General features: G+C 35.7%; 2 protein-coding genes and 1 pseudogene across 6 annotated transcripts; all 3 read right to left on the reverse strand.

The window, feature by feature from the left end:
* Positions 1-1,585: 1,585 nt before the first annotated feature.
* On the reverse strand, positions 1,586-2,662 carry LOC125647070 (uncharacterized; annotated as a pseudogene).
* A 10,948-nt stretch (positions 2,663-13,610) lies between these two features.
* On the reverse strand, positions 13,611-18,133 carry LOC125683238 (uncharacterized). 3 transcript variants are annotated; one of them, XM_048924187.2, is made up of 2 exons: positions 17,977-18,133; positions 13,611-15,080 (listed from the first exon to the last, which is right to left on the reverse strand). In XM_048924187.2, exon 2 carries the CDS (start codon positions 15,062-15,064, stop codon positions 13,703-13,705), a length of 1,362 nt encoding a protein of 453 aa, XP_048780144.1. In that variant the 5' UTR covers positions 15,065-15,080; positions 17,977-18,133; the 3' UTR covers positions 13,611-13,702. The 3 variants fall into 3 exon arrangements, with proteins under 3 accessions (XP_048780144.1, XP_048780145.1, XP_048780146.1); XM_048924188.2 differs by lacking the exon at positions 17,977-18,133 and adding an exon at positions 15,964-17,430; XM_048924189.2 differs by lacking the exon at positions 17,977-18,133 and adding an exon at positions 15,304-15,926.
* A 2,122-nt stretch (positions 18,134-20,255) lies between these two features.
* LOC125683233 (von Willebrand factor A domain-containing protein 7-like) lies at positions 20,256-53,741 on the reverse strand. Of its 3 annotated transcripts, XM_048924175.2 has the most exons (18): positions 53,468-53,741; positions 49,836-49,958; positions 48,937-49,110; positions 46,812-46,893; positions 45,931-46,025; positions 42,247-42,438; positions 41,649-41,894; positions 39,074-39,187; positions 38,326-38,547; positions 35,573-35,694; positions 33,881-34,028; positions 33,724-33,794; positions 28,764-28,872; positions 28,309-28,504; positions 28,043-28,106; positions 26,667-26,893; positions 26,419-26,566; positions 20,256-20,749 (listed from the first exon to the last, which is right to left on the reverse strand). In XM_048924175.2, exons 1-18 carry the CDS (start codon positions 53,676-53,678, stop codon positions 20,615-20,617), a joined length of 2,679 nt encoding a protein of 892 aa, XP_048780132.2. In that variant the 5' UTR covers positions 53,679-53,741; the 3' UTR covers positions 20,256-20,614. The 3 variants fall into 3 exon arrangements, with proteins under 3 accessions (XP_048780132.2, XP_048780129.2, XP_055998082.1); XM_048924172.2 differs by lacking the exons at positions 48,937-49,110; positions 49,836-49,958 and having other exon boundaries at positions 53,468-53,730; XM_056142107.1 differs by lacking the exons at positions 20,256-20,749; positions 26,419-26,566 and having other exon boundaries at positions 26,712-26,893; positions 28,018-28,106; positions 53,468-53,730.
* Positions 53,742-72,089: the final 18,348 nt, after the last annotated feature.

A 72,089-nucleotide genomic window follows, 5' to 3' on the forward strand; every position in this document is an offset into this window, starting at 1 on the left:
TCTACTGCCAGCTACCCAGAGTTCTGATACTTTGATTGTTAAATATACTAAAACGAAAAAAAAAAAAAAAAAAAAAAAAAAAAAAAAAAAGAAAGAAAGAAAAGAAACGCATAGCAGTGCTTTATTAACTGAATGTTTTCAAATAATTCTTTAATACATTTTGTCGTCTGGAACGAATCGCCCGATTACTCAACAAGGGCATCTTATCCGCTCTGTTCTCTATCACACATATATAAATGCATTGATAATCATATGTGTGATAGAGAACAGAGCGGATAAGATGCCCCTGTGATTACTCCTTGTTATACCTAACACTATTAACTCGATTATTTAAGTTCCGAATGCATGAAAAAGTGAAGATAATGAACAGTGCAAAATTATTATATGTAATTCATGCACCAGTAGTGTTTGATTGGGTTATCTTAAGAGCCATTCTCTGTAACCACTTAAACATTTATATAAGGGGTCCGGCACGCACTGTCACTGATTTGTTTTTTCAAATTTGGCACATCGACTTAATCTGACACAAGTAATGTAAAACCATCATAAGTTGGTTGCTATGCAACTCCGTTGCCATGGTAACACGTGCATGCCATTTGGGTCACTAAAGAGTCAATTTTTACATGAAAAATGACATTTTTTATTCAACTATGCTGGATTAAGCTGTTTGACTTCTTATTTAATCATTATAAAATGATAATATATAGCATTTTTATTATTTAGTTAAAGGTTTGAATATTTCTGTTATGTTTTCATTCTGTCTGGAAAAGAGGATTGTTTGATACATTCCGAAAAAGATAATTTAGAGTCAAATTTGAATGATAGATAAAAAATTCCCGCATACAGCTTGAAATCTATAAATGTTTGTACAACATACATTAGATATAATAGTACTATCATATAACAATGAGACATGTTTGGGAATCTACCATCTAAGCTGTGTTTCCGGAAACTGAATTAGAATGTAAACACAAGTGGTCACGACGATATCGGATCTCAATACTTACACAGAACAGCATACTGTTTACATTCGCCATATCTAATGACGAATTTTATACACTTTACTTGGATTTTCACTTACCGTTACCAGCTAAGTAATTCTCAGAAATAATTTTTCTTCCGTACTAATTTCTGAAGGACTATCTAGACATCACAATTTAGAACATTATCGTGTGATAAGCTTAGGTATTGTCATGTCAGATTTTGAATTTTGTTTGTTCTATTGAATGCAAGGTGAAGATAACGAACAGTGATCAATCTCATAACTCCTACAAGCAATGCAAAATAGATAGTTGGGCAAACACGGACCCCTGGACACACCAGAGGTGGGAACAGGTGCCTAGGAGGAGTAAGCATCCCCTGTTGACCGGTCACACCCGCCGTGAGCCCTATATCCTGATCAGGTAAACGGAGTTATCCGCAGTCAAAATCAGTGAATGTATCATCAAACAGCAAAAATAAACGCACACCTATAATAAAACATAACAATGTCTACATGCAGTTGTAAATATATATTTTAAAACTCAATCATTATGTACACATCATATTAAAACGATTGGAGAGCGTGTTTGCTGAGGTTTCTTGATCAATAATCACGTGCAAAGCAGATTAATGACTGTTCAAGCACGTCTCTGTTGCGTTTTCTGAAACGTTTATTGATGACGCAATGCACAATGGGATTCACTACTGAGTTTACCGACCAAAGGACTACATTATACACCGCTTTACCACCGGAAGTCAGACGTGTGTAGAAATATGGGTCAGTGTGACGGAGAATAACAACAATGGAGTATGGTAAAATAAAGAGGTTGGTCACCAGAAATTTGGTCTTGCAAGCGTGAATCTTCCTTCGGGATTTGGTGACTTTTGAGTCTGCTGATGAACGAGTTTTCAATGCCTGCTTCAGTTCCTTCATTAATTTCTTGTCTGATCCAGTGGATTTCTTCTTTACAGTTGCTGTCTTAGATTTTAAAGATAAGTTTTTCCAAAACACAAAAGAGAACCTGTTTGACGTTGTAGTTCTGGGCCTCATCGGAGTCCGTCGAGGGTCCTCTTCCGTACTTGTCTGCGAACCCTACTTCTGTTGTGGGGACTTTCTTTGTCTTGGATTTCAGTTTTAGAGACTTTCTACAAGTTTGTTGGTGACAGGTTGCTCAGCCTACATTGTAAGAAAAAGTATAAAACAATCAGCACCAAGTCCACCATAATGCGAGAGGAGAACAGAAAAATAACAAATTCTAACAGGAATTTTGTGTCCACCATACTGTCTGTGATCAGACATGTTTTCCCTTTTACCCTGGTAGATATATCGACGGTTTTAGTGGGATAATTACAGTGTATGTCCCGTACAGTAATAATGTAGGCCATGACGTCACGGCCGCAAACAAGACAGAAATGATAACGAGACTTCGTGGCAGTTCCACAGATATTGGGTTTGTGTATCCTACAGATTCTAAGGAAACGATCCGTCACGATAGCAGCCGGGAGGAAGGCATCTTCATATATGGGAAGCGGGGTGGACCGAAAACCCTTGGCTATCAAAGATGGAATGAAGGTGGAACCGCTGTTGATGGAAGCTGTCACAAATCTGGATACCTTTACACCCGATCTGTAAGTTAAAATTCAAAAAGCGGGATAGGAGGACAATTTCTACCCTCAGAGAAGATAACGAATAGTGATCAATCTCAAAACTCCTATAAGTAATACAAAATAGATAGTTGTGCAAACACGGACCTCTGGACACACCAGAGGTGGGATCAGGTTCCTAGGAGGAGTAATCATCCCCTGTCGACCGGTCACACCCACCGTGAGCCCTATATCATGATCAGGTAAACGGAGTTATCTGCAGTTAAAATCAGTGTGCCACGAACGGCCTAACAATCGGTATGAAACACGTCAGACAGCATTTGACCCAATGCGAGGTTGTATTGACGAACTAGATCGATATAACGACCATAGAATTTGCGAAATGCTGAATTCAATCGAGACTGTTGAAACCCCTGAACCATCAACTTGTTTGTCAGTAACTTGCCTCGATTTAAAAACTGACTATACGCATAACAAGCTCTTACGTATCGAATCAGTTGAGAGATATAAACATCATATGCAGGTGATAATGGAATATTGCTACATAAATATGGGAAGTTGACGATGGAAAAGCTGAAATCATCCCGTTTGTCATACAGTTGAGTTGTCAGTTTACCGTTAGTCTACTTTCAATAAAATATGTAAGTATAAAGCAGAAGTTTACGTCTCTGTGGTGTCTTTTATTTCCAGCTCACAGAGATATATCGAATCGACATATAAATGAAAGTTATTATTATTGAACGAACTACATTCAAAATCTACGAAAGCCCAGAAGGCTCATTCGAGATTCGAAATTCAAAATACGAGGTTCGAATTTCGAAATTCAAAATCCAAATTAACCAATGAAAATGCAAGGTGAAGATAACGAACAGTGATCAATCTCATAACTCCTATAAGCAATACAAAATAGATAATTGGGCAAACACGGACCCCTGGACACACCAGAGGTGGGACCAGGTGCCCAGGAGGAGTAAGCATCCCCTGTTGACCGGTCACACCCGCCGTGAGCCCTATATCCTGATCAGGTAAACGGAGTTATCCGCAGTCAAAATCAGTGTGCCAAGAACGGCTTAACAATCGGTATGAAACACGTCAGACAGCATTTGACCCAATGCGAGGTTGTACTGACGAAGTAGATCGTTATAACGACCATAGAATATGCGAAATGCTGAATTCAATCGAGACTGTTGAAATCCCTGTACCATCAACTTGTTTGTCAGAAGCTTACTTCGATTTAAAAATTGACTATACGCATAACAAGCTCTTGCATATCGAATCAGTTGAGAGATATAAACACCATATGGAGGTGATAATGGAATATTGCTACATAAATATGGGAAGTTGACAATGAAGAAGCTGAAATCATCCCGTTTGTCATACAGTTGAGTTGTCAGTTTGCCGTTAATGTCTACTTTCAATACAATATCTAAGTATGAAGCAGAAGTGGACGACTCTGTGGTGTCCTTTATTTCGAGTTCACAGGGATATATCAAATAGAAATATGAATGAAAACTATCATTGTTAATAGACAAAACGTCATCGATATATCTAAAAGTCTAATTCAAGGCCACAGTGAGAGATTGTTTCTTCTCACGCAGAAGTTTTTGAATAAATTCTGCTTCATATGAATATAAAAACAAATCAGTATCAAAGGAGCACAATTCATGCCCATGGGAATTCCAACAGACTGTTGGAAGACCTGATCACCAAAGACCTCGAAGATATTGTCAATGATAAACTCTAGCATATTTTTTATTTCAACTTCAGAGTACTTGTGCGTGGAATCAGAGTGGTGTTTAACAAAGTAAGTTTTTGAATGACTGATCACTAGATATGAATATTTCCGTTTTCCGTTTGTTGAAGAAGCAACTGTCTATGATGTCAAAAAGTCTAGTCTTTAATTTATCGTGAGGAATGGTCGTGTATAGTGTTGAAAAGTCATAGGTTTTAATGTTATTGATTTGGGAAAAATTCTGCGATTTCAAGTTTACTAAAAGTTCTTTAAAATTTTTTAGAATCCACATTTGATTAACACCACTTCTGGCATATGTAGTCGCACAGTAAGTTTGAAGTTTCTCCTTCACAGCTGTTAATATTTTCGTGAGGAGCAAAGATAGGGGCTTGGTAGAGCACTTACTGGATCCAGCAATGTATCTATGTTTGTAAGGGTTTTTATGTAGTTTAGGAATCCAGTACAGGTGCGGTAACTCATATTCATTCGACCCATTGACTGGAATATTAAATGTGTCTAAAACTGAAGCATGGTTTTGAAGAATTTCATCTTTTGAAAGGGCAGTTGGAGTATAAGTATGATTACCAAAAGTGGAATTAATGCCAAGTTCGTTTAAAATACAGTTGTAATAATGAGCCTTACAAACAAAGACAATGTTGTTACTAGCTTTGTCAGCTGGAACCAAAACATATTCCTCATATAACCTATCTAATTCTTTTATCACTTCTGGTTTACTAACCACAGAAGGATATATGGTACGTACTTTTGTTTTCATGTATCTAATGCGGGATTTTAATATCCCTCTTATGCTTTTAACCCATTCTGACAATGTATCAAGTTCTTCTTTTTCATATTTAGCCCATCATCTGGCATATAATCTTCGACAGAACTCATAATAGAGATGAAGTTCTGTCGCCAATTAAAAGACCGAGGTTCTCTGTATTTAGGATCGTTTAAGAATAAGTGATTTGAGGTCCTCATTTGCAACTATATCAACATCACCAGTAATGACATGTCCAGCTGGACTGTAGTTGAAAGAAGATGAAGAAGAAGAACATGTTGATGGATTACGTATAAGATGGTCTATATCTAAGCACTGCAAAGTTTGTTTATAATTAAAAAGTTTGGATGCAATAGTAGAAGTATATTTATAGGAAATACAGGGTGTAGACTGAAACTTGAAATAAGTTGGAATACACGACTGAACTCTTTTATGACGAAGAATGTTGCTTATGTTGACGACATCTATTCCTTTGTTTGTAAATTTGAGCTTAAGGAACTGGCGGCATGATTTGGAAGGAATATCATCCATGGTCCGTGCTGGTTTAAAGAGCCTGTGATAGGCAACATCCATAATCATAGAGTTCAATCTATATTCAGGTGTTGAAAAATCCAAGTATAGACTAGCCATAGCTTCTTCAAATAACGTGTGTAAAACTCTCAATGGAATAGAGTAAAGTTTTGTACGAATATGATGTGGACCTAATTGTCTGTTGACGTAAGGCAAAAGTGAATCAAACGTGACATCATCGTGTAGGTCACAATAGATTAAAAGTTAGAGGATACATGAATATAAACTTAGAATATGACAGAAAGTTTATTCTTCTAATATGTTTACCAAACAAAGAAACATTTCTTTTAAGACTTTAAATCAAGCTTCTTATAAATAAACTTAACTAAAACATAAAGAATGTATATAAATAGAAACAACATAGATCGGAGAGAAATATTTATTGATGGTTCCAATTTCCTCCATTGTTTACACACAGACGCCTATAAGGGATGGAACGGGTGGGGAAAATATTTGCATAGGCACCTGAAGTATCGACACTACTACCAACACCCTCCCCCTTCTCTGATTTTTTTTTTGCAGCGATAATTTCTCCAAAATGTGTGGATTTCTTGTCTATCCCATCCCTATTTCGATTTATATTTAACCGTAACACGCTTTTTGTGAGCTTAGAGAACGTTCTACCGGTATAAGAGAACTAATCTGTTTTGAATTTCCAACAAATCAAATAATTATCGGTATAGTAATCGCTGGATTTATTCTAATATTTTTACCGAACAAATAAAAAAAAAAAAAAAAAAACCAAAAAAAAAAAAAAAAACCAAACAAACAAAAAAACAAAAAAAACAAACAAACAAACAAAAAACAAAACAAAAAAACACTCTCCCCCCCTCCCCACTTATTTGTCATTATAATTTTTATGCACCACCTTTGTGGGACGATGTGGCCAAAAATAATTAGTCAATAAATATTTTTTTCCTTTTTCTTGAAGCACCATCGGAATGTTCTTTACAATGTGTATAAATTTCATGGCCACATTTTAAGTATACAAGGGAGGTAATAAGCTTTGAATTACCCCCCCCCTCTTTTAAAAAATTTGAATTTTCCAAAATCATTCCGATTTTCAAGAAAAAAATAATAATTCGATGGGATTTATATATATATCTTTTACAGTAATCTTATATTTCCTAGCAATTTTTTTCGGTATTTATCTATAGAACTTTTTTCAAATTAAATAGACAAGTTTTTACACCTTAACATGACGCTTTCTGTTACAATTTAATGGAAACAAACAGCTCAGATTCAGATTTTTTTTATTTCTTTGAGCCAGCTGACTCATCACAGTAACAATTAAGTACAATGACAATGAAAATGTTACCTTGGATTGATAGAAATATTTTGACATTATAAATCATGTCATTGTATGCAAATAGGCCTGTAGAAAGTCAGGTTCATAGAAAGCGGAAAGGGGGTGGGGGTGGAACCAGGTCGAATAATGACGAATGCACCTCAAATAGTACACATTGAATTATCTAAAAATAGAATTGAAGGTTATATGAAGAATATTAACTGATTAACTGACACCCTGTGACAATGGATTCTGATTTTAGATTGATATATCGGTTTACCCGCATACCATTTTTTTTTCTGAATGATCATATTCATAGAATTGATTTTCAATGAAAATAACTACATACGTGTTTGAGTTAGCAATGACACAGGTGCATTGGTTCAGGACACCCCCACCCACCCACCCACCCGAATATTCTACACGAGTTTATTTTTGTTGGAAATCTCTCTAATGCATGTCACATTGTCTTGCATACCCCTAAAGTCCAAAATAACTCAAAATAAGTCTTTTTAATGAATACCCTTAATATCCGGTATTTATAAAAAGGGCTTATTTTGGACTTATGGGGCATGCAAGACATTGTTGATATACATTAAAGAGATGTTCAACAAACATACTTAGAACTCAACTCATGTAGCTTATTCAGGGGGTGGGGGTGGGTGGGGTGCTGAACTCAAGCATTGCCGGTATATTGATTATCGTGTGTTTAACCAGACCAGTAACCGGCCAGCAATTTCAAAAAAGGGTATGTGTGAATAGTAACTGGGAACAAACCATCCATTTTAGTGTTTGACCAAATGTCCACAGGAACCTGAAGTATCGACACTACTACCAACACCCCCCCTTTCCATTCTGATTTTTTGTTTGTTTGTTGTTGTTGCGATAATATCTCCGAGATGTGTGGATTCCTTGTCTATCCCATCCCAATTTCGATTTCTATAATCGTTTCACGCTTTTTGTAAGCTTTAGAGATTGACCTTCTACTGGTATGATAAAATGTATATACTATTATACCGTTAGAAGGCCAATCTCTAAAGCTTACAAAAAGCGTGAAACGATTATAGAAATCGAAATAGGGATGGGAATTGACAAGGGATCCACACATTTTGGAGGAATTATCGTCGGGGAAAAAATCAGATAAGGGAATGGGTGGGTGTTGAGTATCGATACTTCAGGTGCCGGTGCAAATTTCTTCCCCACCCGTTCATCTTTTATAGGCGCCTGGAGGAAATTCGAACCATGAATAAATGTTTCTCTCCGATCTATGTTGTCTCTTTTTATATTTTTTTATGTTTCAGGAAGCTTATCTACGTGCGTCATTACCAAAGAACACTAATTCATCCACGTTTTAAAATATCATAGCTTACCGATATCTCATTGATTCATAATGTGTACAGTATCACCTGCATATGGTGTTTATATATCTCAACTGATTCGATATGCAAGAGCTTGTTCTGGGTATAGCCAGTTTTTAAATCGAGGTAAGCTACTGACAAACAAGTTGATGGTACAGGGATTTCAACAGTCTCGATTGAAGTCAGGATTTCGCAAATTCTATGGTCGTTATAACGATCTACTTCGTCAATACAACCTCGCATTGGGTCAAATGCTGTCCGACGTGTTTCATACCGATTGTTAAGCCGTTCTTGGCACACTGATTTTGACTGTGGATAACTCCGTTTACCTGATCATGATATAGGGCTCACGGCGGGTGTGACCGGTCAACAGGGGATGCTTACTCCTCTTAGGCATCTGATCCCACCTCTGGTGTGTCCAGGGGTCCGTGTTTGCCCAACTATCTATTTTGTATTGCTTATAGGAGTTATGAGATTAATCTGATCACTGTTCGTTATCTTCACCTTGCATATGTAGTATACTTGCATGCTGTATTCAGTAAGATGATGTTGAACAGTGTAATGTGATACTGCAAGTACATGTCTTTGCATTCTACACATTTCCTTTACTTTACACTTGTAAGCTGTCTTGGTTACTGGGAGTACAAGATCAACAGTCTGGTATACAATAAATTTATTAAAACCAGACTGTCCCTTGGTGCTCCCTGTAATCAGGTCAACATATTGTGTTTTTATTCTCTCATATAATGCTATTATTCTCTTTTATATAAGTATTCTAACCTTCCTGCTTTAGACATAAAACATTCAGAACTGGATCCTGCATATACATATGTAATATACTTGCATGCTGTATTCAGTAAGATGATTTTGAACAGTGTAATGTGATACTGCAAGTACATGTCTTTGCTTTGTACACATTTCCTTTGCTTTACACTTGTAAGTTGTCTTGGTTGCTGGGAGTACAAGACTAACAGTCTGGTACAATAGATTTACTACCAGACTGTTAACAGGCACTGTCCCGTGGTGCCCTCTGCAATTAAGTAAACAATTCACGCCTTCTTTAACACTTCGTAAAAATTGTTTTCATTTATATAACTATTCTATTATCTCCCTGCATTAGCATAAAACATTCAGAACAACTGGATCCTACATGTACATGTGTTTTATACTTGCATACTGTTCTTTCTGAAATATAATTATACCGATTTGATTATAATTGCAATTTTATATGTATTCACACAACACTATCATTATCTGCTATCCCAGAAACTGATGTGTGAAGCAGTTGGGTTATTTTATTTATCATGTTGTTAATTTAAATCTTGTCTGTAATCAGTATTTCATATATAATTATAGATATGTGCAGTGCAGATGTGTGAACTCTGTCAGTATTACCGGTAGTACTTCTAAATGATTGCTATTTATTTTCATTGTTATAATGAATTGCCTGTTAACATGTACATGCCCCCGAGGGCCCTTGATTGGTGAATGAATAAATAAAATAAAAAAAAAAATATAATGTACATGTTCTATGTTCATGTATGTATCATCGCAGGAACCTGTAATTTTGTCTGTAATAATAACAGTAGGGTTATACACTATATCATCCCTAATAAAAATTAGGGGGTGGTATAGTATAGACCCCTACTATTATTATGTTAAACACAAAATCACCGGTTCCTGTGGTATAATATTCATGAATCAGTGGGATAAGATAATTTTTAAAACGTGTATAGATTAGTATTCTGTTGCAATGACACACTTCATGGAACTTAAAAAAATGTAGAAAGATACAGTATAGATCGGAGAGAAATATTTATTCATAGTTCGAATTTCCTCAATTGTTTATATATAGATTTTTCGTGCCCCATACACCCACAGCCTCCGTCAACGTCCAGGGCTACGTTCCTTGTAGATCTCCTAATGAAAATAGATAAATAAAATAAAATGAATTAAGATGAAAATAAAACGTAATGAAATTAAAAGAAAAAAATAGGCCAACATGAAAACATAATAAAAGTGTCGCCTCTGAAGCTCTAGCAGAAGGATTATATACTAGTATTTAACCTATTGATAAGTACTTAACTGAAAAATAAAATCAAACTAGGATCAATTGTTGGAGGGGTATCATCGGTTAATATGCTTCAAATACGATTTCAATTTAGGTATATTATGAGGTGTATTCGTCATTATTTGACCTGGTTATCACATACAGTGCAGAATTAATATGTGAGAGTTGAAACAAGTTTTCTGCCCCCTCCCTTCCCGCTTTCTAACGGCCTGTCTGCATGCTAAGTATACATCATTACTTTTATAGTTTTCAAAGAAATGTTTCGATGTTTGGTAAACATATTAGGATAATAAGCTATCTGTCATATTTTAAGTTTATATACATATACAATATGTACCCTCTAACCTTTAATCTATTGTGATCTACATTTTGATTGGTTAATTTGGATTTTGAATTTCGAAATTCGAATCTCGTATATTGAATTTCGAATCTCGAATGAGCCATCTGGGCTTTCGTTAAAATCTGACATGACAATAGTTCACTTATTACTTGTCAATGTTCTAGATTTAGATTGTGAAGACCTCTGAAAAGTCCGTTCCTACCAAAGTGAAAACAGAAGAAAATTATTTCAGAGAATGAATTAGCTGGTAACCGCAAGCGAAAATCCAAGTATAGTGTATTAAAGAAGAAATTCGTCATAAGATATTATGAATGTAAAACGTCTGCTCTTCTGTTTAAGTACTGAGGCCCGCTATCGTCGTGACCACTTGTGTTTACATTATTATTTGGTATCCGTTTACATCGAGACTCGAGAAGATTCCAATTAAAGTGCTCAAGTTCACGGCCGACTACCGCCAGCATTTCGGATTTAGAATACGGCAAAGAAAACACATAGTGTAGACAACACTGTACATACAGTCTGCACAAATGTAATGATAAATTGCTGTTTTGTGAAGATAAAGTTGGTTGTACATTGCTGTTTCTGAATGAATATTAATTGATATTCCATAAAACACAAAGCATTGTTCTAAGATGACCCGGAACCAAGAAACTCTTTCACAAATTTTCCACATGCATGTACAGAAGTTCCTCGTTTTGGGAACTTTTATGTTAAAATCTGTTAAAATGGAATTTTTGAATGTACTAAGTGATCGTTCAAAAATGACATTGAGAGACTTTATTCAACAAGTTGAACCTTTGTGATCAATTATATCGATTTCTTATGAAAGGTTTAGGAGATATGAGCTCCGACTAACAGATGGACGGACAAACACGACAGCAACTATTTGCTTCCCCGAAATGTGTCAGGAACCATACAAAGCGGAGAGGGATACCTTATTGCAGTGATGATCGGATGTGAGCAAAGGTCTCTTTATGGGCCCCTTTTCACGCTAGCTAAATGACTTCAACGATCGTTCCCACGCTGTTGTCGTTGAAATCCCGTAAAACCGGGAAAAACACCCAAGGAGTACATCTACTCATGTTTACGTGTTAAAGAAGAAAAGTGTCCGATACTATTGTAAATACACAAACCAAAACAAAAGTACTCACGATTTGTTTTGGATATCAGCTTTCTTCCCTCTTACAAAGCAACAATTGCTTGATTATAATCAATTTTATGGAGACAATTAATGCCATATTCAGTGTGTATTCCGCTTATTCAGCATTGCATGGATTTGTCATAATGATTATTTTCAATCAAAACAATTTATCTTGCTTATTTTCTCGCTAAAGAGGGACGTTTCAGCGAGATCTCGCTATCGGGGAAATGTTTTCAACCTGCTATTTGGTGATGACCTCTGCAAACTGAGTGGACAATAGACAACTGAAATACTGGTATATTGTAAACAATTAATTACCGTTAGATACAGTATGACTTATCGAATACAAACAAGGGTCGGTAATCCAATACAAAAGCCATAGGTGACTTCCCTGAATCATAGCCTCGCCTATACATGTAAAATAATTGCAAAAATACCCACAGTTTAGGTACATGTACCTGCGTATAGCGTTTGCGTCGATCTTTTAGGATTATACTATTTCAGATTTCCCATATGCAAATACAAAATTAAAGTTATAATTTCATGTATTTGATTAATGTTTTGGAAAATTGAAAATAAAATTCAGAAGTAAAAACTCATATAAAACCCGCATTTTTACCATCTTGCAGTTACTCTAGCTAAAATATAAACCGCAGGGCATGGAGAGTTTTCCTATTAGTTTTCAAGAGAAAAAGCAGATCGACACTGAAAATAATCTGTATAATTCAACACATACAATCTATTAAGTTTTGGAGCAAATATTTCTGCACGTAAATAAATAAATTTTAAGAAGCCAAAATTTTGACCGTTCACACCCATGTCCCTTGCTTCATGTTCAGTGCTGCAACAAACATTGAATACCGTGGATGTTGATTACGTGTGATTGGGTATTCTTTTGTACGGAGGAGGAGATAGACTGGTATACATTGGAAGCGGGGAAAATGGGTTTGCTGAATATACACACGGGTTAGAACATAGGAAACACGGTGTAAAGAGCTTTAGCTATGGTGTATAATGCACACTACATCATCGTTACTCTGGGATAATCACAGTGTGGTAAGAATAGAGACATAATCAACACGAGGAACTTATGTATCTGGGAATTTTGTGAAAGAGTGCATGTCTTAGTTCCGGGTCATCTTAGAACAATATTTTGTGTGGGATGGGGTAATGGATATCCATTCATAAACAACGATGTACTGACATCTTTATTTTCACAAAACAGTAATTTATCATTACATTTATTTAGACATGTCACAAACATTCTTGTGCATATGGTATATACAGTGTTGTCTACACAATAGTTTTCTTTGCCGTATTCTAAATCTGAAATGATGACGGTTGTTGGCCGTGAACTTGAACACTCTACTTGGAATCTTCTCGAGTCTGGATGTAAACGGATACTGAAAAACAATGTAAACACAAGTGGTCACGACGATAGCGGGCCTGAATAATTAAACAGAAGAGCATACTTTTTTCTACTTACTATATCTTATGACGAATTTCTTCTTTAATACATTATGCTTGGATTTTCGCTTGCGGTTACCCGCTAATTATTCTCTGAAATCATTTTTTTATGCATTAACTTCTCAAGGAATATATATTTATCTTAATTTAGAACACTGACATGTAATAAGCTAACTATTGTCATGTCAGATTTTGAATGTAATTTGTTCTCTTGGAGGTACCATGAAAAACAGTGAAAATAAATCAACAGTATAATAAAATAACAATCTCTACATGTAATTGTAAATTCCAGCTTTTATTTAATCAATCACAATGTACACACCATATCAAAACGATTGGTGAGCATGTTTGCTGAGATGTGTTTATCATTAATCACGTGCACAACAGATTAATGACTGGAGCGCTTCTTTGCTGAGTTTTCTGAAATGCTTGCTGATGAAGCAATAAACAATGGGATTCACTACTGAGTTTAGAAAATACGACCGAAGGACTACATTATACACCGCTTTACCACCGGAAGTCAGGCGCGTGTAGAAATATGGGTCAGTGTAACGGAGAATAACGATGATAGAGTAAGGTAAAAATGATAGAATAAAGAGGAGGGTGACCAGAAATAGCATTAACGTGGTCTTGCCAGCGTGAATATTCCTCCGGGATTTGGGGACTTTTGAGTCTGATGACGAACGCGTTTTCAAAGATTGCTTCAGTTCCTTCATTAATTTCTTGTCAGATCCGGTTGATTTCTTCTTTACAGTTGCTGTCTTAGATTTTAAAGATAAGTTTTTCCAAAACACGAAAGAGAACCTGTTTGACGTTGCGGTTCTGGGCCTCATCGGAGTTCGTCGAGGGTCCTCTTCCGTACTTGTCTGCGAACCCTCTGTCTTATTGTCAACTTCTGTTTTGGGGACATTCTTTGTCTTGGATGTCGGTCTTAGAGACTTTCTATAAGTTTGTTGGTGGCAGATAACTCGGCCCACAAAAGAGTATAAAACGATTAGCACCAAGTCCACCATGAAGTGAGAGGAAAACAGAAAAATAACAAATTCTAACGGGTATTTTGTGTCCACCATACTGTCTGTGATCAGACATGTTTTCCCTTTTAGATAAATCGACGGTTTCAGTGGGATAATTACAGTGTATGTCCCGTACAGTAATAATGTAGGCCATGACGTCACGGCCGCAAAGAACACAGAAATGATAACGAGACTTCGTGACAGTTCCACAGATATTGGGTCTTTGTGTATCCTACAGATTCTAAGGAAACGATCTGTCGCGATGGCAACCAGAATGAAGGTGGAACCGCTGTTGATGGAAGCTGTCACAAATCTGGATACCTTACACCAGATTGGAAAGTCAAAATTCAGAAAGCGGGATAGGAGGACAATTTCTGTGGTCAGAGACGATAAACAGTTGATGAAATCATACGATCCTAAGGCCAAGATAAACACTCGAGACGTGCTCGCACTCCATCTGCATGAGTACACGTAAATAACCATAAGATTCCCCGGAATGCCTACAACAAGCAGAATACTGACGTAAACCAGGGATGGCAACAACACTGACGTCAAATATTTGTAATTTACGTCATCAAACACCGGACCAGATGATATAAAGTGTGGATTCGGTATTGTATATGATCGCCCACTATCAGAATTATTTCTTGTTCCGTTGGAAAACATCGATAAGTTAGTGAACGGAGCATCCGTTCCATTTGTATCGTTATAATCCATCTCTTCTGGATGGTTCCTGAAATATAAAATGCAAATGAATAAAACTGAAGAATAAAAACAAGTAGTCATGTATGTATGCGTCTTCATCCTCTTTTAAAGATGTATAGCAGTGCTTAAAGCCGTGCTGATATGTTTCCATTTATATCTTCACTTGAAATTAGTGTACTGGGGTCCGTCAATATTCATAATAAAAGTAAGAGCGTCTAATCATGATGTGGAAATGTGTGACATCAACTTACCCCCATGTCTTTATCACACCATTGAACAATACAATATTTATTGGGAATGGTTATATGAAGCATCTTGTGGTTTCCCCCAAATATAGTATATTTAACGCTGACAGTTGAAATTCCCTGATTAGTTTGTTACGTGTTCGAGTATGACAAATGCGCACTCGAGATTACATGCTCATGTGTATTTACAGACATGTATTTAATAATTAAATACATGTGTATGTTTTCATCACATGATACAATAGAAAAAAAACCTGAGAGAATTTTGTTACAATCACATGCCGGGTGTCTTCACAATGTAAATCAAAGATATCGATTTCAAATTCAGAGGGCAGTTTTTATTTCTTTTTTGTTTTAGTTTTTACCGAATTTATCACAGGATAAAAATGTGAAGATCTAGCTATATGGACGAAAAATTCAAAAGATAAGGATAGATTGAAAGGAAAAAATTCACCAAATGAGTACGTTTTAGGAATGATAAAAGTTGTAAAAGCTTTATCTCAAATCCAGTAAGAACACTGTTCATGTATCTACTACAGGTTTCCTGTGCGGAGGTGCAGTCAATAGAGCTACTCGTGGTTTACCAAAAATATCAAAGCTTTAGTTGAAAACTTTTTCATTCAAGAGTTAATGTGAAAGCATTGACTGCACTGCGTCAGAATTTACCTCAATATTTCCCTCCAGGAAGAAGCAGAAAGTACGATAGGAGTACCACATTGCTTCCGTCTGTAAAACAGCGATTTCGTGTGGAAAGCTTCCACGTTGATAATGGTACATCTGATCAATTTTACGAATATATTTCCTGAGATACCAGGTATTATTCATAAGGACTACAAATATATTCCCTCACCCACTCAACTGGTATTTTTTCTCCTTCACGAGATTAATCTGATCGTTCTAAACTAAACGGAACAAAATACAAATAAACAGAGAACTTAAACAACAACCTTCATTTTCACTTTAAATATTTGTGACTTCCCTATACACTGTACACTGTAGATGGTGCTTTGCTTACATTAAGTACCATAAATTATTACATTTCCCCATATAATTTGCTATGAATGCTTCTGTTTTGAAATAATGTATAAGGTATGGAAAAATGTTATTTTCAATTGAATTAATTCAAATCACTTCAATAGTAAAACTGTCTCGGTCTTTTGAGTAGTCCTGTATGTGTGGAGAGTCCGCCACTTTACGAATCTGACATTTCCTGTGTTTTTATGTCAGTGTGTGTACTCCATCTTCACAATTGTTACTGTTAGTCCCGCTAAGTACTTATATAATAAGATGTCTGATTCAAATTTGGCCCCATTACAAGACAACATTCTAGACAGCAAATCGTACAACAACAATGTTGTAAATGGATAATAATTAAGCATGTATATAAATAGAGGCTAGTGTTGGTTGTGATAAAATCATTTTTACACATAACTGTTTAATGCCATATTAATTGATAAAGGAAAAAAATCTCTTTCGTATTCATAAAAAGTTAACCCCACGTTTAACTGTAGTGATTTCGTAATACATGTATATGCATCTGGGTACTAGTATTAGAATATACATGCATGTAGCTATTCTATTCGCCTGCTATTATATTTTCTACACGTCAGAAATTGATAATATCATTTGTACTGCATTTAAATTACATTTTATTTTGAACATAGATTATTGACAATAATCAAGAGGACCGGAAATGATGTCTGACCACTCACAAGTAGCCCTCCTGACACGTCCCTGTTTCTCTTGGTATAGTGTCGTATTGCCCTAATTCAATGTTTTGTTTATGTGAGGAGATACGTAGTGGGCTTATTGTTCGTCCTCCATCAAAATATTTTCAAATAAAGTACAATGCAATACAAAATACGGTTTTGGTTTCAAAGAAATAGTATCACTTACCTTTATTTTATTTATCGAATTTTCCCCCATGCAATTTTATAGAAAAAAAAAGAATTCATTTCATCGTTAAGATTTACATAAAGCTGTGAATGTTCTCCATGTTGTAGAAATATTCATGTATATTCAGCAGAGCTGTATCATGAGATAAGATACTATGCAACATTCAATAAGATTACGCCTTCAGTGTTTGGTAAATGTTCCAATATGTACTGGTATTTAAAATTTGCTTCAAAACGCTAAAAAAAAAAAAAAGGGAAAAAAAAGGGGGGGGGGTGTCCTGATTTTGATAAGAAAATAAACTCTGCTTTCCTGAAGTATTCCTAAATATCTTACAAGCTAAGGTGCGAAATGCTTCACATAGTTATTCATTGTGTATATCAACAATATAATATATTGTGTTCTTTTCTAAATGTTGCTTGGATAGGGTTTAAGGAGAAGAACTTGTAAGTTCTACGAACTTGCTTCTGATCCTTCTGTATATATTATATGCAATAAAATATGTTCAAATCAAGAATTTCATTGCTAAATACAAGAAAATTTATTTATACATTAGAATTGAGATATAGAATTGTTTCTATAGCCTTAAATACGCTTTTCGACCTTTCACAGGAAATCAATGCACGGCCTGGGAGGAAGTACCAGAAACAAAGAAGGTTATTCCTAAATATCTGTACCTATAGACATTGCCAAGGTTACTGGGTCCTCTAGTAGTTCCCTTATGATTAAAATACATATTCATACGTAGAAGTAGTTTGAAGTTAAGTTAATGATTTGCAAACTTACCTTTAGCATTTGATATTAATACATCCCTCGTACACCAATGACAGTAACAGAATCATTAAGGTGGTATTACAATCTGAGTGTATAACACACAAACACGGCTGAGAGGCAGCGTGTGAGAAAACTAGTGATGAAGTCACGCACTGCAGATTGTCCGATTCCGGAAATCTTTGTCGACAGTCCCACATGAGTTCCGGACATTCCTCATCAAACCACATGCATCACATTATAAATATTTTTGTGGAAGCTTTTCGCCTGGTGAATCATTAGAGCAATGTGACGCGCTTCTTACTAAGGTCTTCACTGCTACTGGTCAGGTCCGATGTACCGAGAAATAAGGACATAATGTCAGTAAAACATTAGGTCTATTTCCCAACATTTTATTTTTCTGAAATATACACACCCCAGTGTACATTGGAATTAATTCTGAAAGTATTGGTTCTAACAAAGTTGAATGGATGCTACCAGGGAATAGATTCCCCAAGACATTGATATTCATACATGTGCATTTTCAATTGTTTTCTAAATAAACTAGAACTGTCCTTTCGGAATTAATAACTATATAATGGATAAAATCAGACTTCCCCAGATCAAACCAAAAGTTGTCCAATCAAATGGTCATCTAGTATAAATATCTTTTTTTAAAAAATTGAAAATGGTGCTTTAAAAATATATCAATAAATCAATCAAATATTGAAATATTTCCGGTAATCCTTAATATTTACACTATATATACATGTATACCAATGAATAGGATTTTCAGAGAATTTGATTGTTTATTACCATTTCTCGTAATTGGGTACATGGTTTAAAAATTGCTCGAGAGTATGAACACCCCTCCCCAACCCCTCCTACGCCAACAGAAAATGGATACATAGAAAATGGAAATATTCATTAATTCACTTTAAATCAAAATGTAAGGTACATAAATGTTGTTTTACTTTTATAAAAAAAATGTATGTAAAAAGTCTGATTCAAACCTTTTAATTTGTTTTTGAAATATCCTCCAGCCAATGAGACCCCCCTTTAAACAAAATAGAAATTAGCATAACTTTCTAATAGAAAGAAGCCTACAATTGAAGAAACTTTGTTCAATCAATATGACAGTACCAGGTTGTCATTTTCATGTGGTGAGTAATGAATTTACAAATTTTCAGAAAAATCTATCCATTAATTTCTTATAACATGCACGGACAAAAACATGTCTACAGACAGTCGGACAGACAGACAGACAGACGGACATGCTGATTCCTTTGTTTGTGGGGGATATAGTGAACGTTTACTCGGTACATACAGATATAGGTTCATATGAAGGATACCCCATGCACGCTTACTTCCAATGATGTTCTTTGATGCACGGATGTTGGCTCTAGGATGTCAGTCTCTTGATACCCTTTCAATGTGCTCCAGTGTGCTAATTTCTCCAGATACATGTACACAATTGGATGTGAATTTCCCTTTGCATGCAAATGAATGACGTGAATGGGTGGGTACTATATGAATTAACATGGAATGCTATCTGTATCTCAATTTCTTTGATATCATTATTATTTTATTCATTCATAAAGCGGAAAATTACAAATAGTTTCTATGTGCTATACAATGATACGTCGATTTTATATATTATTTATTTTTATTTCGGATATAAATCGTTCTGTTTGCTGGGTATATGAGTAATTAACTACAGTGAAAAACATGATACTTTTTCACGTTTTCCATTATATAATTAATCATCTCACATACCCAACGCACGAAACAGCGAGTTAGTGTATTATTCAGTTAATCAAGCAATGAATTAGTATTTTTTTTTTAAAGCTGCAGTCTCATAGCTGCAACGGTGTGTACGCGCGTTAGGTATTCTCCAGAGCCGTTAGGTATGGGAGAATATACTTTTACAGGGAATGCGAGTCTAAGAATCCATATAACTAATATATATGGCCCACTGCAGAGCGATCAATTAAAAAAATATTTTACAAAACGTACACATGTATATAGATCTATGGAAGCCATTTGTATTCCATCTGTTCTCGGCAGGGTACATGACCTCACATTCCCGTTTTTTTCTGAGCGGTAGGACACACACACACACACACACACACACACACACACACACACACATCCGCCCACCTGCACGTCCACACACGCACCCCCACCCTCCACACACGACATTTTGCCGGGTTTTTTCACTGTATTCGTTTTGTGTTTTATTTTTAAAGAAAACACATTTGCAGTGCACTTTATTTTCAAAGAAATTGTCAAAAAAAAAAAACAACAACCCAAAATAAAAATCAATAACATATATTTTTGAAATATCGATACTAATATCTAGTAACAGTCTGAATCTTTTTCACAGTGGTGCTCTAGCTTATATTTATGGACAGGGTGAAAATATGTACCTTTTCATCAAAATTCCAAAATCCTGACAAGGCGTAAATTTTTTAAGTCATCTGCTTTTCAATAGATAACATTACATGTACATGTATATCAGGGAGATTAACATTCTTCATCAAAATAAGGTAATATCTACTTCAGAAAACTTTACATTGTGTCTAGAATCATTAGAGTGTTTTAATACCAAACGTGTGTACAGAATTCGTTCTTCGTCACTGCATTTCGTAGTTTGTAAATGGATGGGGTCCTCTTAGACTTTCTTGGACTTTGTTCTTCTGGCAATGACGATAATGAGTACCACTGCCAAAATTAGACAGCAGACTCCCGTGCCGATTCCAATACACAACAGGAAGTTGCTTGTCTTTAATGCTTGTGGTGTTTTGCTCTAAAGAAGATTAGAAAACCAGGGTAAAACAAGAGACTCATGAATTACAAATCAATCATACTGAGAACTCAAAATCAAACATATAAACGTTCATACAATGTGCTGATGACTGCACTTATTATGCATATTGGCATGATAAAGTGGGCGTATTGGTTTCCACCGGTTGGTCGGTAGACCAAGTTTTGTCCACTCAGTACCCTGACAGACACCAAACGAAGTTATACCAAATTGTTCACTATAATCATAGATAAGTTTAAAGTTAACTATTTTCAATATTGCCACGGGGGTATTTCTCTAGAAGATTTCTTGTTTACAATTTGAGCTCTTTATGTTCTTGCTGATATGTTTAAAGATTCTTTGTATTTAAAATATTTTGATCAATCAGTCACGTTCTTCTTTGTTTGTCACAATTAATCTATTATGTCATTAATATCCACATAAGAAAACGTGTCCTTGCCTATATCTAAAATAATATCAGTTTCTGTTTTATTACGTTTCAGCAATGTTTCAATGCTGTTGAATGCTGTGAATAATATCACTCTATTAATGCTAGTAATGCCAATTTGTAATGCTGACACTGTTTGCTTATTAAATTCTAGTGTCGAATCAAATATGGCTTGGTGTAAAATGCTGACTCTGGAGCTCCAAATTGGAACTCCAAAAATGGAGAGAGGGTGGAGCTTCTTGTCATAAGAGATTATCAGGGTCGGAGCTTTAGGAGTGAATTTCAACACACAACTTATTCTGTCATTTCAATTTCCAGCATTTTGGCTGGAATGGAATGTTTTTGCTAAATTATACAGTTATCCAAACAAAACATCGTCCCTTGAAGCTCCATATAAACTAAAAGCAGGTTGATTTTTTTTTTAGCTCACCCGAGTCACTAGGTGACCTATTGCATTGGTCTGTGTCCGTCGTTGTGCGTCTTCTGTCGTGTGTTAACAATGGAACACATTTTTAACTTCCTCTTGATAACTACCAATCCAATCATTTTCAGATTTGGTATGAAGCAGCTTTAGGGCAAGGCTGACATCAATTGTGAATATCAAGTCTCCTGTACTCCTGGGACTTGAAGGGCGGGGCAAAAACTGCCAAATTGACAAATATTTCAAAACGTTTCCTCTCTAGAACCACACATGTGTAAGAAAAACTAAATGTATAGTGATATGAAGCAGAAAAGCCTCTACCAAAATTGTAAATTTCATGATCCCAAGGGGTAGAGGTTCTGACCCGAGAGCGGAGCCAAACTTGGTACATAGTGTTTATGTGTAAAACAATAAAATAACATCATCTTTAGTGCTATTGATACAAAATAGATATTTAGAAAAAGAACAGGTAGTCCTTTTTCAAAATTGTGAATTTGATGATCCCAATGGTAGGGGTTTTGGTATCAGAGTGGAACCAGAATGGTCAGTTAATAAATAGTTAAAAAATTAACAATAGAACATTTTTAACTCCTTCTTGATAACTGCTATTCAAATTATTTTCAAATTCGGTATGAAGCATCTTTGGGACAAGGAGGACATAAATAATAAATTTAAGGACTCATGGGGCCTTAGGGGCGGGGCAGAAACTGCCAAAAATAGACAATTTTTCAAAAGTATTCTCTATAATTGCATAAAATTTTGGTAGAGGCCAAACTTGGTAAATATAGTGTATATGTGTAAACATGTAAATGATATTTGCTTTAATGACATTGATACTAAACAAAATGAATATTTACAAGGAGTAGGTAGTACTTTACCAAAATTGAAAATTTCATGATCCTAGGGGTAAGGGTTTGGTTTCAGGGTAGATCCAAAATTATTATAGTGATTATTTTCTTTATCATTTGAAGGACTTCTTTAGTTCACTTATACAGCATAAAAACTAAATGCATATTTAGGAAAAGATCATGTACAAAAATGGTGAATTTCGGAACCCCAGGGTTTTGATTTTAGGGTGGGTCCAAATTAGCGATATCGTTTAATGATAATACACATATCGTATTATGTAACGCCTTTCATCGGTATATGCACTTTTGAGGGCATTGAAGTTTTTAAGAACACATCTTGTTTTACGCTGTTGCTGAATATTGGAATTTAGCTTAGATATTCAGAACAGGATTCCCCCCCCCCCCCTAAATTTTTAGCCCTTGGGACTTGTGATACTTTTAACTAATACGCAGGTGACCGACGTGTGTCTCTTGTTTTCATATAACAGAGACTGAACGCCTTTATACTAAATAGATTTATGTCCCATATCCCAATCACATTATCATAAGTATTGTGACTGAAACGGTAAACTTAATTTTAATGATTTGTATAGGGTTAATAACATTATTTATCTATCTATGAAAGGTGAAGATAACGAACCTGATAACTCCTATAAGCAATACTAAATAGAGAGTTGGGCAAACACGGACCTCTGGACACACCAGAGATGGGATCAGGTGCCTAGGAGGAGTAAGCATCCCCTGTCGACCGGTCAAACCTGCCGTGAGCCCCATATACTGATCAGGCAAACGGAGCCATCAGTGGTCAAAATCAGTGTGCCAAGAACGGTGTAACAATCGGTATGAAACACGTCAGACAGCATTTGACCCAATGATAGGTTGTATTGGCAAACTAAATCGTTATAACGACCATAGAATTTGCGAAATGCTGACCTTCATCGAGACTGTTGAAAAAATCCCTGTACCATCAACTTGTTTGTCTGTATCTTGCCGCGATTAAAAAAACTGACCATACGCAGAGCAAGCTCTTACGTATCGAATCAGATGATAAACACCATATGCTGGTTATAATGGATTATTGCTACATGAATATGGGAAGTTTACGATGGAGAGGCTGAAATCATCCCGTTTGTTGCATTGTTGAGTTGTCAGTTTTCCGTTAATGTCTACTTTCAATAAAATATCTAATTATGAAGTAGAAGTGGACGTCTCTGTGGTGTCCTTTATTTCGAGCTCACAGTGATATATCGAATCGACATATGAATGAAAGTTGTTATTGTTAATAGACAAAACTTCGTCGATATATCTAAATGTCGAATTCAAGGCCACAGCAAGATATTTTTTCTTATCACGTAAAAGTTTTTGAATAAATCCTGCTTCATATGAATATAAAAACAAGTCACCTAACAAAGGAACACAATTCGTGCCCATGGGAATTCCAACAGACTGTTGGAAGACCTGATCACCAAAGACCACGAAGATATTGCCATTGAGGAACTCAAGCATATTTTTATTTCAACTTCAGAGTACTTGTGCGTGGAATCAGAGTGATGTTTAACAAAGGAATTTTTTAGATGACTGATCACTAGATATGAATATTTCCGTTTTCCATTTTTGTTGAACAAGCAACTGTCTATGATGTAAAAAAGTCTAGTCTTTAATTTATTGTGAGGAATGCCGGTGTAAAGTGTTGAAAAGTCATAGGTTTTGATGTTATTGATTTGGGAAAAGTTTTGCAATTTCAAGTTTATTAAAAGTTCTTTAGAATATTGTAGAATCCATATTTGATTAACACCACTTCTGGGATATGTAGTCGCACAGTAAGTTTGAAGTTTCTCATTCACAGCTGTTAATATTTTCGTGAGGAGCAAAGATAGGGCTTGGTAGAACACTTACTGAATCCAGCAATGTATCTTTGTAAGGGTATTTATGTAGTTTAGGAATCCAGTATAGGTACGTTAACTCATATCCATTCGACCCATTGACTGGGACATTAGATGTGTCAAAAACTGAAGCATGGTTTTGAAGACTTTCATATTTCGATAGAGCAGTTGGAGTATAAGCACGATTACAAAAAGTGGAATTAATGCCAAGTTGGTTTGAAATACAGTTGTAATAATGAGCCTTACAAACAAAGACAATGTTGTTAAAAGCTTTGTCAGCTGGAACCAAAACATATTCCTCATTTAACCTATCTAATTCTTTTATCACTTCTGATTTACTAAACACAGAAGGATAGATGGTACGTACTTTTGTTTTAATATGTTTAATGCGGGATTTTAATATTCCTCTTTTGCTTTTAACCCATTCTGACAATGTGTCAAGTTCTTCTTCATATTTAGCCCATCGTCTGGCATAATCTTTGACAGAACTCATCATAGAGATGAAGTTCTGTCGCCAATTGAAAGAACAACGTTCTCTGTATTTTGAACCCTTTAGAATAAGTGATTTGAGATCCTCATTTTCAACTATATCAAAATTACCAGTAATGACATGTCCAGCTGGACTATATTTGCAAGACGAACAAGAAGACGTTGATGGATTACGTATAAGATAGTCTATATCTAGGCACTGCAAAGTTTGTTTATAATTAAAAAGTTTGGATGCAATAGTAGAAGTATATTTATAGGAAATACAGGGTATAGACTGAAACTTGAAATAAGTTGGAATACACGACTGAACCCTTTTATAACGAAGAATGTTGCTTATGTTGACGGCATCTATTTCTTTGTTTGTAAATTTGAGCTGAAGGAACTGGCGGCATGATTTGGAAGGAATATCATTCATGACCCGTGCTGGTTTAAAGAGCCTGTGATAGGCAACATCCATAATCATAGAGTTCAGTCTATATTCAGGTGTTGAAAAATCCAAGTATGGACTAGCCATAGCTTCTTCAAATAACGTATGTAAAACTCTCAATGTAACAGAGTAAAGGTTTGTACGAATATGATGTGGACCTAATTGCCTGTTGACGTAAGGTAAAAGTAAATCAAACGTGACATCTTTTATAAGAACTTAGCATTCAGCGAAGTAGACTTCCTAGCTTTGTCTGTTTGATATAAGAATATTCCGACCTTAGGTTTCAATTCATTGAATATCTTTTTCAGGCAACTATGGTTATACATCTCTCAAGTCTGGGCTTAGTTTAGTCACACTCTGGTATTTAAACAAATTAACTCTAAAACACAAACTGGGCAGTTTTAAAGGGCATGTTTGTTGTTTCTCATATTTAACACATACCTGGTACACACCGAGAATTTTTGGTATGTTAAGTAAAGGTTTGTATATATTTTCTTATAATAATATTGATCACATGTTGAATTTATGGTTTGAAATTTTTTTGAACCCGAAAATTTATTAAATACATGCATGTACAAGAATTTTATATAAAAAAGTGTTTTGTGTTTTAATTATCATCCCCAATGTATTTTATAGTGCATTATGAACTTGAAAAAAATCTTGAATTTCAGCTCCGTAAATAATACAGAAAATTTCTGTTATATGATGTAAAGTATACGTCAATTTCAGTCACCATGTGGTTTGATACATTGGACTAGCTCTATACTGCTAATCTGCGAACCAGTCTACTTTGATACTGAGATAGAATAAGCTATGTATTGAAATTCACTTTAGAAATTCCATCCATGAAAATCTGTAATGACAAGAAGCTCCACCCTCTCTCCATTTTTGGAGTTCCAGAGCTCCAGAGTCAGCATTTTACACCAAGCCATCAAACATTCGTCCTTGAACTACATGGACATTAATACACAGACGGTAGAAAGTAACTAAAATGAACAGGTTTTGATTAGGAAAGGTCATCGAATTAAGCATTCGACGTTGATGAACTAATAATTTTATCACGTAAAAATAAAATCGGAATGTATAATTATTTAGAATACCATATCAACAAATAATATTGAGGTATGAATAGTTAAACATAGTATCACCTACAAACCTGCTTAATATTAGGTTTAGTAAGCAGCGCTAAATCAACATCTGTCGTATTGAAAACGGCTCCTCCAGAGAAATCAAAGGTCTTCCATATGATGTTTTCACGCACGTCAGTTGCCAGGAGAGATACTCTGTAGAAGCAACAATTGCCTCTGCAAGAAGAGAGATTATTGAAAACCTTGTACGTATACATTAGTTGCTTCTCATACAGAGAGAGAGAGAGAGAGAGAGAGAGAGAGAGAGAGAGAATACCTCAAAATCGCACTCAGAGTCATCCCATCAGCGCTCTTCTTAGTATAGTTAAATTGAATACCCGGTAGATTTGGTGTAACATATAAATCTTGCTTGTTAACGGTGAAGACAATTGTTATCTGCGCTTCCCATTGTTGCTGCGAGCAGTTGTAATAGTTCATAATCTCTGCTGCGCAATCACTGGTTTTATGATCTATAGTCACAGATGGCGGGAAAACTTCGGTTACCTGAGAAAAAAAGGTTAGATGTACTGTATGATCGCTTATGTTTGCGGACTCAAAAGTTCGTAGCATTAAAAAAAAAATGGACCAAGTTATTGGATGTCTGTATTTGAGTGTAAATAAGACCCTTCGAAAATATGTACGTGTTTTGGAATGTCTATATGAAGGCGGTATGTGTGTGTACAGTATATACTAGTGTAGCAGGGCCCCTACTGGGCAGTCTACACCACCGTCGTACAGTGTATAGATAAATCCAGAGAGAAAAAATGCCGTGGGACGACTTTCTTACAAGTCAAGGGTTATTGATTGTTTTCCTCGCACTAACATCGTCATAAGTCAAGGGTTATTGATTCTTTACCTCGCACTAACCATTGATGTCAGTCACCATTCAAAACATGGGTTTGAGACGGAGTATATGATTGGTTTGCAGCCTATAGCGTGGATCCAATCAGACAACGACTTTTATAATCGGTCGAAAACGAAACTAAACATGCATGGCGCGGCATCGGAAACATGGTGTAGAATTTGTGACTGTCGATTGATGTACGAAAATTTATTTTTTTCAAAGAAACAAGTTTTAGAATAAGAGTCGCATGAAAACGATGAATTGCCCAAGTACGTTTGTCGATTGTGTTTCAACAAATTAAACAAGTTATTTGAATTTGAAATAGATTAATAAATAACTACAACATTTAAGGGACAAAAATATGAATTATCAATTACGTTACGTATAAAATCAACACACAATTTATGATGTTGAGAGGTATCCCACGAAAACCATTGTTTACTTTCTGTTTTTCCTCTTATCAAACTTGCATCTTAAACAAGGAATCTCATTGGATGATTTAATTTTAGCTTATTGCGTCATCCCCGTCCCAAACACATGTTTTGAATGGTGACTGATGTCAAGGGTTAGTGCGAGGTAACGAATCAATAACCGTTGACTTAAGAAGATGGTGAGACCGAAGTATCATAAAAATTTATTCACTTGCCCCTTCAGTTTGAAGCTTGAGACAGAAGCAAATGGATCAATATTCTCATAAATCATGATTAAGGTATCTATTTGGTTTTTTTATTGAGAATGTGACGTGTTCATATCTCGCTTTTGATTGGCACATTAAAATGCATACATATATGTACAGTGTTGGTATGCACCATGAAGGTCCTTGTTATTGTCTGCAGAGCTTTTCCAGACAGGGACAGTGTCACTGCAAGTTTCCTGTAATACAAAATACATCATGTCATAGCTTAAGGAATTCAAAGTGTATTAAGAAATGTATTATTTCGTAAAGATGCATAGAACAAATAATTTTGTAAGCTATTTCTAAGAATATATAAAAAAGATTTTGATGTTGGATCCACGACTTTTATATCTATGTTTGCTACTTTATTAAGAAATGAATGTTAATTAAGATACGTACGTTAATTCAGAAGATGTTGCATTCATAATGACATTTATTTCTCTGCTTTCTTGACTTTTGAGTAACAATACTTTAACCACAGGTTCCACTAGATATCCACTAGAATCAAAGAGCTCGGCAAGAAACGTTTGATTTCTGTCCCCGGTGTTCGTAACATTAATCAGAATTTGTGTCTCCGTCATCGGAACCAATTTTTCTGAATTCATAAAAAATGTATTCCTTTCCTTAAAGAAGAGTAATTTTTTTCGCGAATGATTTCTTTTCATTTGATCAATATTCAATAGATGAATAATGTGACGCATAAATAAATAAATAGATACATGTTCATCGAAATAAAATGATTAATACAATATTGCAACAAATACATATACATTATCACCAAGAAAATATTTTGACGTAATAATTTTGTTTCTCGATAATTAGAATAATCATTAATGATATCTAATTCATTCAACCTGGTTGGGACACAAATTCCAATCTGCCCGAGGCTGGAATAACTTGATCCAATTTTTCACGTGTGAAATCTGTACCGTTTACAATGCCACGAATGCTCACAATAAATTCCTATCAAAATAAATTTACAAATAAAACAAATCTGGTCATTTAGGAAACGAACAACAACAATCGATCAAGTATTGTTTTTCCAGAATATGTCTCATGAAGTTCAATAAATATATAATATCGTTTTAAATTAACATTTCTATGGTATTTTCCTCCCTGGAAAGGAGTAGTTCCATTCTCTGAATGCAGTTGTCTTCTACAGATATAAACGAAGGTTCGTGACTTTGTTGTCATAGCTATATATATGAAGGACAAGGTACAATTAGAGGCCAATTTGATTCCCACTTGCGAATAATTCTAGACCTGAAAACACTGTTTAGTTGAATTCATAACACAGGGTTAACTTGTAGTGTATCTAAAATGTACTTCTGTTCATAAATGAAGTCAGGAACAAATATCAAAGATTACGTCTGTCATGCAAACATTTTTCACTTGTTTCACTTACTCATCATTGCCACCATATGATTGAGCAGTTCCATGGCGTCCTAAATAGTTCGACCAATTCACGTATTTTCTAACAATATATAATGCGATGTAAGGAAAGAACGCACATGAAATGTGAATCGTGCTCAGATGTAAGGAAAGAATGCATATGAAATGTGAATCGTGCCCAGATCCTAATTGTTTGCTAGCTGTTTTACATTATATTCGTTAAGTTTTTAATTAAAGAGAAACGACGCCAGGCTTGGATTTCTCAAAAAATTGTAAGATTTAAATTTTAGTTTTCTTTTGACCATACAGTCAACATCTGAGTAAATCTAAGACTTAAGTCCAAATATTAACTAAAGTTCCCCCACCCCACCCGAGAAATCTAGGCCAGGCCCCGAGGCCATGACTGTCTCGAGTTGAACTCACCTCAGTTTTTGACTCAAATCTGAGAATTTATCTCAAATGGTTGAGTTGAACTTAATAATGTGTACCACAAAATTTAAGTCTTACTCAAGTTGGAAAAAGGCTTGAGTTTTTCTCAGAAAAGATGAGTTTGCTAAATACTTGTCTGAGAAGTAATTTCAAGACCCAAATGGCTGCCATGAGATAGCGTTCTGCTAGATAAAACGTTTTGTCTGAAGTCAAGATTTTTCAGCATACCAGATTAGATATCCGCTGTGAATTGTTTTTATGTACGAGTTGATATCCGATGATTTGATTGGTCAAACACAGTGCAACTTACATGTATACAGCTTATAAAACATCTGTGCAATTCTTGAAATTATCACGCAGTAGTGTAAATGTTTCTAATACCTCAACATCTTTCGAATTCCACTTATCACAACTTTCAGTCTTTTCAATTTCTCAATGATTGTACAATGCACTAGTGGGTTTGAGGGGGTTCTGTGGATGATTTCCCTTTCTATTACTAATAAGCTATTGTATTGCCCCATGGTGGTTGACATAGCCACCTTATTGGGGGCAGAAAAAGTTCACCCAAGGTGCAGTCTATTGATTGAAATTGTTTTCTGGTTGCTCCTCAAACTAGGGTATTGCCTGAGAATTTCTTTCCGGATGTTGAAAATTGAAAATCAAAAATAAAATTTGCATTATATAGAAATTAAAGAGTATGAATTGAAATAATGATTTACTCATATTTTATCATGTGTAACATAATAGGATTGAGCAGCAGGAAGAACCTATATAAGCCTTCACCCAGAAGCATGTCTTTTCTGACCAAAAAAAAATTGCTAGCTTGTGATCGTAGATTAAGTTACAAAACGAGGTTACAGAGGAAGTTTAAAAACAAAAATGTCGAGTATATTACTTCTGGTACATAGAAAAATAAGATAAAGGCAAGCTATTGTCGGGAACAAGGTTCTGAATCAGATCTTGCATTTGTTATGATGACATTTGATCGAATCTCGCACATCTAAATTACCAGCAGAGGCTCCTAAATATGGGTGTATATCAATGTAGACTTAGGAGTTAATTAAATCAAAGTTGAATGAACAATTTTATTGTGGTTTGCTAATGAGGTTGCATATAAACACAAAAAGTTGAGTTTTATTGCGAATTTTGTTACACTGTTGAGTTGAGTCAACATTCATGTCATACTTCATTTAATCAAAACTCCAGAGAGTACAATCAATTTAACTCAACCCAGAGTGAGTACAAATAAACATTCATTACTCATGGGCCAGGTAGAGAGCCGCCGATTTAATTTATACTAGACACTATGGATATTTAGGAGGAAGAGTTTTTTTTTTATCATGTCGACGTCTGCCTTGAAACAGGACATCGGGTTTTACCAACGATTGGATTTGTTCCTTCAATGGGATAAAACAAGCCTCGAAGCTGCTCTTTAAATTCATAACTGAAATCAATGTTTCCATGTCCTCCTATATTGATGAGCCATACGTCTTGTGTAGTCTTGTGAATCGTCCACTCACCATGATAAGGTTTCTAAAAATATTCGTGAGTAGAAATGTGCTTAGAATTTGTAAATTACGTCAAATTCTGCTTCTTCGGGTATGGTTTTTCTTATATTTATCGGATGCATTGAAACTTAATGTACATGTACACCCTTTCTGCACACAAAAATGAGTTTCATAGTTCTTGATTATGTGTCACGGTTAATTGATGATTAATTTTTTTCATGTCAGAGGACATTTACATTCTGTAAGAGAAGACATTATATCTGATCGTGGTTTAGTACATATTTTATCATAATCGGCAAAATAAACAATTCATAATACCATATGTGAATACCATGTCCTGGCAATTCAATAACAAAATAAAGTAAACCGAATTTCGTCTGATAATTTTAGAATTTTACGCATTGATTGCTTCTGTCCTACATCCAGTCCATAGAAAACTTTAATTGATGTGATAAATAAAGTAGGGATTTCTCATTTTTTAACACAGAGAAAATGATTTTCTCTATGGACAACCTCTTTAAGAATAATTTCATCCTCTAGAAAGGATATGGGTAAGATATCAAAAATGAACCAAAGCTTGTTCAAAATATCATGCAAAAGTTCTACATCTTGTAACTGTTAATACTAATTAAAATGGATTCCCTTGTATTTCAACTGTCTCGTTTAAAGTCAGCATTGCACAATTTCCATCATAGTCGTTATAACGATCTAGTTTGCCAATACATCCATGCTGTCATTTGGGCCAAATGCTGTCTAACGAGTTTCATATTAATTGTTATGCTGTTCTTGGCACTGATTTTGACTGTGGATTACACCGTTTATCTGATCAAGATACAGCGCTCATGGCGCGTGACACTGGTCAACAAGAGATGCTTACTCCTCCTAGGAATCTGATACCACCTATGGTATACCCAGGGTCCCGTGTTTGCCAGCTCTTAATTAAGTTTGCATTACTTAAAGGAGTTATGAGATCGATCACTGTTCGTTATGTTTACCTTTTCTTTTTTTATCGTGATTTTCAGGGATGTGGTAATTGAAAGATGTAATCGTAATTAGCCGTATTTAATTACATTTTTATAGAGTAATCGAATATATTTGTAATTGACTTTCCTTACAATTACAAATGATTAAATGTATTTTAATACATTTTTAAAAAGTCAAGTATTTTTAATTACATGTACTGTACATTTCAATTACTTTTCGATTACATGTACTTATTTATTCAAAAAAGTTTGCAAAATGTTGCAACAGTAATGAAAGTGTCCGATGATAATGATATTAGGCTGTTTCATTGTTTGTCATAGAATGTGTGGCAATAATAAAATGTCTCATTATGTCTTGATGCAGCACAGCCACAGTGCCCAGGGCTAAAGGTGAAGGTCTAATTTTGTTCAGGTGTGAACTCCAAATTCAGATTCTCATAGGTTTAAATACAACATAATTACAAATCATAACTGATAACAAAATTACAGGTAGAAAAAAATACCAGAGTTAGAGTTCACTACATTCAGACAATATATTCAGAACTAAACATGACGTCAGTTGTACTGGATGGATTTAATGTCCCAGAAAATGCATCTGGAAATTGCAAGGCCAGATGTAGACAATGAGAATTTCATGATGATGAAAATGAACTCAAAACTGTAAAACAAAATTGCAATGCTCACGATTTTTTAAAATAAATGTAAGTAACTGAGTCCGTGTTTGCCTGGCTCAATTTTGTATGGAGTTATGAGATTGATCACTGTTCGCATTTCATGTATTTAAAATTAAATTCTCCAAAGTAATTTGAGAGTAATCAATTGCATTGGTCAAAATCAATGTAATTGTAATTGCAAGCAATTGATAAATTTATCAATGTAATTGAAAGTTTTTCATTAAAATTTGAATGCAATTGATCCCATCCTTGGTGATTTTGTTTCACTGGAAATCCAAGTCGGTACTTCTTGTTTTATGTCACGGAATAAAACTTGATATTTTACAACGCCAACAAAATCAGAGTAATGTTTTAAAACTGAAGAAAATATATGTATTAATTTTGCTTCAGAAAAAAATCGTACATATAATACATCATATTATTATTTGATACACATAGAACGCAAATCTTATACGTCAGCTATGCATAACGTGTGTATGACGTCATATTTGTCAGACTAATACAGCCAAGCATTAACGAACTCCCCCATCTTCTGTGTACCTCTTATTTTCTGCTGATTTATATGTCTGTTACTGCTGGGACATTTCTTTGATTTGTTTACTTTTGCACAATACTGTCCTAATATGTAGATGATTCATTGTATCAATCCTGACAATTTCAAGATAGTCACAATATGAATTTATTCGTGGTCCCAGAAAAATTTAGGGGAGCTCCCTATGTAGCCACTGACAGGGGTAGTACGAAAATAAACGAGGTAATCGAAAGAAATGCTTTTCGGCGTAAGAATTGAAAAGATTTTATTCATGTTTATTTGAAAGTAAATGTTACCTGTATTGATATAACTGCTGTGTTTTGAATAATATCTATTGTCGCATTTTCAGTAAAATCCTGATCAGTACCTGAAACAAAATTCTACACATCTAAGTCATCGATATTAATTTTTCTTGGATGTAATTAAAAAAAACCCTGATGTCTATTATAATACCATCTGGTCTTTTCAGATTCACAGTCGAGGATGTGTAGCCTTCTATCTTTACAGTCAAAAGCGATAGGTCAAGGTCAACTAGAAAAGAATGTTGGGTCTCATTCATTTCAAATGAATCCACGGCCACGGTTTTTACTCTCAAGTTATTCTACAAAGAGAAAATTACATTATTATGACATTTACATAACTGTTTGAGGGCAAGCTAAAGAACTATAAATGATAAGGGATATATTTGTATCCCAAAATTTAGAGTAATGTTTGTGTTCCAAAATCAATTGTTTATGCATGAACCCAAATGCAACTCTAATTATATTTTCAATCCGAGAAAATGACCTAGATTCAGAATTGTGAGGTTATAAGAATGATTTTTTCACTCTCTCGTCGGTATGAGGACATATTTCTGCCATGACTTGTCAGATAATTATATCGACTTGTCAGTTAATGATGTCGACTTGTCAGTTAATTATATCGACTTGTCAGTTAATGATGTCGACTTGTCAGGTGATTTGTCCATTTGTCAAATGATCAAAATTTAAATAACAACAAGATGTGTTTGTGAAACACAAATGCCCCCGATAATGGCCAATTCCGAAGATGGCCAAGGTCACAAGGGCAAATATCTTGGTACCAGTAGAAAGATCTTGTTAAAAGAAATGCTCATGTACAATATGAAAGCTCTAATATTCACCATTTAGAAGTTAAAACCAATGTAAAAAAAATTAAAAGAAGGTCAAATGTCAAGGTCAAAAGGTTCAATACCAAAGGAAAGGTCTTGTCACAAGGAATACTCATGTGAAATATCAAAGCTCTATCGCTTATTGTTCAAAGTTATTAGCAAGGTTAAAGTTTTCAAAAAGTAAGTCAAACTCCAAGGTCAAGGTTACGGGGTCAAAAATGTTGGTACCCACGGAAAGGTCCTGTCACAAGGAATACTCATGTGAAATATCAAAGCTCTATCACTTATTGTTGAAAAGTTATTAGCAAGGTTAAAGTTTCAGACAGAATGACAGAATTACAGAATGACAGACAAGACAAAAACAATATGCCCCTCGATCTTCGATCTCGGGGGCATAAAAAGGTAACCGTACGCGTAAAATTGTTCTCAATCCAAAATATTGAAATTCATTTAATATCAACATGTCGATATCAAGAAGTCGATATGTAGCCGATTTTAACAATTAAACTACTTTTTAAACTCATTAAGTCTTTATCGTTATGCACTGAACGACATATTTGTAGTTAAATCAACATGATGACTTGTAGCTTATCGCAAAAAATTAATCTAATAAAATGAATGTCGTCCTAATTATTACACGACTTTTAAAAGATGGTATTTGTTGTACGTCGCCGAAAAGATGTTGACAAGATGTCAATTTTATTAATCAAACGATTAAATAAAAGCGATTTTGATTACACCGTCTTGAAAACAAATCGTAACATTAAAAACCGATTTCATTAAGTCGTTTGGTTGATTAAATGAGAAGATATCTTCAAAAAATATTTATTTTTACGACAATCATTTTATTGACTTAATTTTTGGTGATACGTTACAACTCATCATGTTGATTTAATCACAACCAAGACGGAAAAAATGTCGTTCATCTTTTATGTATGGAAACTTGTTGAGTTCAAACGTCAAACAAACCCAAATAAAAGCAAAGAACTTTCAATTGAAAAAAATATTATATTTACCTCCACGAAGGTACTCAAGATAGCACCTAAAGAACCTGATGTTGTGTGAACAATTTTACCCCCAGTGGCTTGCGCTAAATCACTGAAAAATGTTAAACCACCAACGCCTCGCTTCACCCTTTCTACAAAATACGAAACACAGAGAAACTAGAAAACTGACGATGTAAAAAAAAATCCCTGACGAAAACTGACACGTACAAGTATGCTACTCTGACCTTGAATTTTGACCTACATATTGTATAGCCTAAAGTCGCAGGTCTTTCGAATAAGACCTTGTATACATGTAATTATAGATACAGACTCCTCGTCACAGTACGTAGGCATTGGTATGATAAAGAATCCTCACTGTTACTGCCCTGAGCACCATGCATGAGTCAAAAGCTGCAACACTTCACCTAACGCTTGTGACGTCTCTACAGGAGTTAAAACCTCTTGAATGAGAACAAAAGAACATACGAAAAAAAACTTGCACCACGTCTGCGAATTAAAGAAGTTTTGAGTTAATATGCCTCACAATCCCAAAGTCATTCCTTGCCATTTCAATCTTAAATTGAAGAGATGTTTTTCACCGACATTGGTTAAAGATATTCTGAAAATTTTATTTATTTATGTATTTACATGGTGTCAAGATATCCTTCATGTAGGCGTTATCTCATAACCATTTGTCACGAGGGGTCTAACCCCTCGAGTGTTAAATGCTTATATTAAGCAATATGACCATGTAGCTGATGTGTCCAATGATGCTACTTGAATTGTCCTTGGAATGGTGAAAAAGTTGTCTCGTGCAAATTGCTGTGCTAATGTTTGCTTCAACTTGTAACTTATTTGTGACAGAGATGAACCTGCTTCGCGGACATTGATTATTTCATTTTGAATATGGCTTTAGATGTCGTGAATGATAAGATTTATTTCCAAGTTTTGATAACTTTGTTATCGAACAGGAATGTTTTTGCATCTGCAGATCCAGGATTACTTTTTCGTGGGGGAGGTTAGAAGTTTTAACAAGAAAAAAACTCAGCCTTTAGAAACCCCAAATAAATGAAATTGGTTTAATTCAACCCATCACTTACATGTATAATCCTAAATCGTGGGGTTGGGATATTCCTCCGGGTATGGATTCAATTCATCGATTTAAACTTACATCATCTCTATCTTTTACTGATAGCGGGTACCAGTCGGTCAGTCACGGTTTGCGTGTAATATATAATGGCCTTTGCGTTTACAGATAACGGAGAAAAAGTATGGTCCAAACGTATATTCCCCCTCTTGCTTCGTGCCTAATTTAGCCGAAGGGCTTCATTGAAATAATTTTCGGTTTTCTTGTCTAATAGATGATTGTGTAATTATTTCTTTTTGGTCACTTTGCAATGATGAACGAAGTGTTGACAGTTCAAGCTCTATCAAACTCAATGATTTTACGATAATACTGTAGCATAAATACAACTATACAGTCAGTGGCCAGAAGTTTGTTGTTGGCAAAACAGTGAAAGGTGTAAATATTAATACATCTATGGTTAAATATCGAGTATGAATAAAATTTGACATAATTCACCGGTAATACGCAAATACCGACTTGTCCGATAGTTGTTTCCTTTTGTTGAACTTTAACAAACCGTGAGACGGAAAATATGTTTTCGTACACACGAGGTGGGTACAAAAGTAATAACTCATTTTTTCTTAAGTCATGATGATATATAAGGACCCTTAATCTCTCTCTAGATGAGCGCATGTTATCGGGTGGACTTTTATATAGTAGGTATGCGCAGATACTTTATACCACTAACTAAAACAAAAGCAGATAATAGGAACTCTTCAATATTAGGAGATAAACAATTACGTCGTGGAAGCCATCCTTTTACCAGAAAATTTAATAACTGTTTTTATTTCGGGATTTACAAACCTAGACAGTAAGCATTGCCAGATTGCGGCATAAAAATAATAAAGAGTTGGTTAAAAAAACAAATCACCCCTTTTGAAGCGAACGGCAATATCACCTATATGTAGGTGCATTCATTGCTAGAAGCAGTCGAAGTCGAATGTGAATTGATGAAGAACTGATCCGAGATTCGGTGAAGGCGTCAGTCGAAATGTCTAGCTGATCCGAATATCAGACGAGATTGAACTACCCATTATCATATTATTAGACGTTACAGGTATTGATATTAGGAAAAAATAATCTTCTGATGGGTCCGAATTCATCTGAATTGAAATGAAAAATAAAGCTTTGTTTCAGCATACCAAAAATTTCATCTACCACAACGATTGGAGCAGCAATTATGCAGTGGTAGTCGTCGAATAAATGAGAGTACTTTGAAAAGGTTGAGGACAAAAACTGTTTTAACACGTATAAAAGCTTTTACTTATGGCAAAGCATTTTGTGGTAAATTCAGACTTCTAGCAATGGATAGGGTTTAAGTTAGGTAGGTATGTAAATCCCAAACGCAGTAGTGATTGGTACAATGTATGGTGTCTACGAATATTATTGGAATAACTATACTAATAAAATAAAAATTTTGCAGCAGTTTTAGACGGAGACTTTCACTTTCGCGTGTTGGCCTGTTCTCATCGTGAATTTCCTTACACTTAATCAATTGCTGCTAGGTGGTGTTCAACGCACTCAAATGAGGTCCAAGTCAACCATAATACACTGCCTTCGTCTAAAATTGTATCAGAATGGTTATTATATCATTAACAGTTGCTACAAAGGTCGTGCCAATACATGACTTTCAGTTATTGAATCCTAGATTACGTACCTGGTGCCTCGTCATTGGGAATGCAATGGATGTCAACGGGAACAGTAAAGGTTGACCGTTTTTTCCTACCACCACCGCAATCACCACGAAGGAAGTACACAGGATGAAGATTCTTACTATTTACCAGCTCAATGAATTCCGATTTGGTTTTATTATTTGCATCTTTTGCATCAGCATCGGTGAAGAAGAATAAACAGGATCCTGGATTGGCTATCCTCGATGCTAGATGCAAATTAATGTTATATTTCAAATACTACAAGTAGCTTACATGGATAGTTGCATTTTCCTGACATTAAATCTTCATGTAGCCCAACGGGGGAGTGTGCACTCTATCTTGAATTTACACTACAAGATGAATCCTTATGGATTTGAACTATTGTATCCTGGTTGATTTCTTTAAAAAAAACCCGGAGACAGTGACAAAACGACAAGATGTGTACATGTGTGTGTGTGTGTGTGTGCGCGTGTGTGTGTGTGGAGAATCTTGAACCTACACTACATTTGCATATAAAGTTTACAAATTACGTCCTTATGGTTCTTGAAGAGTGAAACTTTAATTAAAAACTGATATATTCCACTGTAAAAATCTAATCTCATGCATTTGCCCACCCCTTCCCGGAAAGTAATTATATGAACAGCTACAGTTGTAGATGTAAAATATAAAGAATTAATATTCCAAAGGACATGTAGAAATCTTTCGAAAAATAAAATAACAATGTGTATATCTAAAAGATACAGCGGAACTCACCATTTATTAAACCCGCCATAGCCATTTCTGGACAATCACCTCCACCATTGGCACTCAAATGCAGAAGCCAACGTTTCATTTCTTGACCATTTGTCGTGTTTTGTAAAGTTGTTTCTACATTGTATGCATAGATAATAAACTCAAAACATGGAGACAAATCAACAAAACATGCAGCGTAAACTAAAGAGCAGAATTAAAAAAAAGACACACACGTGTTGCAGCGCATGTAGATTGTCATTTTTTCATGGCGACCTGTCTCTTCTTCACGACAAACAAAAAGGTTTACATAAGATGGCTAAAGATGTAGAAAAGCTAGCACTATCTAACTATACTAAATCTACAAACGCATTTACATTGCAAATTACATGTTTATTGTTTTTGGCTTGCTAATCAAAATGTTTTCTCGGGAGTGAAGTAGGACACATCCTATTCGTCCAATCAGCTGATCCACAATGCACGATAATTAATCTGAATACGAATGTGCTAATTCATGATGGTAGTCAGTGCAAAATCAACTTGTACCCTTTCATATTCCATTGTTATTGCGCACTATGAATAGATGATAGAAAAGATAAAAATATATAAAAGTATTTCATGCATAAAGAAAAAAGGGAAAGAAAGTAAATAATGTGGGCAAACTCACGAAACAGTGGATTAGCAGCCTAGAAATTCTACTCAAATAATCAGCACCCTTTGTGCCAGATGCTACTGAATCTTTTGAGGATATGTTGCAAAGTATAAACACCTATCTTTAATTTAACTCCATTTATCTGCAATTCAATTGGAGATTGCATGGTCAAATTATTAGACCCGAAGTACAGCAGGGGATTGTGCCCTCATCCCAAAAAACTTTGATTTCCCCACTTCAAACGAACCCAGGCAAGAGGGACATAAGCTCTGGCATTGAATTCACTCAGGAGAACAAGTTGTGCGGTACTGGCGGTGTTGTTGATGATGGATGCAATGTTCTGATAGAACTCATCCTTAGTATATGGAGTGGCGGACAGCGTCGGGGGATACGCACTGACAAGGATGATGGGGCCTTTGGTGGTGTTAAGGCGGAGAGTCAGGGCTCGCTCGGAGCCGTTGTTGCCTGGTTCAACCATGTTCAGCAAATTGTTCTTTACTGCAAAGCCCACTCCATGTTTTCTGGGTTCATAAGATCTCTTCTCTGGCCAGATGAATGGGTAGTCCTTCTCCTTTAATGTACTTGCATAGACGTGCCGTGTTTGCTGCAGAGTGGCAATGTCGACATTTAATCTCTTGAGCTCATCATTGATGAAAGCTGTTTTTCTGTCGTCGTTAATGTCCTGAATGGGGCGCAAAGGGAAAGAGTTGAATAACAAAGTAAATAATTTGCACGGAAGTTAATACAAGAAGGTAAAACCATCAGTTACCCCTCAGAAATCTTGGGTGTGTTCAGGTCTACATTTGGAAGTTTTAAGAAACGTGTACAAACGAGGAAAAACAAAGAAACGAGGTTCCAAAGAAAACATTCCTAGATTAGGCAGGAAACCTACCGTGACTGCCCGAGACTATTTGAAGCTAGAATGACAGAAGAGAGATTTTACGGGAGATAACGCATAAATTTAATGAAAATAGAGAACAACCGATATCCAAAAGAACTATGTAATTACATCTACACAAAAATGGATTTGCTAGATGAGTTGCTAAGAAAAAGCTAGTAGGTAGAAAGGTGAAAAGGAAAAAAAGCGGTTGTCTTGGTGTCGGGAAAAAAGGAAACTAAAAGGTGACAAATACTGGAGAAAAGGGATATTTTCAGATGAGTCTAAAATTGTTATGGGACAAAATACCAGATTTAGTGGAGGCACGTTGGACGAAGCCATACAACGAAGTTACGATTTGCATCTGTATTAAATGACATGGGGTCGTTACTATTTCAGCAGTTGAAAGCAATACAAATAAATACCAGCAAATTCTGGATGACAATTTGTGGCCGGTCATAGTCTGACATTTTCCAAATAACCAGTGCAATTTGAAGATGACAATGTATCACTTCACCGTGCACGTTCAACCCAAAATTTTATTTATAGAAATGGCATAACAACGATGAGCTGGCCAGCACAAAGTCCTGACATCAACATCATTGAAAATATATGGCTACATCAAAAGAAAGTTACAGAGACGAAGTTTGAAGTCTGAACAAATTCCGTCGCGGTTATAAACACGCCGCCATTTTGTACGAATATATGTTGCATCATACTGTATATATAGCTAGCACATAGCTTGCAATTAACTTTTAAATATCAATCTGTTCTATGATCGAAATCTTAAATAGGTATAAACGTGTTGTTTGTTTTAGTATTTCTTTTATTCTAGTATACAACAAATACAAATTGTTATTTGTGTCTTTATATCCTTTGTTGTTTTGATATTCTACATTAGATATTTTAATTTTCAATGTTTTAAATGTTAAAATATTTGATGTTATCATAATCACGTTTTCAGTTAATTCGGGGGGAAATATTGTTTTATAAGTAATTAAAAACGTACTTAAATCAAACTGGAAACAGTGAAAAAATCGCATAATTTCCTGTTCATAGCGCGTTCTTACCTGGGTCATTAAAAGTAGACAGAATATAGTTGTTTGGTCCTTTGTTTCCAAGAAGTAATGCTTGATTTACAATGTCTACACTATGCATAGCAGTTTCGCGAATTTCTTCGCCCATTGATCCAGTATCATCAATGACAAATACCACGGATAGTCCAGGAGCAAGACAGTTATAGCATGGATTTCTGTAGTGCATTCCAAGTAAGTGTCTGAATGTCTCAATCCCCAGTTTTGACAGTAGTCCAAATTCTTACAAAAAAGATATTTCTTACATGCACGTCAATCATCATTCAATTAAATTACAAATACATATCAGAAACAAATTTCAGTTTGAAGATGTAGGTATGAACTGCGGCATGAACTTGAAAAGTTGATAAAGAAAATACCTTTGAACTGTAAATACAGAAAATTAAAAACAAAATGAAGTCGCTGTAGAGAATATGTACAAGAAATTAGTTTGGACGAAAACGGTAAGGACGACATCGATGTCAACTGTAATTCTAGAACTAATGAACTAAAAAACTAAAAGAATTAGACATTTTACTAGTATTTTATCAATATCTCTATAAGGCCATGGTCTATGCATACATCTTAAATCTACCTTTTCCAATAAAGAAATCCTTCGTTGCTTGAATTGCAGCAAGACCGGCCATTCCATGAAGATGAAAATGGGGAGATAATTCTGGATTAGACGTTTCCTTGTTAATTCCTCCTGTAGCAGGAATCATTCGACTTTTGTCATATTGACCTCCATGGCTACATTTTCCTTTGTGGGATGGGAATAATGTTGGCCCTGCAATTCAATGAATAGCTTAAAGTCTACGTATTTAGTAACAGTCCAATAAGTTGCCTGTAAGTATCAAATAAATTAGAATATTTCCATTATTAATATTCCTCATCAGACATATCCGAGAAAAACATTGTTTCTCAGATCTTCATAGCATTTTTACACTCTATACTCTGAACACGGTTAGTCTTTGGACTTTCATTATATGTCTTAAATTGTGATTGAGTACGAACTAAATACTGTCATAAGACAGTGAAAACCGTATGCAAGGGTTTGTCTTTAAATGCATGCATATACTCTCTGTCATACTTGTGTAACTAACAAAGAAACCACAATAGTTACCACATAACATATCTTATACCATGTATATTCTTCCTTCATATGTCAAGATGCATAGAGAATTGTCTTTGGCAAGTACCCTAGGGAAATCCCAAATCTTATTTCATGATTGTTGAAATATATTTAAAACAATTGAGGTCCATAACCCTAAACCATATATATTCCTGCTGCACATATCAATATGCATTGGGTATTCTGATATGCGATGTGTTCATGTCAGGGATGTAATGATTGACTAAACCATTTTATGTTATCAAAATTCTAGGACTTTACTATTCATCCCATAGGAACAAGGTTCAGATTTGAATTGAGGGTTGGATTTGCATTTTATTTGAGCATGGATATGGTTTTAATTTAGTTTTGATTTATAGTATGAGGTACCTGAAGGGCCAGGGAAGGCAAAAATAAACTGAGGTCATTTAAAAATATTCTCAAGAACCCCTTGGCCAGAAAAGTTGATATTTACATGAAAACTTCCTGATGCAGAGTAGATTCAAGTTTGTTCAAATCATGGACTCCGGGAATAGGATGGGGCCACAATAGGAATCAAAATTGTACTTGTCGACTCGTAATATACAGGAAAGTATATTGGGTAATTCTGCTCAAGAATTCGATCAACAGGACCATCACTGGTCATGTTAAAATACAAACATCCCTAGGTAGTGCAGATTCAAGTTTGTTCAAATTTTGGCCTTCTGAAATAGAGTGGGCCACCAAAGGGAATCAAAGTTTTACAAAAGAATGTATAGGGAAACATGTTCAAGAATCTTCATCTCCACGTCATTAGCGCCATGGTTAGTCGCATGGATATGCAAATATTTTCAGGTAGTTCATATGCAAGTTTGTTCTGTTAAGGGACCCCGGAGATTGGATGGGACCACAATAGAAGATCAAAGTTTTATTTGGGAATATACAGAAAATTAATTAAACCAAACTCTATTCAAAATTAGTAGGGTCACACTAGCTGCAAGTCCGTAGCTATCTGAGAACATATTGGGGCATATCGATCTAGGGCCACACTAAATCATATCATAGGGTCAAATGCTGTCTGACATATTTTATACCGATCGTTAGGCCGTTCATGGCACACTATATACGGACTACGAATAACTCCGTTTACCTGATCAAGATACATGTATAGGTCTCACGGGGGGAGGGGGGGGGTGCCCAACTTTTATTTTGTATTACTTATAGCAGTTATGATATTGATCACTGTTCGTTATCTTCACCTATATATATATATATATATGTATATATATAAGGTACATATAACATGTATATTAGCAGTAGAAAAACATCAGATTCTGTGGTAATATTTTCGGTTTATGTTGACCTTCCCCCCATATCATTTTAAACAGGAGCTGTTATTGCGGATTGTGAATAATAAACATGTTAAATCAAAAATATATAAATGCTCTTCAAAATCACTTAAAAGTCGTTTTGATAAAGATGTTGATGTCCGTAGGTAATTATTACATCGATCGTTTATATAGTATACCCTACAACAGTATCATCGTATGTATATTGAATTTTTATTGCAACGAATTTCAAAGTGATTTTCAAAATGATTCTTAGTTTTATTCTATTTATTTTATTTTCCACAATGCCGAAGACAACCCCCTGTGCATACTGCATCATCTGAGCCTACATAATAGATTACATGTATTTTTTAAAATCATTATTAAAAGAGAATGGTCAAATACATTTTTCATGGTCTCTTCTACAGAATTCATATATGTACATGAGATCCTTCGGTCATTTTTAATGCTGATAAGCCAAAGAATAGTCAGATATACCATGGTCTCATCTACAGAATTCATACATGAGACCAATAACCCATTTGTAATTCTAAGGAGCCACCAAGTAGCTACATGTAGATATCTCCTATGGTCTCATCTACAGAATTCATACACGAGACCATCTAATCTTTTGTGATGCTCAGGAGGCACACAGAATAGCCAAATATTTTCCATGGCCTCATCTACAGAATTCACACATGATACCATTACATGTATTTAATCAGATATTTGATATATTAGGTTTTCTTTAAAGTAGGTCAAATTCCAAGGTCAAGATCAGAAGGTTAAAATTTTGGTAACCCTCCAAAGTAAGATTTTGTCACAAGGAAATATGAAAGTCCCATCACCCAGAATTCAAAAGTTATAAGAAAGGTTAAACTTTCGGACAAGCTAACAGTCAGGACAAAAAATATGCTCTCGATTATATTCGCATGTACATAAAAAAACCTTGAACGCACACAATTTGGGAAAGTTTGCATCTGGATTAAAGATAACGAGCAGTGATCAATGTCACAACTCCTATAAGCAATGCAAAATAAAGAGTTGGACAAACACGAATTCCTTGACATACCAGAGAAGTCTAGGTGGAGTAAGCATCCTCTGTTGACCGGTCACACCCGCCCTGAGCCCTATGTCTTGGTCAGGTAAGGGGAGTAATCTGTATTCAAAATCAGTGTACCAAGAACGGCCTAACAATCGGTATGAAACACATCAGACAGCATTTGACTCAATGATAGGCTGTATTGTCAAATTAGATCATTATAACGACCATAGAATTTGTGAAATGCTGACTTTAAAGGAGACTGTTGGAACCTCTGTAATATCAACTTGTTTCTCAATAGCCTGCCTTAACTTAAAAATTGATTACACGCAGAACAAGGTCTTGCGTATCGAATCAGCTGAGAAATATAAACATCATATACAGGGGATAATGGAATATTGCTACACGAATATGGGAAGTTGGCGATGGAGAAGTGAAATCATTCCGTTTGTCATAAATATGGGTTGTTAGTTTGCTGTTAATATCTATTTTCAATAAATATCTAAGTACGAAGTAGAAGGGATATATCGACTCAACATATGAATGAAAATGCTAATCGAACAAAATTGAATATAGTAGATGAATGAAGAACCAATGTTAACTGCGTAAATTTAGTGAAAATGAAAGGTGAAGATAACGAACAATGATCAATATTAGAATTTTTAAAAACCAGCAGAATTACTTTGATATATAAATTAATTGTTTTTCTTTGAATATTTGAAAGGAGTACATTCTGTGTTTGATGTCACGATGCTCCACAGACAGTGTAATTATTAAAGCGTTAATAAAGAGGATTTCAATTGTCTTCTGACAGTTTACCTAAAGGTTTAGGAATATGTTGATAACTTGTGTAGCCACTTGTGAGAACACGACCATCTAGCTTTATGTTGTGAGCACACGAAAGCTGTTTGATTCTGTGGTGTGAAGACAAATAAAAGTAATATTAGATTTAAGGAATGACTTTAATTCCGCGAAGCGGAGTATAAAAAACGTAAACGGACCCAAACCAGGTTATACTCGAATCATTTGCACCAGAATTAGAGTCATTCCTTATAATTTAATACAGAAGACAAAAATACTAACCTTCGTTTATCAAAATGTACATAAATTCGGAAAAAATACAACTCAAACCGAAGTATCTGATTGTACACGTTGACCTTCTATTCCATAGATTGATTGATTAAATATTGTTTAACGTCCCTCTCGAGAATCTTTCACTCATATGGAGACGTCACCACTTCCGGTGAAGGGCTGCAAAATTTAGGTCTATGCTCGGCGCTTACGGTCTTTGAACAGGAAGGGATCTTTATCGTGACACACCTGCTGTGACAAGGGGCCTCAGTTTTTGCGGTCTCGTCCGAAGGACCGCCCCATTTAGTCGCCTCTTACGACAAGCAAGGGGTACTGAGGACCTATTCTAACCCGGGTCCCCACGGGACTCTATTCCATAGAAGGCTGAAAACAGTGCTGCGATGTAAATTTAGAGATAAAAAAATAGTTCCGGCATCTGGTTGTCAAGGGGGTGTGTCCCCATACCAAACCAGGTTATAAAAAATAACATGCGTTCCTCAATTGGAATTTGACCAATCAGAGACAAGGATACAATAAGAATTAAATTATTCACATATATCATCATGAATGAGAACAAAGATTAAAATAATATCGCTTTTAACCATGATCCTCAGTGTATTTATACTTACGCCTGCACCGTATAATCACAATCCACACAGGTTACTGTGTAGCCATTGGCAACTGGAATAGGTAAAGACCTTCCAGATATCCCTGTAAAAGTACTTGAATGTGTTACTACAGAGGATCATATTACTGTGTATGAAGCAATTTTGTAATATCAGAATTCAACTTCTGACATCGGATATCAAGATTTTGAAAAAAAACCTAATATTTCCGATGAATTGCTATCAAAAATTGATTTGCTGAAGATAAAATCTGATAGGTTTATATCAAAATATCGATTTTGTGACATCTATGAATATTTTGCTTATCATTTCATTCATTTTTATTTAATATAACCACCAAACTTACATTTAGTTTTTGATATTAAAGAATATAAAATTTGTTTTAAGGAATTATTTCACAACAAGATAAATAAACAACTTGCTGTACTTTAATAAAGGATTGCAATACGTCGATCATAGGCACGTGTTTCTAACAAATACCGTTAATATTCTTGGTTATATAATGTGTTTTGAAACATATTCTATTTTTAATCTTGAAACATGCAAATATTTCATCAAAAGTCCTACTGCTACAGCTGTAATGACATATAGACTTAATAGACATGGAATATGTATACCTTCGACATTTAATCTCAGAATTAAGAATCGCCCTTGTATTTGGTCTGGACCTTAAAGTTCAAATTCAACATGGGGCACAATTTGATCTAAATAATTAGGTTTAAGTTCCATACTTTAAAGAAATGATATAGATACGGCAACAAAATATCTTAATCCAATGATATAAATCTGGCAACAAAAAGCTTGACTCGTTTTTCAATTCAAAAGCTGAGTCACAAATGATATGAACAATATATTACTTCCTTCGCTGAAGGTTGCTGAGGTGAATATGTTGCCATGGAGCTATGTATAAATGAATTTAGACTCTATACCATTAATCGTTTTTATTAAGAATAGAAAACTGCTTTTCACTTACCATAAAGAACAGTTTTTAAAATTCTCTTGTTTATGAATGAAAGGTGAAGATAACGAGCAGTGGTCAATCTCATAACTCCTATAAGCAATACAAAATAGATAGTTGGGCAAACACGGACCCCTGGATATACCAGAGGTGGGATCAGGTGCCTAGGAGGAGTAAGCATCCTCTGTCGATCAATCACACCCGCCGTGAGCCCTATCTCATGATCAGGTAAACGGAGTTATCTGTAGTCAAAATCAGTGTGCCAAGAAAGACCTAACAATCGATATGAAACACGTCAGACAGTATTTGACCGAATGATAGACTGTATTGACGAACTAGATTGTTATAACGACCATAGAATTTGCGAAATGCTGATTTCAATCGAGACTGTTGAAACCCCTGTACCATCAACTTGTTTGTCAGTAGCTTGCATCGATTTCAAAACTGACCATACGCAAGACAAGCTCTTGCGTATCGAATCATTTGAGAGTTATAAACACCATATGCAGGCTATTATGGAGCATTGCTACATGAATATGGGAAGTCGACAATGGAGAAGTTGAAATCATCCCGTTTGTCATACAGTTGAGTTGTCATCCTGCCGTCAATGTCTACTTTCAATAAAATATATAAGTACATGTATGAAGCAAAAGTGGACGACCCCAGTTGGGGGCGGAAGCCCCCCCCCCCCCCCCGAAGCTGATGACATTTTTCTTAATATGTAATAAAAATTTAACGAAAATATTTGTAAGCACGTGCATACAGTGCTACAGTGTAGCTACGCCACTGGACTTTGTGGTGTCTTTTATTTCGAGCTCACAGCTGAATTCAATGCTGAATCCGATAAACGTATGAAACTGCATGACAAAGCTGACCTCACTCTCACACACATACGTACGATAGTGTTTTACCCTAGGCCCCAGTCTATAAATAATGGTCGCGTCAAAAATTGTCCAGTGCAATCAGAACATTGATCGGCATTTTCCGCCAAGTCGAGAAGAAATTTAAAAGGCCGACCGATGTTCCGATTTGCTCCGTTGGAAACGTACACTTGTGCATGCTTAAGTTGACTCCCCTCCTAGCATCCGGTTTAACCTCGTCTTTATAATCATGACACCTTAAAAAGTATTCTTCTTTTGAAGAAACACCAAACCAGAGAATAAGACTTACCTAGTTCTTTACAGCTTTGATTTCTAAACATTTCAACCCAGTTGGTATTGCTGTAGAATTCCTGAAGAGTGAACAAATACTCGCCGACAAATTCTCTTGTAGCATTCCAGTTTGGATAAGCTTTCTTTGCTTCCATTATGATATTTTTTCTTAAATTATGTAGCTCAATATTCCCTAATCGGATGAAAACAAATTTATTACAGTGTCTTGAAAATGCTAAATATTCTTGAATTATTTAGTTAGATTGATACAATGTACATCTGTAATGTGATGTTTTCGCATGATAATGAGAATTGTCTACGATACATCTATTCATCGTGAAGTTTAGAATTGCAAAATAAGAAATGATGAAGTTTTAACTAATTGTTTTGTTCCGTCTTTGTATTGACGTACCTTGCATGTAGTTGAGAATAACGTATGAAATCGACATCCTTACAGAGCTATTGTCAAATGAAGCGCTGCAAAAGGTGGCAAATTCCACATCCTCAACTAGATGCATCATTTATTTCATTGCACTAAATGCTAATAGATACGAAATAAGCAAATCATGCGTACATTTATTTATGCGAAGTTGTTGATGTATCAATTTACTAGTTTATGTTTTCTTTAATGATCCCTATCACATTCTTACGTTTTTTATCAATCAATGTTGGTTTTAATTTCAAAATGCGCATTTGAACCATCGTTTGGTTTCAAATGATGTCATACTAAAAATTAAGGTGAATCCACCACAATTTTTCTACAAATGTTATAATATTTTGATAATGTTACACGTTGTCATGTAGTCTCCCGGTGCTGGAGAATATCTGCAGTGTGCCGGTTTCACCCTAAGAAGGATTTCATTATGGAATTGCAAATGTTTCTCAGCTAAACAGTTTTTCATATAAAAGTATGTTCACCTGCATGAATTTGTTCACTATTCATCGTTCTTGATGCAACTTCGCTGTAAGTCTTCTGAGCCAAATTGTTCTGCGTGACAATATACACGACAACGTTTGCGAAGTATATCAAGGCATCTTGACCTGTAGAACAAAGTGGGATTAAATATAAGGGTATTGATAATCGTTACGAAACATCGACAAACAAAAATGGCAACAGTTTTAACCTAAAAGACTCTGAATGTGTCAATGCATGATTAATAATGAGGATTTTTTTATCCTTAAAGCAATAGAACTACAACTTAATCAACACTTGATTTTCAAAATTTACCGAAACAAATAGATGGCTAAATGATATACACGTGTAATTAATAAATGATTAATAACAGTTGATATTTTGGGGTAATGCGATGATTTAGCTACTTAAGAAGTATTTCATATTGTACCTCGATGGCAGGTTAATCATCTTATCGACTGAGAAAGTGTCGGTAATTGTTTTATTATGTGAATAAATAATTTAAATCATCGAATCTAGAAATTTTTGTCGGCTTTGTTTACAGCAAGAGTGCGATACCTTGTCGAAAGTGATGAAAGACGCGGGTTTTCTTGATATAATTTATATGACATATTTTAAAAATTACATATAATTTAATATTCATATTACATTACATGCAGCTCTGGAAATATTCTGTATGTTGTTTTAAAAAACAAATTCCAGCTAACATCGTATGGTTTTCAGACCGGTGTGAATTGGATGATCAGATCATTGGAACGGGGCAACGGAGGGCAGAGATCACACAGACTCCCTTCTGGCATCCACTGATCCAACGAATGGTCAGTTCTTTAATGCAGAGGATGAGTCTTGTAGCGAAAATGTTTAGAGTATCATGTAAGCGAGCGTGATTTATCACAAAAAAGGCATGGTATTTATGCACTGGTGCTAGATTCATAGTATGAATATTTTAATGGTTGTGATGAAAACGTTTGCCATGAGGCGCTGTCTTACCATATCGGGTCCCTCAGCCATGTCTAAAGATACAATGATCTCTCAGGTTTATGGAGAAAACTGTTTTAGGTACCTTAACATGCCGAAAGAGTCTAAGATGTCACAATGAATGCTGACACTTTGACCAATGTTTAACATATAATTAGCAGCTTTGTTTTACGTTACTTCCAATCTATGTTTCAGTTGCTTGCCAATAGCACAACATCACGGACATCATGGAATTTCATTTATTTGAATTCAAGATAATATGGATATTTTATCAAACATAAATGTCAAAAGACAAACTAACAACACACCTTTATGATAAACGAACATGACTTCTCCATCGTCAACTTCCCGTATTTGTATGGCAGTATTCCACTATCAGTTGTATGTATCTCCCAATTGACTCGATATGCAAAGCACGATTTGCGTATGACCAATTTTTAAATCGATGCAAGGTACTGACAAATAAGTTCAACAATCTTGTTCAAAATCTGCATTTCGCAAATTCTGTGGTTGCCAATTCCATGATCTAATTTGTAATTACAAAATGTCATTGGTCGAATGCTGTCTGACGTGTTTCGTACCAATGTTGGACCATTCTTTACATGCTGATTGTGAGTACGGATTACTGTTTACCTGATCAAGATATAGGGATATCGGCGAGTGTTACCGGTTGACAGGGGGGTGTTTTCTCCTCCTAGGCATTTGATTCCACCTCTGGTATGTCCAGGAGTCCATGTTGCCAGAGTTAAATCACTATTCATTATATTTACTTATTCATAAGAGTGTTATCTCTCAGACCAAGAAGCGTCCCCCGACAAACTTTGTAAAAATTTAATGAGGGTATGGATATCTTAGCCTTTTCAAGTTCTGACTTGTTTTTGGATAGTTTGTATACTTGTGTGTGTCACGTGACAGTGAACCAAGGGCGGACCAGGTCCAGTAATTGAAATGAGTGCGTGTTAATGTCGCGTCCTTTCGCGTAGCAGGGGAGGTTATGTGGATCATGTTCAGAGCATTGCTTGGATGTATGTTTCGGTACAGAAGTTTTGATTGGTGGTCTCTTTGTCCGTCTATATAAAGATTTATGGATTCTACCTTGGTTAATGTAGAGTATTTCCACATTTTGTGAGTTATTTATTTTCTATATACTGATGGTGGAACATTTGGATACCAGTTCCTTATGACACGTGACGTGGCGTTGATATGGCGTGCCGTTCCACTGATCTGTATCTGTTCTTTGATGTTACTCTCCTACCCATGCACGGTTGATGTGATGTTGTATAATACATAACATGTGATGTGAATTGCTTATGGGCTGTAATTTCATGACCTGTTTAAATGTTTTATGTTATAGCGAGAAAATAAAAGAAATTTTTTTATTTAAATTATAGTCTAAAGTACCTGTATACATGGTCTTTTGTAACTTCAGTTTTGTGTGAAGAGCGTTCTGGGTAATTATCGAGATTAATTAATACATTTCTCCTTTTACAAAATAAGGGGTAGCTTAGTGATTGGGGAGGGTAATATGTGTTGGCGCAATCCATCTGGGGTACCGCTCTATAGCAGTGGCGGTAGAGTGCGGATCGCGCAGATTCTCTCTGTCGCGTCGCGTGATTTTGTCCGAGCGGATTTTTGCATTTTCTAGAGCACAGGTTTTGTGTGCCGTACAAATTGATTGTTGTCTTTGATACGTGATATGTTGTATGAATAATCAATATTCTTGCTTTGACTGCGGGATTACATTACTTTGATTTCCTCTTTGGGATAGTTTACTTTGATTTACTATAGTAAAAACTTTTAATTTTTTAATACAGTGATACTACTGAAAAGAAAAGTTAAATATAGTTTACTGTAGTTTTTTTTTTTTTGTCAAGATCTGGTCAGTACTGGGGTTGATCTGTTATAATTCCCCAGCCGATGTTTATAGATTCACGATCGAATGTTGGCAATTATCTGTTTTAAATATCTTGTCAAAATAACAATATAATTATCTAGTTAAATAAAACTTACGACTCTCGAGATAGCAACTCACTATACGTGGTACTAGCATATTATAACAAGATAAATGAACCCATCCGGTTTTCGTGATACGATAGCGTGATGTTTATGTCCGATTAGATGCATTTCTTCACTCATATGGAGTCGTCACCAGCTGTTCAATGTACATGAAGTGCCACATATTTTGAGTTTTGAATGGAAACATCGTAGTATTTCTAATGCAGTGCGTTTAGTGGAAGAACAGTCACTTTATATGTATCTTGTTGCAGGATCAACCCCGGGACATCCCAGATGTGGGGGAAAAGGTCCGAACTATTAGGTCATGGAGGTCAGTAGTTTTGGGTGGTCAGTAGTTTTGAAGGGTTGATAGGTCACGGCGGTTAGTAGTTTTGGGCGGTCAGTAGTTTTGAAGGGTTGATAGATCACGGCGGTCAGTAGTTTTGAAGGGTTGCATTTTTAAACACCTTGATATAAAGGATATCTAATATTCATTCAAAGCGTTTATACATTTGACCAATAAGGATTATTCTACCTAAGGAATAATAGAAAACCTTCTCGTTTCCCCATACACAATTTCTAACACAATAACAAATAGATTGGCTACCCCGATATCAATGCTTTTACAAACAAAGTTAATTAAATACTGAAGAAATGTAATTACCAAAGAAACCGATGATGACTGAATCTGGATCTGATGCGTTGAATTTTCCAGGGGATAATACATTCGTTATGACATCTGCAGCGGCATAGTATATCCCAGCCTGTGTTATACTGGCATGAGTGAAATCTGGACGCCCATTGGTACTTTCTTGGGATGGTAAAAATGCAAGTGTTTGAGTTGTTAATACCACAAAAATCATCCACTGCTCCATTCCTGTGTATAGTTAGGTATCAACTGAATTATATTGGCCACACTTTCTACAAGTTTATCTATTGATCTGAGTCATTTAAATACGGAGAACCGTTTTACTCTTTATTCCAAATGAATACCTCGGTTTTAAAGGTATCACCCGAAACCCCCTTCAAATTGCTTATTTACAATTGAGCTCCAGAAACAGTCATCAAGCTAATACTGGATGCGGCGGCACAAATTCAAACCCGGGCCTTCTGTACATGGATAAAGGAGAAATAGTGGAATGATTCAGAAGAATTAAATTCATGCATACGTATATGAATATGGGATCCAATAGCACCCCAGATAAATTTTCGCAATTGGATAATTATTGGATGATATTTTCATACAGAAATCATATGACTATTAAAAGTTATATTATGTAAGACATTATGGGGTTCCCATATCTTTTTTCAATCCAGGAAGTGCAATACCGAGAGCGATAATAGTTTTATTTTTTTAACTACGCATGATTTATCACGGAAACACATAATCCTAGCGCCTTATCTAAAGTCACTTCGCCCTCATGACAATTTATTCAGGGGCTTCCTCTTTTTATCAATCATGGCACATCGGGTACATGAAAGCAGACAGTACCAGAAGACGTAACAAGGGCGTATTAAAAAGGGGCAGCTGGGGCACGTGCTAGAAGAGTTAGGGGGGGGGGGGGCACGAGCGTGTATTGAATGATATCAGTTACGTAATTATCATTAAAATTGAACAAAACTTTCAGAAGCTAAGAATGTTATCATTATTGCAGTGGCGTAGCTTCCATTGAGGCAACCGAGGCAGCTGCCTCGGTAAAAAAAAAACAACAACACCTTTTACGTTGTTAAAATGTCGATAGCTTCTGGGGGGCGCAGCCCCCCAGACCCCCTGCCTAGGTAATATTCGAACCCAAGCTACGCCTATGTATCATTGATTTTTGAAGTTAATAAATTATCTCTTTCCTTTGTATTATTGTTAATTTTTTATTTCTTAATCCGCAATTAAGACAAGGGATTAGGTTTTCTTTTTAACTGACTTTCTACAACAAATGCAAAGACGAAATTCATTTCAGCTTGTGGTTTGACAATTTACGGTGTTATTTCGGCCATCCAATGCCAGTATTGTGTTTTGAATGATACTAATTAAGTATCAGACTATGTCCTTCAATCGCTATTCTATACTTTGATCGTATCCGAAGCTTTGACATATTGATGGTATTTTATACAGGAGCATATCTGCGCTTGCTAACTTAGAAGTACATGTAGTTTCAGTTTGAGTAATTTGATATGAAATACAATCAATCAATTGACTGAAAACCACCCCTTCTTCCCCAAGAAAATAAGGTTTCCGCTCCCCTATGCTGTAATTCTTTCAAAAAAAAATTTTGAAAGAGGGAAATGGGAAGTAAATACATATATATTACAAAAATTGATTAAGTTTTTTTTAGTGAACATGGCGGTATAAACTGCCGCGGGTGTTGCTATAACGCGGAGCGGAAAATACCGTATTAATGTTTTGACGAAGTCAGCATTTTGTAAAACTGAAAAGGTTTATTATGAACAAAGGGATCAGAAATTACAGAGAGAACCTAAATCATCCTCAGATTCGTTTCATATATCATAAGTTATACTAGTGCATATCTATTTCAAAATCATTATAACTTATCATGAAATATTTAAACAAGCGTGTGTGGGTACCACTCTCTTTCCCCGGGTTTGTCATTTTCTGACACCCTCTTCCCCGCTCCCCAACCGAATTTGACAGCATTTTGTTTCACAAATAAAAACCCCAGAATAAGTGAAAACTTGAATTGTGATTTAATCTTTCAAATATGTTACTTTTTCTTTAGGCTCATAACGATGTTATGAGCCTATTCAACAATCAATAAGAGCCCCCCCCCCCACCCCCCCACCCCCCGAAAATTTGTTATCTAGTTCGTCATTTGATTAAATGACATTTTTCATACTCAATTTGCCTTATGTTTATATATAATATGATACAGCAAAAACTAGCTGCGGTTGACCTTTCTCGGCATTTTAAGACATAAATAATATAGAAAAAGATAAAATAATTTTCTCAACAATTTTATCCAAACATAACCTTTATAAAACAAACTTATAATCAAACTAGATATTTTAAAGATAATGAACCTGTTTTTGATTATAGTTTTACACCTGGTATAATATGCATATATGTTTCACATCAAATTTTAAAGCGAACGAGCCTGGTGTGTACAAAACGTTTGCCACATTTGTGATCGATTTATGTAAAGTAAAAGTTCGTACCGGTATCTAGTCTGACGCATGCCTGACCCACTTTCCGCTACATGTATGCTACATTAGGGACCCTAATTTAGTGTTTCGGAAAGTGGGTCAGGCATGAGCCGGACTATACCAATATCTCGCGGATATGTGTTGAACCCGAAGAGATATGTGAGGGAAAACCCGATTGAATAAACTATTAAAGGTGAAGTTTAAGACCCTAGTAAGAAGAATTAACAGATTCATTCCATAATATATGAAATAGTTAATAAAGATGTTTGAATTTAATTGAAATGTCATCTCATTATTGATGATACAGTGTACCTGTATTTAAGTAAGAGGAAACTGTCAACAGTTCTCGTTTATTTAGGTCTGCTATTAAAAAAAACTAAATGAATCAAACACAAGATGTTCAGCTGGATTACTGTTGTTTTATATGTGTAAATCACTCTCCTGTATGGCTGTATTATACATATATTACATGACTTCGAGGGCGTTATACCAGAATATTTGCCCCGAGGTGACAGGAAAACCCTGGGGTGTTATGTCGCCCAATGTCATAGGCAGAGTTATTAGAAATAATCACTTCGTCGTGGCGTTTCAGTGCGAAGTTGCTCACTTTATTTACTTTGTTTTGAATAGAATAAAAGTTTAGCTGTGTCACATGAATCCCAATAGTTTTGCCACTGAGAGTTTACATATAGCTTTATGAAATATTTTAGATTAGTGTGCACAATATCTTATGGAAGTACAGCTTTTGACGCTTTTGTGTTGCCATATGAATACCAACATGACTTGGACTATTTTACCTTGTATAGTTGAAGATAGTGCCGACGTAAAATATCTAAAATGTATGGATGATCAATAATCATGTTGTTTATTGACTGAAGACATGGTAGGGAGTCTGAGAATATAGGTAAATGTTTGTCATTGGAAATTTTAATACACTCAACGCAAGTTTAATAGTTTAAAATGTTGCTTCATTCGTGAGTCGTGTAGAGAAACGTCGTTTGTGATTACTACAGCAGCAGCGACTTTATTTTACTCGTTTGAACCATCTGTAGGCCTATAGATATCAATTGTAGTATGTTTAGATTGTTTTTAATCGGGTAGTATTTAATTGACAACGACGGAGTTTGTTTCAGATATCTTGTCGATAATGATGTATGTATCTACTTTGGGTGTTATCAATGTCCATGGCGGCATGGGTTGAGGGGTTTAGTAATGTCCAAAGGTAAGTTAGAATCATTATGCAAACTATCTACAGGAAAGGTTCGGAAAACTCCCATGTACAGTCGATCATTGATGGTGAATTATAAGAGAGCTTATAAAATATAATTACGACGTTCTTGCCGCAGTATCATATATGAAACAATCAAACTCTTCAGTTTGTTAAATACATGTATACAGATAATCGCTGCATGGCAGGTCTGAAGAGACTCAATGGAGGTTCACATATGAATGACCTACTATCACAATGCAAATTAAGGTCATATCTTTTTCAACCAATCGCAACGCGCGTATTAAACACTCTTAAACAAACTAGGAAATGTTCTACAGAATGTTGAAGAAAAGAACAAAAGACGTTAAAGAAAACTATGCTTGCTAAAAGAAACTTGCATAGCTATTCTACTAACATGTTTTGGCAAGCTCTTGCCATACCAGATTTTGCTATCTTTAACACGCCGATTAGTTGACATGGACTGTAATTAGTTTTGTTTTGATGCTAAGAGCAAGATTATTGTTTGTTGACAGCTAGTCACTCTCAAGGAAGATCAAGTAAAAAACGTCCGTATAACATTGTCTGTTTGAGGGCACTTTATAAAGGCATCCGGAACACCTCGGGCCTCTCACCGAAGTTTTCCAGTGAATGGCCCGAGGTGTTCCGGATGTTTATAACGGTATATGTGCATTTGGAATGAATTGAATTTAAAAATGAATTAATTTGAGAATACGCTGCTGCAATCTCGGATTCCTCTGCTGTACCCGGTAAAAGAGGGTATTTAGCTGTCTCAGATTGATAGTAAAGATATGATTACATATTGCATACATGTTCATAGAAATATCAATGAATTGAACATGTATTCGTGTTTGCTACTAAGCAGACCTGCATAGTTAAAAGATTTTGGAATCCTATTGCTGCCATGTGCTCCATCATACCATCTCCGATGGTACAAAATGTATGATGATACAATGGTAACATCGCACCATCGCCATAGCACCACTCACCATCGTGCCATGGCGGTGATGGTACAATGAAAAAGAAAGGTGCAACAGGATTCCATGACAGATCGGTCAAATGTAAAAATAATTTGTTTAATAATGAAGTTATAATGTTTAATATCTACATTTACCAATGCATTTCCTTATATGACAGTACTAATGAAATCGATGTTCAATTTCATGTAACATGAATTTGGTCACGTGATCAGTTTGTTTTTGCGTATGAATACAATCACCGCTTCAAAAGTCAGTTTCTGTACTTTCACCTGGCTTCTTGCTTATGCCTTTCACTTACTGAAACATAATATTACTGATGATTTACACATTTATATTCCTCATTATACATGTTCACGTGACATCATTTGTTAATCCTCTTCATAGGAAGAAGCAAAGACGTAGATGAATTGATAATCTGGGGCGATTTTGATATTTTATTTGTCTCCCCAGAAATGCTAATCGGATCCCAGAATTTTCGAAAGCATTTACAGAATTGCATTGTCGCTAGCCACATTTACTTACGTGGACTTATATACGATATGTTGTATACTCGCTGAATTCAAAGCTCTAATGAAAATTCCAAACAAGGACCTTGAAGTTGCCACCCTTCCTCAGTATCTCAGAACTAGATGATAGCCCTTTTTTACTTTATGCTAAGTATAAAACGGTATAGAAGATCTGATCATACCAACGTTACACCTTACACTTGCTAACTGCCAGAATAGTGATGAGATAAGAAGATATCACGATGTAACTCATGTCACATACTGCAAATCAAAGAATTATCTTCCCCAGAAGATGAAAAACACCACCCCAAACCATCGCAGCCAATGAGAGGAATTCTTCTGCTTCTGCTTCATACTTAAAAATATTTATAGAAAATAGATATTAACGGTAAACTAACAACTCAACTTTATAATAAACGGGATGATTGCAGCTTCTCCATCGTCAACACCCCATATTTATGTAGCAATATCCATTATCACCGGCATATGGTGTTTATATATCTCAATTGATTCGATACATAAGGGCTTGTTCTGCATATGGTCAGGCTTAAATCGAAGCAGGCAACAAACAAGTTTTTTAAAAAAAATTTTTTTTTTATTGTTTTTATCATTTTCAACAAATACATATACACCTTTTACTCACACTCTCATACAGATTAAAGAAAGCGATATAGACAATTACATGTATATTCTAGTACTTATTGTTAAAAAAAGAAGAAGAAATGCTGTTATCATTAATTGAAAAGACATTTCCATTTAGACCATTTCTTTTTGTAAAATATTTGTTCTGTAAGTTTTTCTTCCAAAATGTAGTAATCATATAAACATTTCAAAACATCATAAAAAACAATATTGACATTCTTTCTTGAATATTGGAATATGTATCTCTTTACTAAGAGGATTATAAAGTTTAAAACCATGTGTTCTTTTTCTGGAAAACCAAAAATAGCAGTTTGTACACTAAATCCCATTCTTTTACCAGATTTTTGAAAAATCCAATCTGATAATTTTGTCCATAGTGTAGAGACAGAAGGACAATAAAAAAAAAAAAGATATGCTTAATTGTTTCTGGTTCTAGTGCACATATTGAACAAAGTGGAGAGTTTTTAAGTTTTGATATATGTAGGAGTTTGTTAGTACCCAATATTCTATGAATGATTCTATAGTTGAACCATATCAGTCCTGAATCTTTTGTTACAGATTTGATGTTTGTATATACATGTTTCCAATTTAAATCTAATTGCAAATTTAAATCATTATCCCATTTGTTTTCACAAATAGGTCGATGCTGTGATTTTGATATTAAATAGTCATAAATATTCCTAGAACCTTTTTTGTATTTGCATAGAATTTTAATGAATTCAAGTTGATATGGTTGAAAAGTTGTATCATGTATAAGCAGTTTGATATTAGGCCATGAGTGCATAATAGCTTGTTTCAATCCCTCATATGTAGTAAATGGAATCTGAATTGAGTAATCATTTGTGATACTCTGGTAGCTGATAAAGTTACCATGCTTATCTAATAAATCAGATATTATATGAAACCCCTTGTCATATAATTGCTTGCAAAATATGTATTCATTTTGAATCTTTATTTTATCATTATACCACAGGGGTTCCAAAAAAATATGAAAATCATTCATTTCAAAACTTTCCAAAAATTCTGCGAAGTAAAATCAAGTTTCTTTCCAAAAAGAGTTTCTAGTGGAATTTGTTTTTTGTTTACAGTAAACAGGTCCAAAATGACACAATTTTGTAATGTTACAACCAGTAATTTCAGAAAATAAGCTTATCCAGCTACATGTAGAATTAGTTGTAAAGAGTCTCCTAAACCAAGTTAGTTTGAGAGACTGATCACTGTTCGTTATCTTCACTTTGCACTTGATAAATGTTTCTATATTGGTCATTCTACACCCACCATTTTCAAAATCTAATTCTAGTGTTTTTCTAGAAATTTTCTCCATTTTGTTCCCCCATATAAATTTGTAAAAAGCTTTTATAAGTTGCTTTATCCACTGTAAACTTGGTTTGGGAAGCGAAATGAACAAGTGAGTAAATTTTGATAGAAACAAACTTTTCACCACTGTAATTTTTCCTATAGGAGAAATATTTCTTTTTGACCATTGGGTTATTTCTTTCTGGATAGCTGTAAGCCTGTTATCAAAATTAAGCTTTTCCATGTTCTTAAGGTTTACAGTATATGTAATGCCTAAAACTGTGAATGGTCCTGTTGTCCATTGTAATCCAGTATCACTACAAAAAGTATCTTTAGTATTAATCTTAGAACCAATCTAAATTGATTTGGTTTTGGAAATATTGGGTTTTAAACCTGAAAATTTTGAAAATTGAAAGAGGAGATCAAGAACACTTTTTAGATTTTCTTCTGATCCATCCAAAAATAAAACTGTGTCATCTGCATATTGTATTAAACAAATTCTTTCTTTATTTATTTTAATGCCCCTGATGTTTTTGTTTTGTCGTATCATATGGCCTAAAATTTCGACACAAAGGTTGAATAAATAAGGAGATATTGTATCACCTTGACGACAACCCCTGCCAATTTCAAATTTTTTTTTGAAAAAACACCATTTTGAATAACACATAATTTGGCCTTATTGTATAACACTGATACCCATTTGATAAGATCATGACCGAAATTTAAAAAAATTAAGGTTTCGTACATAAATTTCCATGATATAGAGTCAAATGCTTTTTCAAAATCCACAAGTAAGAGCATACCTGGGATGTGTTTTTCATGTACAGAATCTATTACATCGTAAATAAGTCGCGTATTTTCCCCAATAAACCTATCTTTGAGGAAGCCCTTTTGATTGTCATGTATTAGAAAATCAAGAACATTTTTTATTCTATTTGCTATACATGCAGAAGCAATTGTGTACGTTACATTGAAGCTGACATGAATTAATAAATACGTACACCTTTCTCATCTTATCCGCCATATTTCTTTCGGGTAGCCTAATTTACTCTACCCGTATATACCCCAAATGTGATTGTCACACCTGAGTGATTTTTCTAGGTGGACTCGACCAGTGCACATCTCCGATAGTAATATATAGGGAATGAGAAACAAATAAAATAACATTTTAAAAACATTATGCTTTGCTCAAAATTACAAAATATTGATTGTATACTAATGCAACATTCTGGAAGTTTAGATAAGTTAGACAAAAATGCAAAAAAAAAAAGAAAAAAAAAAAAGCTTTTCTTGCATACTTCTAAGTGCATGCAAGAATTTGCATTTTCTAATAAAATAAATGCGGATAAATCATTTGCCAATTACATACTGATAGAATGGAATAGGCAAAGAGCATAAAATATATTATTTATATCAATTCTTGCAAAATAAAGGTGCATGCCATATGCATAATATGCAATGCACAAGGTATAATCCGCCCAAAAAAGTATCAAATACGGGCGTCTATTCAACAGGTATCGGAGATGTGCACTTACCGAAAATATTAGATTCTCTTTATTCTGATAAATCCACGAAACAAAATGATAAACTCCATTTGTATCTCGTTAGAACTTTGCAACACGTTTTCATTCCATTTTACAGACTGCGACACACTTCACCCGTGCCAAACAGTGTGTCTTCAATCAGGGAGATGTCAGAGTCGAAAAATTTTCCTGTATTGAATGCTTGTCTGGTCGAGGTTTTGCAGTTTATAGAAATGGGGAATCTAATATCTGGTTGAATATATTGCGTGCACAATTCAAAATTTCTCAATGATCATATACAAACTTGGATATACAAATAAGGGAATAATGATGTAAAATATACATCTGTGTGCAAATGCGTGTATTACATTTGCAATCCATAATAAACAGTTCATTACACAAAGACACATATGAAAGGAAATTTATAAACGAAAATACAGTTTTGTTGTCTCTTTTGGAACCACATAATTATTTACGGTCTCTGTATGTCCATATTCATTGAGAGAGAGAGAGAGAGAGAGAGAGAGAGAGAGAGAGAGAGAGCGACCGTCCTACTTCCATTTATAATATATCATTTCACAGAAGGAAAGAAAATTGATCACTTATATAAATGTAAGCTTTCAAGCATTAAAAATTTCCAGCTATTTAAAAAGTTGTGATTGACAATATAAATATGTATTGGAAATTTACAGGAGTTGATGCTTATAATTGAATTCATTACAAATTTTAAAAAAAATATTAGTTTGAACTGTGCATGTAGAAAATACTGACTTTGTATGTTAGAATAACGGGGAAAAAGTAAATTGTCAAAAAAGTGGGGAAAGCAGACCAGCCTTCCTGCCCACCCCAACCCCCTGTTTTCATGCCTGAAACAACATATCAATTCGTGTTGAAAGAAAGGTGCATATCTACATTTCATTAGATTCCAAAGGAACTCGAATTTATGTGTTCCCCTATTAATTATTTTGTATGCAAGATTCGTTCCCGAATTTAGAATCATGCTTTCAGTCAGAGCAGAAATGAATTCATGTTGAAGTATATCTAGTTTGAATGCAAATGTTGGGTTCCTTCTTTTAATTTCATCAGATTCATTAGAAACCCCTCTCCCAAACTATGCAGCTTTGTTTTTATTGATATCTAAATCGGTATAAATGGATCCGGATATAAATTATATAATGTTTTTTCGTGATCATATAGATATTGATACTGATAATGAAAAAAGAAAATGTTTATACTCTTGCCTTCTGCATATCCTACTAATGCATTACAGTATATTGACATTGTATCATATCAAATAAAAGCTCAACACGAATTTTACTGATTTATGCATACTAACATCTTATCGAATACATTTGAATTTGAAATTTCTACGTACAGCGGTATGGCCATTGCGCCAGATCTACGAAATGAAAATATTTATGAATAATTTACACTCAAGCGTCAAAGTAATCATTATGGCATGTTACAGAAACGTTAAAACACACAAATGCTATAGTCCTGCAATGCATGCATGCGATTTTTCTGAATACATGTATTTATGTATTCATTAATGAAGTTCCTACGCTTGAAAATATCTTGGTCTTTATGCATTTTGTTTTGTGATTTTGGTTTACCATTCCTTACACTGTGTAAATGAAGGAAAACTTGGTAAAGGGTGCAATTGTACATGCACCATACAATTAGTATACATGCATGTGTTGTAAAACAAAATGTACATGTAATAACCAGACATGTATCGTCATTTTTCATGGGGGGGGGGGGGGGGGGGTACAACAGGGGAAAAAATGGAAAATTGGATTCTTCAAAATTTCTTGCCATTCAAAATAATAATTAAAAAAGATGAACGAAAACAGCAATAAAATAAAACAAAACACCCAAACAAACCAAGATGTTTTGTCCGATGTTCAAAGTCCTAATGTGGGGTGAAGGGTTAAAGAGTCTTTTACTTTGACTACCTCAATAATTTCCCCCCTACACTTCATTTTCTTCAATCGTTGGGGGTCGGATGGGGTGGTTAGAGTCCTCTACTATGAGTGCCTCATATCTTCATTTTCTTAATTGGTGGTGGTGTGCGTCTTCTACTTTAACTTTTTCTTCTACTTCTCAGAACTTTCAAGCTGGGGTAAGTGGGGGAGGGGTTGTCACTCAATATATCTTTTATTTGCATTACAAACTAACAAAAAATGGATATTGTTATTAAAGGTGGGTGACAGACACTCTTGTCCTCTCCCCTTGATGTTTGATAACGACGTATAATATGATAAACTCGATTATTACATTTTGCATTAGTACAATTTGCGTCGAGTTAGACGCAGAATGTAATAACGCAAAATGGCATAGATATATAAGATCTATTGAGCGCCAAATTAGCATAAAATGAAGTAATTGAAAATAACATTATTTAAAACTATGTTTAATTTTTAATTAATGCGTGCTTTAAATGAATCAAATAAATCTGTATTATCAATTAATGAGAGCAATATTGAGTTACTAGTACTGTTCTCTTTTTATTGAATTAACGATATCATTTGTCTTAATAAGAGCACGATTATGACGACACATCAACACCAAGACTGATTTGGCAGTTTTTGTCATGGCTTTATATATATAGAGCAAATTCTTGACAATAACAACGGTTCCACGAGTTATGGCAAATGAGTATACAAGGTGAATCAATGACAAATATAAACACCAATAATGTACAACGACAATGAGCTACACCGACTTTGTCAACAGTGTATGGCATAGCAATATCAATGAAAATGAGAAAATGACAGAAGCCCAATTATTGGCCCCAGACCCTGGAAAACAACAGAAATCTAGGGCAGGCTTCAAAGTTCAAAATTCGGCCACATGTCGACGAGTACCTGCAGTGAAGCAAGGTGCGCATAGACATCAGCCACATGCTGCAAATTTTGGCCCCTGCCATGACGAACTGCCCAGTATGGATCAACTGACCTCAATTAACTGCTCGAGGCGGAAAGTGCTGAACCCCCTCCCTAATAATAGTGAAAAGGCCCCCCTGAATGGTGTTCAGGAATATAGTTTGACCAACGTCAGTTAAGTGTACCCCGTCTCGAAACAAGACCGGGGAACATGATTTGAGATCAGGGTACGAAATATAACCCCCACCCCGTTGAATGATAAATGCACTCATTGCACTATTTATTCTCTTGCGGGACATTTCTGCTGCATTTAATGAGAACATATGACGATAATAAGTACGAGGCAAGATTTCAGACCAAATTAATCTGCAATTTGGCAATAATATAGATTATTTGATGCTATATACAAATAATCCCAGTTAATTGACTAGATATTTGTATATCGGTTTTGTATCCAGTTTGAGAAACATTTGTGGTACAACTTGTCTAATCTCTTAACCGGAAGTCTCTACCGTACAAGTTAACAACCCATTACTACTTCCTGTAACATTTACCCGCCACTGTCAAATGTGGCACCAGCCATCAATTGTTGAAAATTGTCAGAAATCCGCTATCATCCTTCATCACACACCCTACAACAGCTACTAGAAAGCGCTAAACCCAGGGCCAGCTCGCCAGACGACGAATATCCCTGCCTAGGTGCAAAGGAAGACTGAATAAGCCAGGCTGGGAATTCCACCCAAGCACATGTGTCTGCTATAAAAATTTGTGCAGCAACATAGACGATTTTCCCCCGGAGATTAAACCTATTGAGAGCCATAATCAAGCATAGGCACCTGGACATCAGGAGGTTAACAGCCATGCATGCTGTATTCTATAATGCATCAGCATAGACGAGTTCCCCGGAGATAAAACTGGTTAGAGCCGAATTCAGGTATTGGAATATGGGCATCCAGCTTACGGTTACCTAGCAGCCAAGGCAAGCAAATATTCCCATAGGAACCTGGGTGCAACAGTTTTCACCTACTTACCTCACAGCAAAGTTAGGCAAGTATTACTATGCAGATACTTCTTGCAAACCAAATATAATTTATATCTGCAAATCAACTGTTCTACAAATGCCTGAAATGGCTGTTAGTAATTCATATGGTATAGGGCCTAAATATTATAGTCATGTCTGTTTAAACTCCATTTCGTATATTTATATGTTTAATTCCCCCTTCTTTTTCTATTGTAACACAAGCACCGGTAATGTAATAAGTTACCACCGTTTCACTCACAAACAAATTTGCAGATATATACCCTTTACTTTCCCATCACTTTGTAGTAACTCTGTATACAGCAGCATGCTTATTGGCTCACTTGTTGGTATTAGCCAATTGTTATTCCATTACTACGTAACCTCTACATTGAGGAAATCCACTACCCAATTCTGCCATTTGGTAAAGTCTATATTAGGCAACATGTTTATCACAAACCACTTTCTAGTTCTGTGGTTGGTTCATATCCTATCACAACACATAAGTTTAAAGTAATATACCCAGTTGGTAGTGGAGGAAGATTGGCATAAATTCCAGTTACCCATACTGCACTTGTAGGTCCTATTATTTAATACCAGCTTTTATATATATATATATATATATTGGTTACCAATAGCCATGCATCATCAAAAAAAATATAAAAATCTAGGTATAAGGCAGTTGCTCTGCTTGGCAATAGTAACGATGGTTTGCACGGGTGTACGAACTATTACATAAGTCTTGTATACCTGCTTTTATCTATACTTTTCGGCTAGACCAAAGAACTTTTATTACACATACCCAATAGTTCAGGTTGTGTAGCTCATCAAGCTTTAACCTCAATTATCCCCATTTAGTCATAGGGTGCAGAGCACCCCAAACACAGCAAATTTTCACCACGCAAGCAGTTTCGTTGTCATTCTACTCACTGTCATATCCACCATCTGACAGTCTAGGATCCTGCCAGTAGAATCGGTTTTGTCATACCAGATACATGCAGCTACTTGCATCTGCACCATATTTTGTTTATTTTAACCCAGTCCATCTCCCCTCAGGTCTAGTCAAAACTGTCAGTTTTTCAACCATGTTTGAGCACAACAACACCATGGAAGCCTCCACATTTTTTACGTCTTCCACACACCCTGCGCTAGGGTCGCTCACTGTGGGTCAGGTACCACAGATTAACTTGTTCCCAAAACCAGGGCGGTAGCAAGAGTGGGCTCTTTAATGTGCTGACCATGCTGCAATATCAATAGTCATGTCCAACGAACACTATACTTGTTGCTCAACGTCAACTTTTGTCAATTTTTTACACCCCGGGTTGGTGGGGGCGGGCTTCTCCTTCCGGTTGTAACGAGTACTCTACCACAACCAATTCTTTTCTCCCAATTTATCGGTCATGTGGCCATGTTGGTCTCGCCTTCACAGGTACTCGAACCCATTTGTTATATAATCATACATGTACAATATGGCCAAAAGGTCATCTGTATCGGCAATTCCTATCTCCGGTTAGGTTCCTTTTCACCTTTAAGCATACTGGGAGTGAATGGTTTCACTTGGCCATACAAACCCCGTGGATTCATCGTGGGGGTGATACTAGGAGTTGGGGAAACCATACCCGGTTTAAGCCAAAAATCCAGCACATCCTGAGTATTACAGGGCACTACTACGTTAGTCTTTTGCAGATAATGTTTAAAACCAGTACATCCGAGACACTTGTCTCACCACATCGGGGGTGTCGGGTATCACATACACACCTGTCAACTTCTGGTTCAGGTCCTATCAATCCGTAACTTTGGCTATGGTACATCACACCGCAAGATATACGTCGGAGCAATTCAGTCACCCCCTTGGTAATTTCATTCATATGTTGCAGTGGGGCCTACCCAGCAGTCAATTCCATAGACACTACAGCCCTTATGTTCTAGTCCATCTCGCACTCCAAGCAACCTACACTTATACTTCCAGATTGTTTTAATGTAAACCATTACATCGGGGGGGGGGGTCAACTTGCTTTTGCTTAAGCAGTGTCTCCTGTATAGAGTTGGTCAACGTGTTTTTCCCCTTTTTGTGTTGGTTTGCAGTGATTTTTACATGTAGCATGTCTGGGTTGGATCAGAATTCACACACGTATGCTTCTGCCATTCCATTTGTCATAGTTTTTCTTGTTCACATCCACGTAGGATATCATATTACCAAGGTGTAATCCAGCACTCTTTCTGTGCCATGCCCAATAAAAATTCCTACGTCCTTAGCAAATGCAATTTATGATGAAAAGGTTAGAATAGTATTCAGTTTTCAAGTTATCACTAAGTGGGTCGACTTTTGGACAAATTGCCAAAAACATGGTAAATTAAGTGTTCCCTGTCCAGAGTTGGTCAGTTTTCCCCCCATTTGCAAGACTAGATTTCTCCTTTATGAAAGCAATCTCCCATTGGTGCCGACAAAATTTACACCTGTATAAGTGCAGGTCATTCAGACTCGTGTAAGATTTTCCTTGTTCATGTAGTTGTATCGGAAATTAACATTCCCTGTCCAGGGTTGGTCAGTTTTTCACCATTTGGAAGACTAGTTTTCTCATTGGTGCCAAACAATTTGGTACACGTGGCATGTCTGGGTCGGCTCAGAATTCACAACTGTTCAAGTGCAGGTCTTTCAGACGCGATCGTGTCGGAGATTTTCCTGGTTCATGTAGTGATATTGGATTAACATTCCCTGCCCAGAGTTGGTCAGTTTTTTCACCATTTGGGAGACTAGATTTCCTCTTTTTAAAAGCAATCTTTCATTGGGACCAACAAAAATTGGTACCCGTGGCATGTCTGGGTCGGCTCAGAATTTCCCCCTGTTTAAGTGCAGGTGTTTCAGACTCGTGTCGGAGATTTACCTTGTTCAGGTAGTGATATTGGAAATTAACATTCCCTGTCCAGAGTTGGTCAGTTTTTTCCCCATTTGGGAGACTAGATTTCTTCTTTTTGAAAGCAATCTTTCATTGGGATCGACAAAAATTGGTACACGTGTCATATATGGGTCAGCTCAGAATTTACACCTGTTTAAGTGCAGGTCTTTTAGACTCGTGTCGGGATTTTCCTGGTTCATGTAGTTATATTGGAAATTAACGATCCCTGTCCAGAGTCGGTCAGTTTCTTCACCATTTGGGAGACTAAATTTCTCCTTTTTGAAAGCAATCTTTCATTGGTGCCGACAAAAATTGGTACATATGGCATGTCTGGGTCGGCTCTGTATTTACACCTGTTTAAGTGCAGGTCTTTCTGACTTGTATCGGAGATTTTCCTTGTGTGTCTGATTTAGTTCTAAGTACATCCCATAATCAAAAGTCATAATCCACGTATTCATCCTGCCATGTCCAATAAATTTGGACTTTGTTCAATTTGTCATTGCAAGCCGTAATCACATGCATTTATCTTTGTAAATCAGTCTCGGGTAGTCTCAGATAGCATATTACATCTTTCACAACTCCTTGGCGCCTGTGGTGCTCAGTGTGAACCTGTGGCTCTTAAATTCCCCTTGGGGAAATTGATGCAATAGTTCTTACCAAAAATTTCTGCCTAATTACCTACAGGAGATGGCCTACATCTATAAGGTGTTTTTGGGTCTAGGGAAATGGCCGAACATTATATCAATGTTTGTGGCGGGTCTGGGGGGCATTTTGGGACATTTCTGGCCTGTGTTTCCCCCCATCTGTCAATCAAGACGGAGGGCATGTGTGGTTTATTGGGTGAAGAATAAACCCTCAGGTGTTTATTGGGGGAAGAATAAACCCTCAGGTGTTAATGTTTATTGGGGAAAGAATAAACTCTCAGGTGTTAATATGTTTATTGGGGAAAGAATACCCCTCGGTAAATTGGGGTCCACGTGTGTCTGCCAGACCGGGGCCCCCTCCACCTCTTTTAACAGGAGGGGAGGCTTTCCTTGGAGTACTCAGTGTCAGCAGTACTATCAACCAGGAAGCAATTCTTTGGGAAACAGGGTAAACAGATATGTCAACCAATGCAACCCCTGTCCACATGTTGTTTTCTATACATGGGACTCCATTGTCACTTGTGCCCAACACAAGGCCCCCGTTTTGCCCGTTATGCACCTTGTGTGTTGGTAGCTCGGTTGTTCCCCCCAGACCTGGGCTTTAGTAAGCAATGCGGCCATTTATCTCCACTTTCCTGTTGTGTGCACAGCTTGTGTTCAGCTGGTTATGTTATCAATAAATGGGTAAATCAAGTTGGTGTTATGGGTTTTGTTTCCACGGTAATGGTTTGAACCCAATATAGTGGAGGGAAGTTTGTGTATATTCCCCATTGTTTTTGCTATCAAGTGGCTAAGCCACTTCAGCCAAGAGTTTAGATGTTCCTAGGTGGGCATATCGAGTGTTCAATTAATTGATAAAATGTATACATAGTTTGCTTCATAAATCTTTGCAATTGTCTAAGTGACATGGTCCCGATGCTATTACCACCGCAATGTAACATCAAAACATCGGGAGGACCAAATTGAACAACTAGCCTTTGTATCTTAGATTCCGTATGCTCCCAGGTCATGCCCCTCTGACCAAACCATCTAATGGCAATGTTCTTGGATAGTAGGTTGAGGTGCTGATTACCAAAATAGGGTTTAGTGTAGTTGCATGCATGATATATCAAAGATGATCCGACTATCCATACGACTGTGTGGATACCTGCAAACTTAACGTACTGTTAGTGACCAGTATAATGTTGCAAGCACCAAGCCTATAATGACAATTCATACACGAATATACGATTTAACTGCGTTAGACTTCCATCTACCCTTAATTTTGATATGTTCTTCTGGGACCCCCGAGAGATGCATATGGGTTGCACCCCCTATTCTAAATGAATGGGATTTAAATGTAGATGTGTCGACTTCAATGAACCGTAATGCTTTGTGCAAGATTGAAGTAAACTGATAAGAAGTGAGTGGCTTACCGTTTAGGTGGAGTAATAAAGGGCCAGGTGATGTTGGTCTAGAGTGTAGATAATGTTGTAACGATTGAAATAGTGTAGAGGTTTCCTGATTGAGATCTATCTGAACAATGGAACCCACTGCATACTGATCAGTCTTCGAACCCCTAATACGCAGTTTAATTTGGTTCTTATAGAACCCAAGATCATGAAAGGAAATTGCGTATGAAGTGTTTGTAGAGACTGTTAGCTCGCTAACTCTAAGTAATGTAAAGAAGGCCAAATGAAAAGCAACAGTAAACAAAGTTGCCTCGTAATAATTTTTACAGACTGAAGGAAGTGCCAATGTAACCCGATTTAATAGGGGCAACGAAATGGGTGCCCTCATGTCCGTTAATGGGTTTAAACGATGCATGCCTTCTAACATCTTCTTAAAAATGAAAACTTTAGTTGTGTCTTCTTTACCTTGAATTTGCAAATGGTAACTTAGCCCACTTATGCAGCATTTTGCTGTGGAAAATGATATGTTCTTTGCTGATAGATAAGCTAAGTAATAAACAATTTGGTCCACAGATGGTGGCCAAAAGGATGGAAGGTTGTACTTAGACCGAAATTCTGTAAATGAGTCTAGAGCCCTGCTATAAGTAGCCGCGGTGTTTTTGGAAACTGCAGCTGCTAAAAGTGCTTCTATTCGATACTCAAGACTTGCCATATTGCTGGAGGTATCCGTGACGGATATTTCTCTGCCTGTGGGGCAAGGGATTTGAAGCGGTCCCACTGAAAGCGAGAAATAGCATCAGCAATGGAATTCCGACATCCAGGAATATGAACTGTGTCTTAAGCAGAGCAGCACTAATGGGCGTACTAACTGCATGACCCTTTCCGATTTGCTCGATTGTGAATTTAAGATGTGGACCAAAGCCAAATTGTCTGTATGTAGTAACAATTTCTTAGACTCAAAGCTACCCGCCCATACCCAGAATGCACACAGAATAGGAACTAACTCGAGGAATGTTATGTCTCGGAGAACCTGAGAATCCGAGGTACTAGGCCACTTAATAACAAGCCAACTGTTGTTGTAAAATGCACCGCCTCCACAAGATGCGCAGCTATCAGTAAA

Source organism: Ostrea edulis, chromosome 6 (genome assembly GCF_947568905.1).
Source record: "Ostrea edulis chromosome 6, xbOstEdul1.1, whole genome shotgun sequence".
Taxonomy (NCBI): Eukaryota; Metazoa; Mollusca; class Bivalvia; order Ostreida; family Ostreidae; genus Ostrea; species Ostrea edulis.

Bases quoted from the DNA above. Each gene is read 5' to 3' on its own strand.
- LOC125683238 (XM_048924187.2), bottom strand. From the start codon at position 15,064: ATGGATTATAACGATACAAATGGAACGGATGCTCCGTTCACTAACTTA.
- LOC125683233 (XM_048924175.2), bottom strand. From the start codon at position 53,678: ATGGAGCAGTGGATGATTTTTGTGGTATTAACAACTCAAACACTTGCA. The intron at 49,959-53,467 runs GTAATTACATTT...TTTGTTCTACAG, and splicing joins AGTCATCATCGGTTTCTTTG to GTCAAGATGCCTTGATATAC. The intron at 39,188-41,648 runs GTAAGAACGCGC...CATACAATGTAG, and splicing joins GTCTACTTTTAATGACCCAG to AAACAACTTTACAAAACACG.